The sequence below is a fragment of the Melopsittacus undulatus genome, chromosome 2 (assembly GCF_012275295.1).
Source record: "Melopsittacus undulatus isolate bMelUnd1 chromosome 2, bMelUnd1.mat.Z, whole genome shotgun sequence".
Classification (NCBI taxonomy): domain Eukaryota; kingdom Metazoa; phylum Chordata; class Aves; order Psittaciformes; family Psittaculidae; genus Melopsittacus; species Melopsittacus undulatus.
Window position 1 is genome coordinate 117514938 of NC_047528.1, and position 71430 is coordinate 117586367.

Consider the following 71430-nt stretch of genomic DNA (forward strand, 5'->3'; position numbering starts at 1 on the left):
CTGTACCACTGACTTTTGGGGTTATGTACCCAAGCCACTGTGGAATACTCTCTGGATGTGAGAACTGCTTTTGTATTGCTGGGGCCTAAGAGGATGCTGGAGAGGAACTATTCATCAGGGACTGTAGCCATAGGACAAGGGGTGATGGGTTCAAACTGCAACAGGGGAAGTTCATGTTAGAGATAAGGAAGAAGTTCTTTACTGTGAGGATGGTGAGGCGCTGGCACAGGGTTGTCCAGAGAACTGGTAAATGCCCCATCCCTGGCAATGTTCAAGGCCAGGTTGGACAGAGCCTTGGGAGACATGGCCTAGTGTGAGGTGTCCCTGCCCATGGCAGGGGGTTGGAACTGGCTGATCCTAAGGTCCTTTCCAACCCAAACCATTCTGTGATTCTATGTGATGTGATTAGCATACCCAAGCAGAGTAACAAGGAAGTGCTTGTTCCACTGTTACAGACACACTGAACAGTTTGTGTTTCCTTGCCTAATTACCTTTGAAATTAAAATACCACACTGGCTCTTGTCTCCAAGGAAGATCATCCTCCTCTCCCACCCCAAACACTGGCCTCTGAAACATATGGGCTCTTATCACAGGACTACTGCAAGTATCAGCACACCTTGATGTCACCTCACACACAAGATCTAGAAAGACGAAAGCTTCCAGCTTCCAATGTGGTTTAAAAGAGTTGTGTGAAAGGAAGAAGAGCTTTCTGCTGTGTGGCACAAGCTTGCCCCAACATACACATACACACACACCTTGTGTGTATGTTCACAGGTTTGCCTCATGACTAAAAATGAGTGGAAACAAAAGATCAAGAACCAAAATTAGCTGTGGTGTTCCCTGCTTCCTTCCTTCTTAAACTGCATTTCACATTCCAGTTTTACTGAGCTGGATCAGCTAGGAGAATTCTGCCAGTGACCTGAGAATGGATACCCTTCTGCTGAGGAAATCTGAGCAATGCACAAAGTGACCTCCCCACGTTTACAACACAACCTGCCTTCATTTTTTATTGCATGTATCCAACCAACATGCCTGACAAAGGGGATGCTTGTCTCAGTGTTCTTGCCTTGCCAAGTAAGGACTGTAAAAAAGCTAACCTGCAAATCCCTCTCTCTCCTGTCTAATTCAAGCAAAACCAAACTTGCTTTTTCCCCTTTTTTTATCCCGGCTGTTTTTTGTATCCCAGATATTTAGTTGGGAGGCATGGAAGCAGTGCAGGAACAGGCACATGGCTCAACTCAAAGCAGAATTGTACAAAACATCTTCTAGTTCTGCTTTCAAAAGAATAGAAACTGATGGAACAGGGAGAAATGCCCAGGCAGCCTCACCACACAGAGCACCGAGGAGAGACTGTCCCTTTGCTGTCACAGCAGCAAGGCTTGTGCACAAGCACCACGGGGTAGGGAAGAGGACTGCAGGGAGTCAGTAGGTCCTGGGTCAGAAGTAGACCCAGGGTAGCACCAGGGTGTGATGGTGAACCATATTCATAGGTGCTCGCACCCAGCCCTGCATGCAGGCCCAACTGGGACATATATAGTGGTCACTTCTAGGGCAGAAATCCCCATCCCAGGCTTGGTGTCTGGCTGCTGGATGCCAGAGAGCAGCTATGATGGGGTAGTGGTAGGTCTGCAGCTGGCCTGCAGCGGCTGGCTAAAAGTGATGGAGTGTGGAATTTCTCTCTGGGCCACTTGGATCTGGATTTCAAGCACAAGCCACCTTCCTGTCTATTTCTGTTTGCCTGCATCGCTCCTCTGCCCTCACATCCACATAGGCCTGGGAATCTTTCCCTTGCAGAGTAAGGAGCTGGCATTTTGGAAGAGGGTATCTCAATCCCACTCAGCATGTGTTTTTTAGCCCGCCAGTCCACCCAGGGAGTGTGGAGGCAAGAGCTGTGCCATAGGCAGTGGTAGAGCTCAGCACCCTGAAGAGACAGGGCAGACTTTTCAACACCTTACTGATGTGGCTGAGATGAGGCTCAGCAGAAACAAGGACAGAGCAAATGTGGGGATGAGCTGTGGCAGGCAGGAGGAGGAAGGACTGAGCTTTCTCCCCTTGCCCAAACTGAGCACTTGGAGGGTGAACAGCAACTCCTTGCTATTTACTCCCTGTAAACCCTGGAGCTGTTTCTACCCCTGTCAGCACCTTCTGGGTTGTTTGCTCTTGTACCTGTAGACATCTTGCTGAGCTCAGTACTGGCATGTCTCTAGCACAGCTCTACCTCATGGCAAGCCAGTTCAATCCCTGTGGGGTCTCTGCAGACACTCATGTACCACCCAGCAGCCTGAGCACCACTGCAGTTTCTCTGCCTCTCCTTTCTCTGATGGAAGGCAAGAGCTTCCTATGGCCAGGTTAAGGGCCCTTCCACCCCACGGTGCAGCTGGTGCCTGGAGTCAAGCCCCTACCCTGCTGCTTTTCCTTGCATCAATCCTAGCGCTTGAGCCCACCTCCCGGGATTCCCTGGGACAGCAGGCAAAAAAGGGCTATGGACCAGCAAACCCATGGCAAAAAAGGGCAAGAGGTGGAGACTACCCCTCTGCCCGGGCAGCTGCATCCCGGGAAGGACTTGCTTCCACAAGCAGGTACTTACGCGGGGGTCCCACACAGGGTGAGGCGTGCCCGTGCCGGGAGTGCCCTCATTTCATATACTCCCCTTCGCTCACATAGTCCATATAAGACCCCGGCAACTCAGCAAAATCTTCCAAGACAAGACTGGTGGAATCCTCACCCAGCAGGTCACTGTCGGGCCGGGATGCTCGGGGCCGAGGAGCCGGTGGTGGTGGTGGCTGCGGATGGGTGTCAGAGCCATCAGCCTGGCCAGAGGCAGGCGGTGACTCCTCGCAGTCCTCTGACTCCCCCTCGGAGGAGGCTGGCCCGAGGACGTGGTACAGGCTGGGCAAGCGGATGTCGAAGTGGAGGCCAAACTTGGCAAAGAGCTTCTCATTGAGGGAGTAGAGCTTCTCCGAGATGTCGTAGCCCAGGTGGGAGGAGAAGAGCCGGGCTATGTATCGGTCCTTCCGCAGGAGGAGATACAGCTTCTTCCTCGGCCAGGTGATGAAGCTGCAGTCGGTCTCAGCCGTCAGTGTGACCTGAGGGAGGGAGCAGAGTAAGCCCTGTTGCCTGGTGAGGAGTAACTCACCTTAGGGCTGCATGCTTCTCTCCAGTGAAAGCCCCCAGCCCCTTCAATGCACGCTCTCCTTGGAGCCAGATCATCCAAGCTGGGCAGATACATCCTTACCTTCCTGTTTCCATTCCCAAGAAACCTGAGGCCAGGTTTTCTTATGCAATATGTGGCATGACCTTGCTTAACCTAGCCAAGTGGCTGGCTAAATATCACTCTCTTGCTTTCAAATGATGCTCCCTATTGACACAACTGAATGATACAACTGAAGTGAGCAGTGCAGCACAGACTGGGTCCGGAGCACAAGTGTGATGAGGAATGGCTGAGGGACATGGGGGTTTAGTCTGGAGAAGAGAAGGCTTGGGGGGACCTTATCATTCTCTACACCTTCCTGACAGGAGGATGGAGTGAGGTGGGGTCAGTCTCTTCTCCCAAGAAACAAGTGATGGGACAAGAGGAAAAGGACTCAAGCTGCACCAGGGGAGGGTTAGGCTAGAGATTAGGACTTCCTTTTCCAAAGGATGCTCAGGCATTGGAACAGGCTGCCCAGGGCAGTGCTGGAGTCACCATCCCTGGTTCACAAACCATGTAGATGGGGCCCTCAGTGACATGATTCAGTGGTGGCCTTGGCAGTGCTGGGGAATGGTTGGACTTGGTGATCTTAAAGGTCTTTTCCAACCTGGTTGATTCTATGATTCTACGATATCCTCATCCCTCCACAGACAGGCTGCAGATGGGGTGTTCTGCATGCCCAGCCAGCCCTGCGGCAGGCTGCCAGCCCATCCTGCTGCTGGATTGCACAATCCCTGTGCCAAGAAAGCCCTGGGAGTGGGAAGGGCCACGTGGAAGGCTTGCCTGGTCACGCTGCAAAGGAGAGACAGCCTGTCTCACCAGTTTTGTTGGGTGCTGTAGGGCTGAGTGGCTTTGAAGGATGTGTAGCACAGCTCAGTGAGAGGGGTTTACTGTGTGTTTAGGTAGGGAGCTCACCTGAGGCTTTGTTGGGTTGATGTTAGAGAATATTTCATTTTGCTTTGGGTTTTGCCAATGCAAACAGAGCCATTTTCCCCCCTAGCTGTAAGAACAGACTATTAGTAATAAAACCCGTTATAGATTACATGAGTGTATATTGCAATATATAAATACAATGATTATGATAATAACAATAATAGATAAGAAAGACAGGGAGGGTCAAACTGCCTTGGGCTGGAGAAGAACATCCGAGTGTAATGAAGACACCAACATGTGAACAAGTGCGGGAGCCAAAATATCCCGGGGGCTCCCTTTCACCCTGTATCAGGGGTCTCCTTGGCCAGCCACCATGGCTGAGTGCCACTGGGAAGCTGAACATGGCCTGGGTGCGTGTGTGTGTCCTTGGGTTTGATATTTAATGCCACTGCCATGCAAGCAGCTGCCTTATGAAAGAAATATAGGAGATAAAACCTGAGAACTTGCCCGGGCTTGAGGTGAGTAAGAGGAAGGGTCACACGGAAACTGAAGTGACCAGATTCTCATTTTCCTAACCAACTTCTGGCACAGCAGTCGAAAGCCTCTGCTTCTCATGAGGGATTAAGTGAGATGTAATAAGAAAACCTTGCCTCCTAACCAGGACAGCAGGGCAGATTCCACTCACGAATCCCCTCGACACAAGTGCTCTGGCATTGGCAGAGCCCATAATTCAGTTTTCTAGGGAAAAGTGCCGACCCAAGCTCTGGGAGCCAGCAGTCCTGTGGGAAGAAGACATAGCCAGAACAGAAAGCTCAAGGAAACCAGCTCTCATTGTAGACCACATCGAGTTTCTGCCATTTGTTTTATGTGTTCAGGATTGGAACTGCTCAATCCAGACAGCCATGGGGTAAACTTGGGCAGGAAAAACCTCCCATGCACTTCTCCAGCAAAGTCCCAGAGTCAAATGTGCACTTTTGTAACCAAATGATTGTGATGCTAGGAATAAGGGTTGAGATATATCACAGAGTATTACTACTTAGTCAGGTAAGACAGACTAACGGGTTAAACAGATGTCAAAAGCACCACATCACCATGGCTAAGCATGGCCATCAAAAGTAATGTCCTGCCAGGAACATGGACCGGTCAAGTCTTGCGTGCTGAATGCTGGTCTCACACAGGCTGCTACTTCTGCATTGAACCCAGCCTGGTTTGGGTTGAAGGACCTTAAAGCTCATCCAGTTCCAATCCTGTGCCATGGGCAGGGACACCTTCCACTGGAGCAGCTGCTCCAAGCCCCTGTGTCCAACCTGGCCTTGAACACTGCCAGGGATGGGGCAGTCACAGCTTCTCTGGGCACCCTGTGCCAGCGCCTCAGCACCCTCACAGGGAACAGCTTCTGCCTAAGATCTTACCTCAGTCTCCCCTCTGGCAGTTTAAAGCCATTCCCCTTGTTCTCAGTAACGTTCCTCAGTGAGCAGCCGTGGGTTCGGGGCAATTCCTGCACATGGCTGCAGCCTCCCCCCACTAGGGCTCTGCCTCCCCATCCTGGTGCCAGGCAGAGCCGACCTCCCTGTCCAACCCTGTCTCACAGAGCACGAGAAGGGCCAAAAGCATGGTGCTGGCAGGGCTTGGTCCTGGGCTGTCTCATGCACCACTGATCAAGACACTCAGGAGGTTTGGGAACGTTCAATTCCACAGAAATTAGCTCAGAAAATGCTGCCGAGGCCTTTGCAGGTCGCAAGCCATGAGACAGCCATCTCTCTACCATGGGCACCATTGGACTCTCTGCCCGACTCTGAGGCAGATACAGTCCAGGAGCTAGCAGCAATCTGCTGCTGGATTTAAACCCTGTGCAAAACATGAGATACCCTCACCCCTAGCACAGCCATGCTGTTGTTGCCCTCTCTACCCCATTATCTTAGCTCTACATCACTACTTCTGCTCATAAGCTGTAGTCCTGTGGCACAGTTGCACCAGAAGCTGCTCCCCTTGTAAGGCCATCACCACTGGTGATGGTGAAGCTTGCAGGAGCAACTATCATGACCCTTTTGTACATGGGACAAATTCAGACCTGAGGAAAGCAGGTTCAGAGAGCTGCCCTGGTTTAACCACATCAGAACATGGCTGCCCTCATGAGAAAGCCTCATAGTTCTCTCATGACTGTGCCATGTTCCCAAGGGATTAGGAAAACCACTCCTCATATGCCTTAACTAATAGATTCTAGATAAACCTCCTGACAGAGATCAGCCTGTCCTGGAATGTGAGTTAAAGGCAGGGGGATGTGGGCTTAAGTAACCTCCTCCAGAAGGAAAGACAAACAAATACTGTGGGGTGTTGACAGCAAGAGCAAAATCCTTTCAATTGCTCAAGTAAGAATTAGTCTGACCTCTCAGCACAGGATTCTTCTGCTCAGAAAGAACCATATTCGGGTGTGAATCATGCTTTCTGCCTCTACCCAAAATGCATAACCATCAGAAACTTCTGTGAGGAAGAGGATATTTATAGGTTTACATCACTGCTGCATGTTGCAATGACTGCCATCTGATGCTGGAAAGATGTACCCTGCTAGTAGTGCCCAGGGAAAATGCATCAACACAGGTACTACGGAATGCTGTAATGGAAGAGAGCCAGCAATCCAGCACCTCATCTCCCTGCTGAACTGGAAGGAGCGCCATGCTCCCCCATCCCTGCTGTCAGCTGATAGGAGCATGCACTGAGCTCTTCAGAGGAAGGTAGGAATAAAGGTAACACAACTGATCGCACCATCCTGTGCTGGCTAACCCATGAGGAAGGGGAGGAAAGCATTCGCAGTTAGCTTTGAATGGCATCATGAGCCCCTTCCATCCCCTTCTCAGACATGCAATGAAGCAGCAAGGAGCAAAGCTGGGTTACCTGGAAAGTTCCTTCCTCAGAGGGTCGCAGTGATTCCCATTCTGGAGAGTCCAGGAACTGGTATGGAAAGACGTAGTGAAGGAATTGTCCATCCTGGCTCACTCGGACCCTGAAGAGAGGACACGCTTAGGCCACAACGGAGATGTCACACAAACCTCATCAGCTCACACAATATACAGGCAGTCAGCCCCACCAGGGAGGAAAAGACTTCTCCTTATCTCATGCATGTCTCATACCCTCTCCAGGACAGCTGCAGATGCTCCAGTCTATGGGACTGTTGCTGCCATATTTGCTGCCACTTCTCCATATTCCTTCTTTTTTCCATTTCCTAGTACAAAGCCAGCCCTCCCAGCTGCAATGCTTGGTCCTAAACCAGCCCTTCTCACCCTGCAAGACTGCTGCTGCTTTTCAAGCACTTGTAAGCCAACTCTTTGTGCTTGCATCTTCTTCCTGTCCCCAGGGTTGCAGGAAGACATTCCCTGACTTGATGCTGGGAAGCTGTTACACCCAGAACCCCCAAAATCACATTGGCCATCGTTCCTGACACATCACACTGCCAGCTCACAGTTAGTTGCACATCACCATCCAACCTCTCTTGGAGTCCCAAGTACCCCTTTCCCCTACAATTGCCAACCAATATCAAGGTCAAACCTGCACCTGCACCCAGCCTTGCTGTGGGAGCAGAGGAGGAGCTGTACAGGCCTGGAGCAATGGCAGGGCACTCTGGAGCTCTATTCATAGCTCTGCACCACCAGATTTGGGGCCTCTTTCCTTCCTGTCACCACATGCCCCTGTTGTACAGTGCGCAAAGGCAACTCAGCAAGAGCAATTCAGGAGTTCCAAGGCTCAGTTCACTGCTGGATTCCAGTCAGCTGAGAGTGCTGCCTGGAAGGGTCAGGGATCAAAAGGCACATTTCTTGATCCAGGCACATTCTGCATTTCCAAGCCCCCCTTGTCTTGCTATTGTTCAGTTTAAGAAGGGGAACCTTAATAGTAGCAATCCTCTGCTGGGTCAGCAAAGACCACACAAGGCAACAGAGCGGATACCAGGAAGTACAAATCCAATCCCATCTCCATAGAGCATCCTATACCAGCCAAGATACACACTTACCACTGCAAAAGAACAGAACAGCTACCCCACCAGCACCAGTTTACTGTCCATCGCAGCACCTCCATGCCCAAAGAGCAGCATCAGATTATCCAGTGCAGGGCAAGACAGCACAGACTCTTCCCACTGACATTATTTGCAGACAGGTAAACTTCAGAGCATGCTGCTCAGCACAGAGGTTTGGTAAGGGGATAGACACCTAATGGAAACACACATAACCCGTTTCTTCCCAGTACTTTGCTATTCAGCCCTGGTGAGTGGTCCCAGGATGCTCTTAACACATCCTAGAAATGGGACAAACACCAAGAATAGGAAGGACAAACCTTCCTTACACATCCCCTCATGAGAGAGTATGGATCACCACAGTAAAAGGTAAGTCCTAGGGTGATGCTGGGTTTGTCTTTCTAAAGGAAAACCCTCATGAAACAAACCTCCTACAGCTCAGCACTGCTCTCATTTAGAGTTCTCCTTCCTTTCCCACTTTCACTTGACATTCAGTGCCAAGTGCCTGGCACTGGGAACCTAATAACATTCCTATTTGTATGCATTTGGGTTTTGCACATCATGAAGAGAAATACTCCTAAAGGCAAGCCACAGGATCTCCACGGAATAAATGCCAGCACTTGCTCAGCACAATTCACTCAATAATCAAATACCCAGTGTGACTACCTAGAGGTTCTCAAGGTCCTCCTCAGTAGTCCAAAGGAAGGAACATCATGAATGCATGACAGCACAGGGAAAGAAAGGGGCCTGATGAGGTGGGATCAACCACAGGAAAGTGTGATGTCTTTGGATGAAATGACCCTCAAAGTGAGACATTTCAGAGCCCTCAGGGTTAAGGTGATGGGACCTCTCCCTGAACACTGCTCTCTGGGGCAGCAGATGGACTCAGCACACTCAGTGCACAGCCATTCACATCACGGATGTGTGCCTGGTACCCCCAGAGACCACAGGTCCAGACACACTGCCTTGAGAAACACCCTCTGACAGCCAGTCTGCTCCCATCAGAAATGAGACAACCTTAAAATGACAGAGAAAGAGGTACAGATTCCCCAGCGATATCACAGCATGGCTGAGCTGGGCGCTTCACTGCACACAGCCTGATTCTGGGACCTGAAATACCCACACTGTCCCCCTTCCCAACAAACAGATGCATATCTCAAAGCCCTTTCAGAGGAAGGAAGCAATCCTCACCCCTCTGAGGATGAAACCACAGAGGGTGAAACCACTACAATAAGCCAGACTTTGCTTAGAAACAAAGGAGAGCCTTTACCTGCCAGACAGCAGCAACGAGAGGCGGTCGATGGGTGTCTTGCCCTCCACCGCGTAATTCTGGTCTCTGACAAGTGACTGGACCTGCTCTTCACAGCACTTCACAATTTCTTTGTAGACATCCAGGGGCACCTGCAGGGGCAGGTACATGGTCTTGTAGAGGAGGTTAAACTCTTCAGGGATGGTGTTTCTGCGGAGCCGGTAAGCCAGGTGAGCCAGCTGAAGCAAGCAGGCGAGGACGAGCAGCATGTTCCAGATGAAGATATCCAGTCCACAGGCACTCAGCCAGCCCCATAAGGCATAGCAGAAGTAGCCTGGGGCCAGGAGGCCAAAAATATAGAGGGACCCAAAGATGCCACTTCCCCCCATGTAACCCAGGAGGACAATGCAGCTGGCCAGATGATAGGCTGCCCCCTCCATAGTGTCCTTCCAGGCATCACACACCGGAGGCTGGAGAAGAGCCTGGTCCCAAGAAAGGCTGCTTGCGCTCATCCTTCCCCACTCCCCACCCTCCCCGGCTGTCCTGTGCTCAAACTGAATTGTCATACACAAAGGGTGCCGCAGAGGTCTGAAACCAGAGCTGCTGTTCCTCCTCCTCCTCCTCTTGAGCACCAGCTGGTCCCACAGCAGCGAGCTTCAGAGTGACATGGTAAAACACTGCTGAACGTTTCTGGCACCCAAAACCAATCCCAAACGGGCTCGTTGCTTTGTGTCTCACTGATCGCAGGCTGGTCCCCTCCTTAGCCACAGCACTGAGAAAAGAAACTTGCAAACAGGAGGCGAAAAGAGCTCAGTCAAAGGAAGAGTAGAGGCCATTAGCTGGAAAACTCACAAACAGGACAGAGATCTCCTTGCACTCGCTGCTCTCTCGCCTGCCCTCCGGCAAATGAAAATAGCGACCGTGAGAGAGCAGCAGAGGGAGCTGGTGTTGAGTGTGGAATGTGTATCACTTGGCAGCGGAAAGGAGAGAGACCCCAAATGGATAACCATGTTTGGAATTGAAATCCAAGGAGCACAAGCAGGGAGGAGAACAGAGAGCAAGCATGCACCCGCTACTTAACATAACTCAGGCAGCCAGATAAGCCCAGCGCAGAGAGAGGAGGGGAAAGGAGAGGGGAAAACAACCAGCTTATCGCAGCGAGCTCCAGCCACACATGGGGCTCTGCACTGCTCTGTGCTCCTGCAAGACAGTGACTTCCACCCAGCACTACCAAGGGAAAAGGTCACCCCCTTCTCCTGCTGTGCCTTGCAGCACTTAGCAAGAGCCACTGCTTCTCAAGGAATGCTGTCCAGGCACAACAGCAGAGCCTCCCCTTGCTCCAGGGAGCTCCATCTTGTGCGATGTTTTGGGCCGAGGGGCACAAGGTAAAGCTCTGCACGGGCAGGGAGTTGTGGCTGCAAGTTTAAAGCTACAGTAAATGAGCCATTGGGACCAGCTTCATCTGTCACAAAGAGGAAACTATCCTGCCTGCAACTCTGAGAGTGTAACAAACACTTGGGAGCGTGCTTTATGGGGAAGCCCTAGTCGAGGGAGGATTCTCCCACCCCACAGATAACAGGCTCTGTAGGGAAGCATCCTCGGGAAATGGCATCTCACATTTCTTTTCTTCATAACTATTTCAGACCTTCTTTCAATGTGAAAAGCAAACAATTTCCACTTGAGTAACCCAGGACACAGGCACGAGGGAGCTGCCGAGTCCAGTCCTCCGTGGTCAGCTACAGAAAAGATGCGTAGATGCAATTTCTCCCTTGCTTCGAGTAACACGTTGTGAGTCGTACAGGCAGGATCTGCCCTGTTGCCTGGAAGCAGTTACATTTCAGGCTTTGACGCAACCCGCACAGTCAGTCAACAGTATGAAGTCAGCCTGCATGGGTCAGTGGAGTAGAGATAGGGTTTCACGGGTGGTCGTGTTTCAGTCCAAGCTTGCAGCTGCCCTGCCTAACGTGCCATTCCCACTGGCACCATTCACTTAAAGACACACTAATCGCCTCTTCTACTAACAGTGTTCCATATAACACTGTCTACTGGGCAAAGCTGAAGCAACGCTTTATGGCAGCCTGAAAAAATTCATCACAAGCTTGGGCAGTACAATCTACCTCTACAATGATGAGTCCACATGCAACACAGTGGTAGCACTCCTAGGAACAGCAAAAGCTGTGCCATCTTGACAGGCTGCCATGTGTGAAGGAAGGAAGACAAATTAAGCTTTGAACAGGGAGGGGATTACAATCCATTCAGAAAGATGCTTTCTCTTAAAGGTGAAGTGAATCAAGGAACCTTTTCTCCAGTGGTCCCTTATAAGAGATCAATCCTACAGACTGAAGCAGAGCAAGGCTCAGCTGCAAGAGGTATGGGGAAACAAAGAACCTAATTTCTCTTGACCTTCTCTGCAAAGAGGGAAGGGTGATCTTATAGCTGAAGCACTACAATTAAAGCCTTAGGAGCCAAGTTCTGTTTTTCATACCTTTGCCATGTACTTGCTAGATGATCTCAACAACTTGTCTACCTTTGGGTTGGAACCAGATGATCTTAAGGTCTTTTCCAACCCTAACTATTCTATGATTCTATGATTATAAGGGGTCCTCTTTCTGAGATAGGCAGTCAGTTGATAAAATAGAGATATGGGATATCAAGACTGAGAACACTTAGGAGAAAGACACTTCACCTAAAACCTCTGAGACAAAACTGAATTGCTGTGACCAGCAGTGTAGAACAATGTCAGACAAAGCATTCTGAGAAGCAACATTGCAATTTCTCCCCCCTTTCCACACTACCAAGAAACTTTTGCAACAACATCAAAGAAAAAGACCAGAAAGAAAGTTACTAATTTCATTCCTTGAGTAAATTCCTGAACTAGAAAATACTCTGGAACACAACTTTAACAGCTTGTTAGGACAAAGGTGCTACCTCTGGCATCTTTCAGAAGGCAGAGAGTGGTGCTCCAGTAACCCCAGAGGCACGTGCTGGGGTCGGAGTGCTGCCAGGGACGAGGACAGCCTGCTGTGACCTCGTTACAGAAGGCAGACAGGAAGCTTTCTAAGCTCACAGCAGTAACAGCACCAAGCTCTCACTGGAAACCATACAGCCTTTCTTCTGGGGCTCAATGTGATGCTGCAGAGAGAATGCTATAGCCTTTTAAAAGGTAGGTCTCTGAGCACACACTAGAGATTGATTTAGGTGTTTTGAGGCCCAGTTTTCTTTTAAAAGAGGAAGATTTGTAAAGTGGTTGAACCACCAAGGCTCAAATCTTCCTTTCTTCCTAGAGCACACCGTGGCCATACAGTCTCCACAGCACTTTCAGTTTTCCACCCAGCATGAGTTCAAAAGCTCTTTATTTTCCAAACAGAGATTCTATTTTCATGCCTTGAGTTACAACATGTGCTTTCCCTCCAGGGAAGCTGGGGTTTGCCCAAGATGAGTGTTCAAAAGCCAGTACCAATTCAAGGGGGAAAGTCATACAAGTATTAAAAGGGAGGTACCAAGGCCCAAAACAATTAGCCATCAAGAGAGCAAGTGCACAGAAAACAGCATTAACACTCTTCCCTGGAAGAAGACACATAGAAATTACAGCAAAATGAATCTGTGAATAAATAAAATAGACATGTCAAGATTTTCAGCAGTGAAACTAGCAGTCCGTAAACAGATACTCCACTGGTTTCCCCACTTACAGTGAATTCAACCAGTAGTATATTATACTTAGCCCCATGAGATGATGCAATCCTGGTGCAGGCTGCACTATGTTTGTCAAACAAATCCTCTGTCTTGCAGCTCTTCACTGAGACTTTATCAGTCCCAAATCTCACAGCAGCTGGCTATTTTGTCCATCTTCAGGAAGTCTACAGGTTCACTACTGATCCCATAAGCTGAAGATGACTAGTATGATCACCTGTGTTGAGGACAGTAAGACCTTGACAGCTTAAAGTCAGAGAGGGCATAATCAGACATTTTTGATTATGTAGTGCATCACTGGCATTAGTCTGCAAAGCTGTTACTTACACACTAATAAACCCTGTACCTTCAAAATAGTCACACATATAGCCACATTTAATTTACAGCTGTTGGGAAAGGTCTAAACCCTGCTCCAAACTACCTCACAGGGAATCACAAAGGGACCTGTACTGTATGTAGCTGAACTGCTACACAGTTCAGCCCCGTTTCCTGCTACTGCCATGTTCCACACCCTCACAGGTACACCAAATACCCTGTGCAGGGTAGTGTTTCACCAGCTCTTTTGGTAACTAGTAACACAGCGCCAGTAACGCCCATTCCCCAAGTCAAGCCTTGAATCCACCCCCCAGGAAACCTGTAGCAACAAACTGAGCCACTCAGCATGAAATGTGATTTGACAAGGTTTTGTTGTTTTGAGTATAGAGCTGTCCAGTACCCTTTCTGTTCATGTTGTGTATAGGTATCCTAGGATCACACTCATCATCTTCCTTCCAAAAGCTTTCCATAGTATCTTACCATGCTTTTACCTTCAGGCACGTCAAGGTGTTGCATTTCCTGAGTTCACAGAATTTGTAAAGTCTGTAAACCCATTTTTTCCTTTTCTTGACCCAATTCAATAGCACCACATCTCACTTGATGACCTCCGACCCCTGCCCCGCTCTTTACTCTGTAACACCATTGCCACGGTTTACCCAGACTGGACATGCTACCACAAAGCTGGCGCTCCTCCACCTTTGAACGTTCTCTGCAGTTCAAGATCTGACATGCACTGATTCAAAAGGAAATAGCATTATTTAAGTTTCCATCTCAAGATAACAATAAACATCATGAGGAGCGCCAGGTCCTGCTCCCCAGATAGCTACAGGCCTTCACAGAATCCCAGACTGGTTTGTGTTGGAAGGGACCTTAAAGCTCATCCAGTTCCAACTCCTGCCACAGGCAGGGACACCTTCCACTAGAGCAGACTGGCCTGTCCAGCCAGTGCCATATGCATCCTTTCTCATAGGCTGAAAACCACACTCTTACCTCAAGACAGGAGAGTAGACAAGCAGCAGAAAACTAAGTCTTAAAAGCCAAGCTTGTCCTTGGCAGTCATTTTAAAGTGCATTTCCTCAGACTCCAGGACCTCTATGAAACATTCCTGGAAGAAGAGTTGAAGCTCTCCTCACACAACTTGAGTCTCAGCAGAGACAGTACCAAGCGCTACACTCCAACCATCCACAGCCTGTTCATTGCTACTCATTGCTCAAAGCATGCAGAACTCAGCAGAGAAACATGATGACTGCACCCACCCCTCCAACTGGATCAAAGCCAAGAGAATAATCAAGACAAAGCACAGATTTTGTATCTTCAGTCTCTGAAAAGCAAACTCAGCAGGAGAAGGAAGCAATCAGTGATGGTGTCTTAAGCAAAGGCAACTCACCAAAGGAAGATCACCACCACTAGGGTTGCACAGCAACATAGCCTGAAACCAAAGTCCCTGCACAAGTGTAACAAACTAAACAAAGGCCAAACCCACCCTCCCAGGCTCATGTCACACAGGTGAGGAAAAAAACATTTAGAAAACACAAGCCCATGCACGTCTAGCACAAGACATTGAATTGGCATAAAAAAGCTTGCTTTTCAGGCAAATTTACTGTAGTAAATACATCTGTAGTCCTTCCCCTTTATGAACCACTGGCTCAAGAATTTGAGTTTGATAAAATTAGAAATAATGCAGCTTGAATCCTAGGGTAAAGCTGCTCAAAAGAAGTTCGAAGAATTCTAACAGGGGAAAGCAAATCCAGTTTTGAGTCTAAGAAAAGATCATTTCATAAGGCTGCTGTCATCTTTTGGTACAAATATATCTACCATCACAAACCGCACTACAAGCTCTAGCACGACTTTGCTGAAAGCAGTAACAGATCAGTGTTATTAGCATGATTTCTCAATTTGAATCAGTGAGAAAACCCATCAAAGGCATATATGTTCAACCACAACACCAGAGGAACCGTGTTCTCATGTCAATGAGTCAGCAGGCTTTTCTCACTCCCTCCACTCCTACTGCACACTGTTTTCAATGAGAGCACTGTCATTTCTCTACTTAAAAAGAAACAGAAGTCAGGAACACTGGTCATTTTCAGACTTTTATTAAGAGGAAAAAATATATTTTCTATAGCAGTGATCAAGAGCTAACAGTGGAAAAGCCACAGATGTGATGCACAGTCTATCATTAACAACTTCTTATAAATAGATTCTTTCTTCATATTTGTTCTTTGAAGTAACTTGCAGAAATAATTTATTTTGCAGCTTTCCAGAGCACAATCACTCCACAGACATCACCTAGAAGAGAGAGGAAAGAGCTTCACAAAACATGGATTTCCAATGGATATTAAGGGACTGTTCAAAGAGAAAAAAAACCCAGGCAAACTAACCACCACCAAACCCACAAAACCCAATCCCCCAACCCTAGCGTTAGAAATCCAAGGTGAAGTTTGGATCTACTGGAAGACAACAGAGGCATATTCTGCTGCTGAAGAGCTACTCACAAAGGCTGTATGCTGCCAGGAGGCTTCACCACCCTCATGAGCACTCCGGTGTCAATAAGGAGTACTTTGCCTTCCCTCTCACAAGGAAGACACTTTTGCCATCATGAACAACACTCAGGGCCTTCCAGTGGCACCAACTGAGACACCAGGGCACTCCAGAGGCAGAGGTCCTGAAGGCTGTACTCACCACATTCACAGTCCTGCTCATCTCATATCTTGAAGCCCAGGGCTCTCATACATTCTTTGTGAGCTTCAATTAGGTGCCCACAGTTTTCTTCACCCTTCTCAATGATGCTGCAAAACAAAGTGATTTCCAAGGGTCAACATCAAAATGTTTGCTTACTATGTGTCAAAGCCACAGAACTGACAAGCTGCTGGAAACAATCATCTCTATTCAGCCTCAGAGATCTTTTTGCCTATCCTGTTCAGGGCAGTACTACACTAGCCAAAAACTTCATACCTCTCAGAAAGTTGCCATGGTCTGGAGCTGCATACCTAAGAATGTGAAGAAATGTGTAACAGACTTTCCTATTAACTGGCTTGTGTCTATTCTGAGACAGTCTAGAGAGGGATTTGTTACACAACACAAAGCTATCACATCACTTCAAGTATGCCGATCTCACCAGCAACCAGGTTCAAATCATTTGGTACAGAAGCCACAAGATTTCTCCAGTAAGAGACCAGTACAGAACAGAGCAACCAGCATTTATAATTAAATAACAATAAAAATGCTACTACCTGCTGGTACTTGTTGCTTTAGTCAGTTACCAGTAGGGAAGATTTGTAAGCAGCATTAAAAGCTAATCCTGAAACCTGTTTTAAACCAGGGCTATGAAATATTAATCTCTTAATTTCTAGTTTATCCCTTTAAAGCATATTCTCCTCCTCCCTCTCCCATCCCTCCTGGCTGCTCCAGCACCCTCCATCCGTGCTGGGGAGAGCTCCCAGCATCACCCCGGCAACGCTGTCAAGGGCAGGAAGCCCTGGAAGGCAGCAGGAAGCCCTGGAAGGCAGGAGGGAGGGGAATGCACCGGGCCAGAGGGCGCACACCGGGCGGAAGCGGGCTGAGGACCGGCTGAAGCTAAAACACCCGTTCCAAGCAGCCCGGCTATGGGCCGCGGCCCCGAAGTAACCGGGGGGATCGGGGCCACCCCAGCGGCTGCAGCCTCACCAGGCGTCCCTCGCTTTCTTGGTCTCGGGGCAGGCACAACACGGCTTCAGCGGCTTCTTCTCCGCCCCGGGCTCCCCCGCGGCCTTGGCGTCGCAGCTGGCGGCGGCGACCGTCGACATGGCGACCGGCTCCCGGTGGGGACAGCCGGAGACAGCGGCCTGGTGGCTCAGCCGGTTCCGGGTGCCCGGCCTGCCCCTTCCCGGCCTGCCTGCGCCCCGCGGCACGCTGGGAGATGTAGTCCGCCATCGCCGGCCCCTCAGGCAGGGGTGTTGTCCGTTATCCCAGCGAGGGCAGACCGAACGTGTCACCCAAACGGATCCCCACTTCTGTAACCATAAATGGTGTCCAAAGAGGAGTTTCATCAGGAATACTTAACGGTCAGAAAGAAAAGGGAAGGGGGGAGCGGGCAGCAGGGTAGAAAATGGCGTCGGCAGCGGAGAGGAGCTGTCACCAGCGGCAGTGTTAGCAGGAGCATCAACAGAGAGGATTTCAGCTCTGCCAGAGCCAGGCTTTATGATCAGAACGGAGCAGCCAGCTTCCTAAAGCTCTTTTTCCCCTGTTCAAGCAGTGGGGGAAATAGGCTCAGTTCTTCATTGCAGTTGTGCCCTGGAGACCTGTGGCAGTGAAGGATACATGGCTATACAGGTACTGCATGTACCACACAGTCACAGAACACTCTGGGTTGGAAGGCACCTTCAGAGATCATCTATCCAAGCAGGGACATCTTCATCTATCCAAGCCCCCTGTGAGGAGCAGGGACATCTTCAACTAGATCAGGTTAACTGAGAACCACATCCAGGCCTCTAGGCAGCCTGTGCTAGGGTTTCACCACCCTCATTATAAAGAACTTTTTCCTCATATGATGAAGAAATAATGCTCATAGCCATCATCATTAGCAACATGAAATATTGCTGTCTCATGGCTGGGGGCTGGCTGGTCCCTGCCATAGGCAATAGGGGAAATGATCCAGAGCTGCTTTCCCTTTGCAGTCTGCCCCAAACCAGGCATCAGCAGCCAGTCTTGCCTTCCAGGTCTCTGCCATATAGAATCCCAGACTGGTTTGTGTTGGAAGAGATGTTAAAGCTCATCCAGCTCCAACCCTTGCCAAGGTCAGGGACACCTTCCACTGGAGCAGGTTGCTCCAAGCCCCTGTGTCCAACCTGGCCTTGAACACTGCCAGGGATGGGGCAGCCACAGCTGCTCTGGGCACCCTGTGCCAGCGCCTCAGCACCCTCACAGGGAAGAGGCTTTTTCTCACACTAAATGTACCCTTTGTCATCTTAAAGCCATTCCCCTTGTCCTGTCACTATGGGCCTTGTCCAGATTCCTTGTCGGCCCCTTCAGGCACTGGAAGCTGCTCTAAGGTCTCCCCAGAGCCTTCTCCAGGCTGAACAAGCCCAGCTCTCTCAGCCCTCTTCCATAGAAGCTTGGCTATTTTGCCACGGTCTGTCAGCTCCCTAAGGCAGCAGCCTGCTATACTTCTGCTGCAACCAGCCCTGAGGATGACAGGGTTACACAGGCACCTATAGACTGGCAAGCATGTTGCAGAGCAAAGGAACATGCCACACAGGTAACAGCATTTGTGCACAGCAAATGGATGTGACACTGCTGAGAGCTGGGAAGGGAAAATGACTATGCCTACTGGGATGCAGCTGCTGTGCCTTTTAATGGGGTGTACCAAGAATCAGCCTAACTGGTACCTTGTATCATAAACTATGGGGATCCAGAATTGAAGGAACACTGACAGGAACATTTGGAGGGACAGAAAGTGTTAGATATTTAATTCATTTCTGACTTTTAGTTTGAGATTTTTAAACCTCATGGGCAGGTGATCCCATACTTGTCAGTCACAGAAGTGATGAAGAGTAAGTAGCAGTAGCTTCTATAAAACAGGTTACATGCTCTCAGTCTCAGCAAAACTTAGGAACACAAAATATCTGTTAGGGATCAGAACACTCCAGTCAGGTAAAAGACAGAAAGGGGCCCTGCAAGGAAGGAAATCTCAAGCAGCTCCATTGTTTTCAAGAGTCCTAGGCAAGACAGAGAGAATGATTTAATTAGCCACCTATGTAATTATCCACAAAGCTCAGTCCCCAGCCATCCCCTTTGGCTGAGAGGGTTGTTCAGACCAACCTGTGCCCACGCAGCCTCCTGGTTCAGCATGTGAGGCCATGATGAACTGGAAGATGTACAGGTTGCATATGCTGACCAGAATATGCTTTTCCCACATCCACGCATATATGCCTCAAGATGGAGCTTATATAAAAAGCATACATCAGCTCTCCAAAACAGTGCCTTGGTACAAGGGGGTTTTTAACATATTAAGCATGTTTTTCTTTCAAGTTAACTAGCTTTGTCTTTTCTTCCTAAAGCTTCATTTGCTGCCACTATCCAACAGCTTAGAGCTAGTGACAGCAACACATACTCTGAGGGAAAGTCTGCAGTAAAAAAGCATCCTCAAAGGGGGTTTCCCAAGACTGCAACTGAACTGTATCTTTTATTTAACACCTTTTATGCAAAGAGAGAGTTTGAATGACATTTATTTGGCCTGTAGAAACCAGGGCAAGACCAAACAAAACACATTCTTGTGCCTAAGGATTTGATTGTCTACTTGGTGCTTTTTGTTTTCTGTTTGTTCTCTGCCTGCTGGCAGTGGCAGAAGAATTATATTACAGAGTATGTGTCAGGATGAACAGATTTATCTACCAATGAAAGAGGAATTGCTAAGGGCAGGCTACTGTGCTGGAAAAATTGTCAGGTCTAGTAGCCAGGAAAGGAGATTCAGTGAAAATCTTGGTCTGTGGAAGAGATAATGAAAAATAGACCCTCAACCTACCATGCCACTTGGTGCCACATGTGAGAGAACAAGACTACAGATAGTACTGGCCATTTACAGCTCTAGGGTTCGAAGAGTACCACCTACACTGCCCTGTGCCATGGGTTTCATGGGGTTCTGGGCAGGCCTTCATCAGAATTCAAGAACATCCACCAGTGACTCATGATGTATAAACCACAGTAGCATTGCAGTCATTGCATTGCCTTCAGTTACACCACTAAAAGAACGGGTGTCCAAAAAAAGAAGTACTTGTCTGTTAGATTCAAATGGACATGCTTTTCAAGAAACCTCAAAACTATACATACATTCAGTGTTAGGCAGGGTAAGCCCCGATCGCTGACAGTTGACAGTAGCAGTCCGGGGTTTTCCAGATTTCTTACACTTCTGATACACATAACAGAAGGTAAATGAAGCTGTGGAAAATCTGTGTGGTGAAACAGAACTATTCTGATACCTTTTTCATGCAGTGCTTATTCTGAGAACCACTAACCTGTTATCAACCTGAAAAAAATGAACTGTTTAATATTGGTCTAGAGAGATAGTTTGGTCTTAGCATAAACAGGAGACAGCCACCACCCCAGCCGCCCAGACAACCATATGTTGTGTTTAACTGTCAAAGCAAATTCCTGTGTTTTAGGACTACTGCATGCAGAGATGCTGTACCACAGGACTGAACTGGTAGACAGCCCACAAAAGGCTGTATGGAGTCTCCTTTCATAGTGGCAAGCAAACCCTTAAAGAAACAAGTGTAGAATGAAGATTACTATTAAGCAGTTCTGTCTCTTTGAATGCCCTACAAACTAGTACTGCAAACAGACCAGAAACCTGGTCACATCTTCACAGCATCAGAGGCTGGAGGTGGAAGGTAATTTCCAAGATTGCAGTCATTTTCCAGTTTAGAACCCGAACTTCATCTGACATTGCAGGACTGGACCCACAGCATCTCAAAATTTCTGGGGTCTCATGCTGGGCCCAGGACTCTGTGGCCTAGCCTTCCACAGTAAAGACTCTCTTACAACAACAGGCAGAACAGAAGCTCTTGGCCTAGTCAAAATTAGCAAATTAGCAGAACTAATTTAAAGAACTGCATTGCTTGCTTTTGCTCCGAAACCATGGTTTTTACAGTGGAGTCAAACACTGTTTTCTGCACATCCCCAGTTTGTGCTAAGACTATGACCACTAACACTTTCATGCTATGCCTCTTCCTGTCACTGCCTGCTGAAAGCATATCCAAACACATTAGTAAAGATGATGGATTTGCCATGCATGCAACACTGCAAATTCAGCATGCAAGCTCCCTGGGAACACCACAAAAGAAGGAATTTTGAACTCTGCCACAAAGTAACCTGCCTGTTCCACATGCATTGGAGGCAAAACCAGCTGAGCCTTTGGATATGTGTCAGCTTTTCCACAATGCAGATGGGCAGCAGCTGATGTTGGATGCACGTTTCAAGCCTGGCCAGGCTTACTTCAGTGCTTGCTGATCAGCTGTTCCCTTCTGCGGGGGGAACACCCATGAAAATCCAAGCATTCTGGAGTAGATCCCATTGCACAGACTGGTGGGAAGGGAGGACCAGGTGTTTGTACTCAAGTGGCTGCATGTGCTACCAACACAACAAAAGAGCATGGTTGAAGAAGACAAGTGTGTATTGTCTGACAGTCTCTATGCTTAGTAACTCAGGAATCAGAAAATCCTAACTTGCATTTGGAAAATAACATCACTAATTCTCCAAAAGACATGAATCTGTAACAGTCTGTCCCTCCACTGCACTCTGACTCTGTTTTCAGTTAAAAATCAGAAAAAAGCAGCCCCAGGTTTAGAAGTGTTCATGAAGGCATGAAGAAGATACATGCTAATCACAGGGGGAAGTTTTGCTATCCTCAGTTATCTTTTTTAACTGCAGGGTTAACCAAGATGGCTGCCTGTATAGTTCTTTCCAAACAGGAACCCTCTTTCATTCTCACTTCTCATGACTTGAAGGAGTAAGACTTTCAAACTTGCATAACCCTGTATGAATTGTCAGAACTGATCAGAATGTGACCCCAAGCAACCAGACAGCTGAGCCACTGTTAATATGTAGCACCGAATGCGTGCATGGATGATCTCCAATTAGTCACCACGCAAAATCAAATGCCACCTAACATCTGTGTGCATGCATTAGAGGAAATGTCATTCAGAACCCAAATCTACTTGTGTGTGTATTGAAGAAAAATGCTTCACTGTAGTTCCATAAAATGCTCCATAATGCAATCTTCTAACCTTGATCAGTTCTGCTGCAAACCAGGCAGTGTTTGTGTGGCTCCAACAAATGGTGTTAAGCAGCAATTTCACTTCTTTTCCAATCCACACATTCCAGTTGCCCTTTTTTTTCCCCCCTAAGTGTTGCTGCTGTTAACCATTTTATTCTACTTGGTGGCATGCCATTTTGGTGTCTGTGTCTGTAGCAAATCTGGCTTGTTTGAATCTCTTCAAGTCTCTCATGATTGTGTTTTATGAAATGTGAAACTCCACTGCAGAAAATAGTTTAACATTCACAACAAACTGTGGGAGCTAACTGGCAGGCAGGAAGGAATCATTAGTATTTACAAATACATGAGTCATTCCATTTTTTAGATGCTACTGATTGCAGCTGCATAATTCTATGTGCTCACATCCCAGCATCTCACTCCTTTTAAATACTGCATCAAGACATATGCTGTACAGTGCTGCAAGCTGCTTGTAACCAGGCTGCAATATTACATGCCTCCATTCAGATACCCGTTTAGACTCCCTGCAGCTGTTACTCACAAAGTTACAAAATAATGTAAAAATTCACTCTTAAGCTGTTTCTTTTACATCAGTGGTCAAGCTGGGTCTCAACTTTGAACACCAAGTTCATTTACACTAGATATCTTCTGCTTTTCTTCTCATTGATCTAGGAAAATGATTTCTAAGTAAATCTAATAATCATTACTGTCACTTTATCAAGGACATATTTAGAATCCTTATTCCCACCAAAAATAAACCAAATGCTTAAGAGTCAGATGTGAAACATGAGCACATCTCCATATGGAGGCGGAGGAATTCCGAAGACAGCCTATTTACAATGACATCCTCCTAAATACAGTACGTAGCTGGAGTACAATTACTTTTCAAGATGTGACATAGGAATACAAGTCACCTACATAGCAGAAGAGTTCAACTAAACCTTCACCTCAAGCCCATACCCTGACTGTTTTGCCCTAGTTTTCAATATGCTCTAAAGTATGCTGTGCAGTGTCTTGGGTTAGTTCTCACTCTGTGTAACAAACACTAAATTTTACTCAATGCATCCTGTCTGGACAGGCACATCACTTCAACTACTCTAGTCCCTTATTTAAAACCCAGAATGGATTCTTTCAGGTCTGATTCCCATAGGCATCCTTCTAAATACTTAGGATCAAAGAGGGGGTGTTTCCAGATCAACATGCTAGATGCCAAGTTCCTATTGTGCTCTCACGATTGGTATGTCAAGATGTCAGTGATGTGCTCTAGATCCTGTACTGTGTTCCGTTCACTCTCCATCATCTGAGACTGGGAAGTGGTACAGGAAGGGCAATGTGGGTGGGGGCAATGACAGAGGGGAAAGCCAGGGGAACTCTTGAGAGTGAAGACAGCACTGGCTGTTCCTTACACAAGGGAAGTGAAAGTGATACATCTCTGCCAACACTTGAAAGGGTTCTGTTCAGGCCCATCTTCCCATGGCCTGAATGTCCTGTCACTGCTGTTTCACCTTTTTATTGCTGCTAGGCCTTCCCCGAGTCCCTGCATGTGTGCTGGCCCTCAGCAGCCCTCTGTCCAGTGGATTGTAATTAAGGATAATACAATGGTTTTGAAAGGTTTAATAGGCAGGATTCAGATCATGTTGCACTAATTGTTTAAGATGAATTAAGCATGTAATGTAATAAAAAATGAATCTTAGCAACACTTCTATCCAGCTCTTTAATTTCCAGGACCAGAGTGGCTAAAATGGTCACAGAAAATCAAGATCCCTGGTGCTCCCTTTGGTTGATGCAAGTATAAGCATTCACTCCCTGGAAAAGTTTTCCAAATAGCTGGAAGCCAGATTTGACCAGGCACCTTGACAAACAATAGGAGAAAGAAGAAGGAAAAGAGAAATGCTGCGGAGGTCAGCAGCAAGGTACTTCGTTTCATAGTTTTTGCCAGACCAGATGAATACATACTGCATGTCTCCCTGTCTGCTGAACTGTTAAGCTGCACTGCACTACCACAGGCTTTAGTAGAAACCATCCATCAAGCAGCTAGTAAAAACCTAGCTACTGAACTCCTGAGCTTCTGGGTAGAGAGATCTCCTTGGCTCAAGGAGACAAACTTCTCTCTACAGTCCTTGACACTTAATCATGCTCCCCCCCTGCCTAGTCTGGTGGAAGCAGGATAGATTGGTGAGGCTACGATGGCCATTGCTGATGAGAAGACCTTCCCTGCACCCCTGCGGGCTAAGCAGACACCACCAGTCCAGTGTTAGGGATATCAGTACTTCAGTAGGGCCTCTCCTCAGGCTAGGCTGAGAAACACATGGCAATTCACATCTTCCCATCCAGACTTAACAGGCCCCAGATAGTTTTTAGGACCGCCCTTTCTTTAAGGAAAGAACTGTCCTCTTTCTGCTTAGCTGTTTCTGTCATCTCCATGCTGTCACCAGAACTAGAAGTCAGTGATTGCTGGAACCCCCTCCACTCCCTGAAACATCTACCCATCCCTCCTCAAGCTCCATCTAGTTACAGCTGCCTCTTGCCTTCCTTCCTTCCCTCCCTGCTCTTGACTCCCTCGTCACAGTTTTCCCTCTTCTCCCCATTGAACAGGCAGCTACCAGCAAATACAGTTTCCATTCAGATCTGAATAGACATTTAAGACAGGATTTTTGCCTGGTCTCCCAGAAGGAGGAAGGTAGAGAAACAGAAGATAACATCCTGCTTAATGCCAGCCCTCTGCATGGTTAAAGTTGCTCTTCAGCATTTAAATCTCTGTCCTGCTGCAAGTGGAACAGGATGGATGTGTTAATTTGTTGACTTTACCTCTGCCCAACGCTATAGATTGCTCCCTCTCTGGAGCTATATACAGAGATTTGACGGCTTCCTCTGCTTGAGCTGAAGATGGCTACTAAGGGTAGCAGCTCTGAGTGCCTTGGGATCCAGCTCCATTCTGGTGACAGCTATTAGCACCTTTTAGCTCGTGTAAATGTAGAAAAGCATATACATTATGAGGAGAGAGCAAATGTTTGAAGAAGCACTCCAGAGAGAGCCATAGAGGTACCATTAGCATCTAGAGGCAGCACTGCATCTAAGGACTACATCCTGGGAGGGCAGTGAACGCAGCAATGTTCCCACCTCAGCTTCTTCTCTTGTGTGTCCCCCCCCCAACCTTAAACATTTGCACTTGAAATGACTCAGCCGCCACTGAAGATGGGTAACTTTCAGTGAATTATGCTCCTGTGTACTGACAATTTCACTTTTCACTTCTCTCCTATGGTTTTTAAAGGACCAAAGGATGGATTTCTCAGGCAGAGGCAGTGTGAAAGGAGGTGCTCCACAAGAGTTAAGTTCTCAAAAGCATAGAATCCCTGCTGGGCTCTTACCCCTGCCTATGGTATGTGTGAAAAAATGATACTTCTCCACTGTCATTCCTGATGAACTTTGGCTTAGGAAAAACTGGGACCTGGCACCATGCAGAAGCAAACCCAGGCTGGCTGCAGAAGGAGCTACATCAGGGTACAGCAAGTGGGCGTTAAAGAGACAGTGCACACAGAAGTGGAACTACCTTAGTCCATACGCTGGCAATCTTGACAACTGATTTTACCCGAAAGTCTGTCTGATCTGAATTCCCTATCCTGTTTCTTTCGGGAACTTCAGAAAGGGAGACTTTATACAGGTGGGAACAAGCAGATGATGTCCTGCCTGCTTCCCCATAGCTGAAAAAAGAAAAAAATAGGCTTTGAGACATGATCCTATATGTGGAGGAGAAGGTAAATAGGATGCTTCCCTCCTGCTCTTCATCCTCTCTATGATGGAACCCCCCAGAATTAGCATCAGTGCCCTGCTGAGCATCAGTACATCACCACTCAGGAGACACCTTTTCTGTGGAGATGGACAAGAAAAGGGTGATGTCTCCATAGCGTCACTGAGTGTCTGGGAAGTTTGAGCAGCTTCCCTCTTAATTTCACTGTGCATGACCTGCCCCGCTCACCGTCTGTATGCACAGCAGCATGGATTTCATCCCTTTGGAAAGAGCTTGGAATAGGTGTTCCCAAGGAGGAGGTCAAGAAGGCTTTCAGGTTTCAAATATAACATGGGGACTCTCACGCTTTCTGTTGCCAGTTGTGGGTTGGGTCATTTTGTGACCATGTCTTACTTCCTTCCAGAGTGCTAGGAAGAAGTTCTTGCAACCTCCCTTTTTGGTTTTGCACTTGTGCATTGGGAACACACAATGTTAAGGGTTTATGCTCCTTCCCTGCAGTCCTACAGCTGTGCTGAAACCACAGCATCACATGGATGTAAATCAGCCCCTCAATGCAAAGTTTATAGGTCCTGCAAAGTGATGGCTTTGCTGCAGGTGTAGGAAAGAGAACTGCAAAGAGAGAGCCATGTGTTGGGGAGGGTTGAAAGACCAAGCATTTAAAAAAGCTTAGTTTTTATTTATTTATTTTTTATTACATCCTAAGGCAAGAAAATTAACATTTTTAAAAATGGAAGCCTTTGACTATGTAAGACAAAATAGGGATAAAAAGGGATGATGACTAGCTCTTCCCTGTCTTGTTATATTCTTCCAGGGAAGGTAAGTGCTTACAGGCTCAGGTTCATTCAACTGTACTGCTGGGTCAATTTCAGTAGATGCTGGTCAACCCTGCCTGGTCCCTGGTTTGTTGAAGGACAACGGGTCTGCTCGTAGGCTCCCTCCTGCTGCAGACTGTACTGAATTTTGCTCAGGTCATGGGATAACTCTGGAAAGGAGGAACCTCAGGAGATGTCTTGCCCAAAATCCTGTTCAGATGCGAGGGCAGGCATGGAAGCTGCTCTGGGCTTGACCCAAGCTGCCTGGAAAACCTCCAGGGACAGAGCCTGTATGTCCTTACCCCGAAGCCTGCTCTGTTGCCTCCCTGTCCTCAGTGGGAACAAGTTCTGTGCTGTTGTCCCTGTCCCAGGCTGGAGGCTCTGCTCCTCCTAGGCAGCACAAACCCCCCGACAGGCAGGGCTCTGTGGGTCTCTGTCACGAAGTGCAGCCGGTGCCGCCGGCAGGATACTCCTATCCTGCTGTGAATTGTGCAGGAAGGTCACACTGTTTTAAATGTTTGCTAGTTATCAGAATCATTACAGATGTGGCTGGGTTTAGCGAGTTGTGTGATTACTGGGGCGTCCAACTGGGACAAAGGTGAAAAGCACACTGCGAGGAAGACTGCTTACTTCATCTTGGGGACCCCTATTCACAAGAGGAAGACTGCTTACTTCATCCTCAAGACCCCTGCCCACAATTATTGAAGAGCAGTGTGCAGACGCCAAGAGGAGGAGACTTATGATAATAAATTAGTGGACTTAATTATAATGACCCCTGCCTATATGCAGGGATTATGAATATGTATGTGACTAATGGAATTGTGAAAGTATATAAACCTGTAACAAATACTGATCATTTGCACCTCTGGCTACGGTCATGTGCTCAGCGCTGTTTGCTTTTGCTTTATTGACTTTGTCCCTTAATAAAACCTTGTTATCTTGTTTAGAGAAGTGAATTCGTATTTCACACTAGGCAAAGGACAAGTGTATCTGCATTTCTGTCACCTATACATGAATGAGTCTTTCATTCACTCCTTTCTTTGGGGGATACCGCTCCCCTCCCAAGGAACCACCGCCTTCCACCCCAGCCCAGAACAGAACAAGGACATTCGCTTCACAAAACTATTTCCAGCATTAAACTGAGTTCCTAAACCTGCAGGAAGCAATGAGCTTTGAAACAACTGAGCTAAATGAGTTTGCTGCTTTTGAATCTCAGCTTAGTAAAAGTCAGTACTTAATCCGTGTAGAGACAGAACCTTCAGACTCCCATGATAAGGGCTCCTGTGTAGAAGCTATAAGGACAGCTCATGATGAACTAGGAAGCAGTGAACTGGTTGTTGTCTTTGTTTCATTGAATCTTGACCTCCTGGCCACGCTGATCTGTGGAAGAAGTGATTGGCGAATGCTCTGGACATCGGACAATCGGTTCCTCCACCATCAGTTCCCTAGAGGAGAATTAAGGCTATTCCAGATTTTTTCTCTCTATGCACCTTCCTATGTTCATGATGTCGGGTTCCTGATGGGGACCAGTTGGATGCAGTTGCTTTTCCCAGCCCTGCCAGGCAGGTGCGGTGTGACCCGGTCCCATCCATGCCGTTAATGACCAGTGCCAGCAGTCAGAGCCAGGCCGGAGGAGCTGCTGCTCCAGGCTGACCTTTCAGTGCTGTGCCAGGGGCTGAGCCCTCAGCCTGGGCCTGGCAGAGATGCAGAGATGAAGCAGCCCTCGAGTGTTGCCGCTGGCCGGAGCGGTGCGTGCTGCCTGCGGGTGCCCGAGCAGTGCCTGTGCTCTCCGCTGCTCTCCCGTGCCTGTGCCGCCCGCTGCTCTGCAGCGCGCATCGCTCACAGGCGCTTGAGGGGCTTCAGGGGGTTCCAAGGACCCCGCGGGGGGGGGGGGGGCCTGCACGCGCCAGGCACGTGCCCTCGCCTCAGGGGCGTTTGGGCGGGAAGAGCGGGCGCGTGAGGGGTTACCTCAGGAGTGTGAGGGGGGCGGCTGAGGCAGACGGGAGCGGGACCCGGCGGGGGACGGGGCGGGAGCCGGGGCCGAGGGGAAAGGGAGGGAATCGGGGCCGTTGTCTTGGTGGGAAGGGTCTGGAATTGCCACAGGATGGATGGGAGCCGGTGCCGTCGGTTTGGTGTCGGTGCCGTCGGTTTGGTTTCGATGCCGTCGTTTTTAGGGGGAAAGGTCTGTAATTGCCTCAAGCCGGGGGGAGTCGGTGATGTCGTTTTGATGGGGAAGGGTTTATAATTGCCTCAGGATGGATGGGAGTCGATGCCGTCGTCTTGGTGGGGAAGGGTCTGTAATTGCCTCACGCCAGGGGGTGCTCGGTGCCGTCGTTTTGGTGGGGAAGGGTCTGTAACTGCCACAGCATGGATGGGAGCTGGTGCTGTCCTCTTGGTGGGGAAGGGTTTGTAAAATTTCTTTAAGCCAGGAGCGAACCGGTGCCGTCGTCTTGGTGGGGAAAGGTCTGCAATGGACTCGGGCTGGGGGGGGGCTCAGTAATTGCCTCAGGGCGGGGGAGAATTTGTGCTTTCGGGGAAGGGGCCGTAATAGCTTGGGGAGGGCGGGAGGGAATCGGTGCCGTCGAGGAAGGGTCGGTAATTGCCTCAGGCGGGGAGGGAGCCAGTGCTGTCGGCTTAGTGGAGAAGGGTCTGTACTTGCCTCAGGGCGGGGGGGAGTCTGTGCCTTCGGGGAAGGGTCTGTAATTGCCTGTGAGGGGGAAGGGGTCGGTGCCGTCAGGGAAGGGTCCGTGTCCGCCGCGGGGCGGGCTGGCGGGGGTCGGTCACCGCCGTCGGGGCTCGGCGGGCGCCGCTGGCCGGGCCGAGCTCTGCGGCTTCCCGGGAGGAGCGGTCAGACATTGCCGAAGGGGGTGCAGCAGGACCACGGAGGATCCAGTCTCCGCCTGGAGCGTCCCGGAGCAGCAGAGACCTCTTCGCCCTCGTCCCTGCAGGGATCCCCGGAGCACCCATCCCGTGAGAGAAGCCGATGGGTGAGCTTTTACCGGCTGGGAGGTAGGCGGGGAGGGAGGGCAGAGGGAAGGGGGTCGGGAGTAGGTGCGGGCGGACGGCGGGGCCGGTGGTGCTGGGGGGAGCTCCCGGTGCCTCTTGCCCGTACTGCGTCCTCCTGCCTTCGCACCGGCCTGCGGAGCAGACAGAAGAGGCATCCGTCGTGTGACGCTGCGAGGCAATAGCGAGCGGGGAAGCCCAGGAGGCTGAAGAGGAGGAAAGAGAAAGGCACTCTGGGCACAGGGACCTCCCTGTCACCGGGGCTGGGGTCACACAAGGGCGTCACCGACACCTTTGGGGTGTCCCTGAATGGGAGAGAGAGAGGGAGTCCCCGAGGGCCTTGGGGACCAGGGCCGCCCCCTCCAGCCGCTGCTTTGCACGCCCAGCAGCGTGTGCCCAGGGTGCCGTCTGCGAGCGCAGCTCCAGCGCCGGCGGAGCTTCGGGACCCCGCTCCGGTGAGAAAAGGCGATTGCCGAGGTGTTTGCGGGGGGGGGGGGGGGGGGGGGGGGGGGAGGGTGGGGTGGGGAGGAGGTTGGGGAGTGTGATGGGCAGTGTGTGCTGCGGCGCCGGGCCAGCGGCTCTCTGTCCAGCCGGCGAAGCAGCGGGGACTGCTTGGCCCTGACCGCGAGGAGGAGTCCGTCGAGTGTGGAAGGAGCAGCTGATTGGGAGACAACTCCAGGAACAAACTTGCCAACTAAGTTTTCAAGCTGACAAGCAGGTATTCTTTATTGCGGCGCTGGGAGACACGGGGGATAACTCCTCCTAACGTGTGTCTCTCTATTGCTACACAAGCCATCCTTATATAGTCCCTGGGCATACATACATATTCATGAGGCTACGTATGGATTACATGACTATCCAGAAAGCTCCCCGCATGCGTACAGAATTGTGGTGATGGTCTCTGAGGGTCGTTTACTTTTTTCAACAATCTTCATCACTTCTGGCAGCCTTTGAAGCATGTGCAGTAGATGCTTGTACCAGTTTAATTGGTTCGCTAGCCCCAGAGATATAATAATCCCCCTATCCTCCTACTTATCAGTTAGTTTACCCGCAGCCTATCCTGGACACCTGCTATTCCCAGATACTCCTTATCCCTGTGTCCTGTTTTTCTAGACTGTTTTTCTTAAGACCACATCAACTCTAATGATTTATCTTGTGCCAGTATGTTCTCTATCTGTACTCTATTTTTTCTATGTATTATGCACCTCAGTAATTTTCCACTGCTACTGTTACAAAGCCATTGAACTTAACATTGCTTAAAACTAATTCTAAAGGTTTATAAATTCCATTTTGTGATTTTGTGTTCCCCTTGTTTCAACCGCAAGGGGAGGATGCACACACATTGCAGCTCTGCAGTCCTGGCCTTTGAAGGCATAAACCTGGCACGATTGCTCAGCTCCCACTGGGAAGTTTCCCCTTCCCTTTTCCTTATTTCTGTGGGGAATCATCCTCAGCTGCCCTCAGGGGATCTTCCCCCACTGCCAGTTTGATCTTTAACTCACTTTTGCCACTGGTGCTGTACCCACCCCTGTGCTTTCAGAAGCAAAGCACATCAGGAATGTGTAGCGGTTGTGGTTGTGTGCCCTGGGAGGGGGGAAGCAGCAGTGGGGCAGCTGCTGACTGGGAGCCTTTGCATCATACCTGTGCTCTGCTCGCTTATGGGAGGAAAACATCGAAGCTGAGATTGCTCAGACATTTTGGAGGGATGAACATGCCTCATTCCTGTTACAATCAACAGGAAGCAGACACCAAATACCTGGCTAAAGCTGGAGTTATGAATCAACCACCCTTGATCCTCCAAATGATGAATCAGTCCTGCTGCTAATCCAGACTTTTCTGGCAATTGTAAGGGTCCACCCTTTTCAGTAAGATGCAAACCAAGGGAATAGTTGTGTTACACATCAGTACATATGAGTATTCTCCATTAACATTTGAAGGACCCAGTTTTAAAAAGCTCACTCCAGCTGCCACTCAATTATACAGTTATGTGGAGACTTAGACACCAAAACCAGGGCCAGGCCAGGCCAGTTCCTCATGTGGTGAACCCTGAGATCATGGGAGACAAACCCTCTCCCCAGGCTGGTACACAGGGAGATCTCCCTCCCAAAGGGATGGTTGGCACTGAGAATGTTTGCCTTTGGTTTCTCCTTCCCCAGCTCTATCTGCATAAACAGGGATTGCTGAAACTTGCTCGAGTGAGACTTGCCAGTGACAAAGAAGTCATTTTGATTATTAGCTAAGGAGAAATTAAACCCAGGAAAGGTGGAGCAGTTTTGCTGAGGTTTTGCATCCATGAGTGCCTCGGCCACTTAGGATTTCTCTTTGTGCTTTTACTATCAGGCTTTTAATTAAAGACTCGGGTCCTTCAGACAAGTAATGAAGTGCCAGCCTAAGTGTGCCCTCAAACGTAGCTGAGCAAACAATCAGAAGCTGATGAGATGCAGTGAGGGGGAGGAGGATTTTTGCCCCACATGGCTCGCAGTGCCTCGCTTTATTATTAGGTATATTTAAATCAGAGCCTATCAATCAATCATGAATCATCACTGCTGCCCAGTGACCCACAACCAGATCTGGACCACTTTGGCCTCATGTTCCCCAGGCAGCAGAGCATTGCCTGTTGCTGTTGTCCAAGAGCCTAAGCCACTGAGCAGGGAATGGGGAAGGGAAAAACATTTGCTGTAGACAGTTAGGACTCACTGAGACCAACGGTGCCTTCTGGGCCACCCATTTCCTGTCTGTTCCCAGTTTGCATCTCAGGGTCCACTTGCAAAGGTAAAGTGGGAGCATACACATATAGATGGGCAGAGATACTAAAAACAGGGATAGAGGGACAAGGTCCTTTCACAAGTGATGTCATTGCCCTCTCACGCCAACCCTCTCCAGGCTTCAATGCTCATGAGGAGCAGCATCACTTTTGGTCATGATGCAGACAGCACTTAACACACTCCTTGCTGTAAGGGTTTCTAGGAGCCTCTTCACAAATCAGTGATGAGTAGATAGATCTGGGCATTCAAACAAAACAATCTGGCAATTATGGACTCATGTCTCAACTGACTGATGCTTGTATTTTAAAGAAGGACCTTTCTAAGCAGGTATGAAAGCTACCTGAAAAATACTCCCCTGATACATTGCTTGTGTTCCCAAACCCTCTCCAACCATTCCATTTTAACAACATTTAACAAATAACACCACAGCTGCAGTTCAGGTTGCAAGTCCTTCAGGGGTAGGGTTTGATTGGCAGGCTGGTTTTGTTTAAGCCTGCTTGCACCAGTCCCCAGCCTACTTTGCGTTCTCATATTCAGGTTTCAGGAGGAAAAAAGGAAAAATCTGGTTTTAAAAACCCTCATAAAGGCAAATGATAGGTCCACGTTCAAAACTGTATCATAATGACCACAAAGCAAGTCATTGTTTCAGCAGAAAGCAGTGTTCTCAAGGAGCAACGTATGAAACGTGAAGTACAACAGCAAAGACTTCTCTGTTCCTCCAGGACCTGAAAGCTGTTCAGTATCTGTATGTGGTCTGTAGGTGGCACCATGACTGTGTATAACAGCTAATCTAAAGCGAACAACCTTAAGGTGTTTGCATTGCCAATTGGGTAAGAATTCACAGCTGCCAAGTGACTAGTTTCCAATTCTTTATATATCAGATGTGTAATAATAGCTGTATTTATGGTGTTTATTTACTTCTTGGGTCACAAAATAAGCTTGTGCTTTGCAAGATACCCTCTTTGGTCATTCACAGTTAATACTGAAATAAAGCCAGCGGGGTAGTTACATGTTCTTTCCTAAGTAAAGTGAACTAGCTCGTTAGGGACTACCATGCAGTCCCTGTACTCTCAGGATGTAATATGTATAGCCAGGTTGTTATGTCAGATTAGCAACGCTTACCTGACGGGTTAATTGCTGTTCACAATCCAATGCCTTAAGTCAATAGAGATAATATTCTTCTGCTTCCAGAGCAGAAGTGAACATCTTTTAAAAGTGTTAAAATGTAAATCAGCTTTCCAATCTACATTACTATTCAGAACCGATACCTGCAGAAACACTAATGTAGGTGGTGGGTGATGCACAAACCGAGGCAAGCTCAAGATCACAGGGATCTGTATTATCAGAGGGATTGGTATTTAGGCACCTCCTGATTTATATTGATAAAAGCCTCTAACACTTCCTCAATGGAAAGCAGCATGATAGCTGTCATGATGAAAGATTAGCATTCTGGATAATGATTCTGTGTGTCTGGGCTGCAGTTGGATATCAGCTCTAAGAACATTACAGAATTAGGATGAGAGTTTTCTTTAGTTTTCTACAAAGAAGCTTAAATCTGTTCCAGAATTACAATACTCCTGCAACCAGGTAAATGGATTATAGCAACTTCAATAGGACATCCATTCTTCTTGTGGCTACTGAAAGCATTATCACTGCAGATTACATCTCTCTCAGGACATAGCATGTGTCTGAACAGAAAATGAGATCCAGTGAAGTCAATGGAAAGGCCACACTCCTGCCGGTTTAGGATGAGGTGGGATCTGTTCAGTTTTCTCCCTGCTGGCTATGCAGAGCCTGCTCAGCTATCTCACAGCACAAAAACCCCACCTCAAGCTGCACAAACATGCAGAGTTAGCTTTCAATGGACATTTCAACAGTGCAGAATTACCAAGATAAGAAGTTTTCTCTTCAGAGCTCTCCATAATAAGGTTTTGCAGCAGTCAAAAGGAAAACCTGTGGTTTCTCCACAGGAAACCCATGATACCCTTTGTAATAAGAGCCATAATTTCAGGGGCAGTAAATGTGCTTAACACTGGTCTGAGAAAATGGGGAAATTCAGGACTTTGTCTATAATGCCCCAATGACACTGATTTCTGAGAGCCATGAAGTACAAGATTCCCTGTCAGGGTCAGCAGAGCTCTCTGCAGCCTTTGAGGTTGGCTTAAAAGGCCTTGCTTTTTCTGGCAGGTATTTCACACCAACCTCACTTCTGTAGCATCATTGCTCATTTATGTTCAGCACACAGAAAGCACCAGGGCTGCACCTGCAAACTAAGCCAAGCCCACGTGCTAAGCTTTGTCAGTCATTTTCCAGTGTTAGTGCTGGCAAGTAGAACTTGTGGCTCTCCTGAGCAATTAACCTGGCAGTTATCAATAGCAAACACTGTGCACTGTAACTAAACACCACCGAGTTGGGAGCCATGAGGCCATGGATTGTGCAGTACAGCCAATGAAAAATGTAACTGTCAAATGGTGAAGCCATCTGACTTCTTTGAACCCTTGGCAGGTGACACGCTTAAGTAATGCATTGAAGAATGCTCAGTTTTCCACCTTCCTGTCTGCTAGGTGCCATGTCAAAGCACTAATGCCTTTATGTGTGTAGGAATGCTTGTATGGTTAAACAGGGAATGGCAAGCAGTCTGTGACAGTGTTCGCTGTGCCTGGGTTTCTCTAAACCATGTGAATCAGCAGATGCAAATAGAGGACTTGATGTTTAATTCAGAATCAAACTTGGATAATAAGTCACGGTTATTTTACAGATACCCTTACAGGGATAAAGTGATGTTTGTGTTCAGACCTGCTGCTTGGAATCTACTGCTTCATTTATAGGCTCCTAACCACTGTGCCCAGCCTGCACAAAGGGAAGACCTTCTCATTCTCCCATCTGCAGTAAACATTTGAAATGCCATTCAGCTGGCATCTGAATTGCTAAATTTTGGTTTGATTTCCAAGTCATCCCTAAATCCAGTCCAAATTGTCCTCTGGATTTTATACCTCTCACTGAACAAATCCTTTAGAAGTCTACTGTTGATAGGTTTCCAACACTCTCATATTCAAAGCATTTTACTTCAATGTGTCCCAGGACAGGAATGGTGTAGGACTTGACCTTGAGTGGTTTCAAAGGCATGCATTTCTTATGAATGAGAGATTATTGCTGCCAGCATTTCTGAGGTTGCATTCAGAAGCAATCCATGTTGATAGCCCAGTTCAAAATACAAAATACGCACCCCCAAAACATCCACTGTAGCCGTACAAACTTGTTTGTTGTTTTACATATTTTATACATAAATGATGGTACATTTACTTGGTTCCATTTTTTGTGCAACTGCCTCCCTTCTGTAAAGAATAAGTTTTCAGGCATTCAAAGATCCTGTTTTCAAGAGGGTCAGGAGCTTTTCTGATGTTCTACATTTTCAGTAAGTGAGACATTTGATAAAGTAAGATCTCTGTGCTTCGTTCCTATACTTGTTGACAGCCTTATGTCACAAGCTTTGCAAGAGATCTACCCCCACCATCAGCTGATAAACTGATTTCTCAAGGACTTAGTGCTTCACTAGGGAATGCTTGGAACTGACCTTCTCTTCCTCTTAGAGGTTTTATCCCATAAGCTTTTGTTCTGTGTTTGATTTGTCATTACTGACTGCTTTCATATGTGATATGTATCAACAGACAAAGTAGGGACATTATTTACAGCCAACAAATTGTCTTCAGCTTTAGGATTCCAGTTGTATAAAGTGTATGATTTCACATGCAGAATTATATCTCTCCTCTGACTTACATGTTTAAGAATGTTTTAAGGTAGGTAAAATACTTCTGAAGACCATAGCAGCTCTATATGATTTTGCTATAGCATGTTCAAGAGTGAGAGTGAACATGTGAATTCTTTGATTACCTGAGGAATAAATCTTCACATCCCCACAAGACTGACAGCTGGAATGAAGAGGGATGTATTTAAACACCAGTGCACAGAAATATTGGTATGTGTGGGAGTGTGCATGCCTCTGTGTGTGTGTCTGTATAAATTCCTATATTTGGACTCACACTATTCCTTGTCCTAATGGTAATTTTCATTCTGAAATATAACTGCAGTAGTGCCTCAGCATTAATGAATGCTGTCAAATGTCCCCTCCTAGGCACAAGAAATGACGTCACTCTCCTGGTTCCTTATAACATCCATTAGTAGTATCTCTGCAGTAATATTTTACTAGGTGGCAATATTTCCTACCCTTGGCAATACTGAGAACTCTGCATCCTTTATGCCACCTTAGCTGCTAGTTATATTCTGCTTGCTGAACAAGTTAATATGGTTTCCTTATTCCCATTATTTTTCTTCTTACTTGCTTTTAAGTCCTTTGCTGTTTCAGAGACTGTTGTCTCCTTTCTTAAATGATGGTTGCACCAGTGATCCACATGCTGTGCTGTGCACGTGGCTTACTGGTTTGACTGCAGGTTTTGATTAGCTTGACTACTACATACATATAACCTAGTCAACCCTAGGGCTGAGTACATTTGAAGGGCAGATTTCATTATACATTCCTTCCATCCCATTATCTTCATCACTTTATCTGTGGGGTTTTTTTGCAGAACTTAACAATTTTTAGAAAGAACTTAATGATGGGATGAACTATGTCAGACAGATGGCTTCAAATTACAATTGTTAGAAATCCAGCTTAACAATCTGCACTTTAATAATTAATCACTGAAGAGCCCTTATTTTAAGCTCTCTTAGAAATGCCATTTCTCTGACGTGGAAGTAACTTGGGAGAGGACTGACAAATTCAGTGATTTTTACCTAATGTTTTCCCCTCTTATTGAGGCACAGGGCTGTCTGTCTATCCAATGTCTTGCACCTGCAGAAGTCTTTATATGGCACTATCCAGATGCCTGAAATAGCTGAATTAGAGTAATTCAAACAGTTCCTAAGAACAGCAGATACTACCTGCAATGCACACACGTCTGCACACACATCTTTTCTTTTGCATGAAACTACTTAGTTTGTATTGCAAAGAAACAGAAGGTTTTGTCTTCAGAGGTTATGAAATTCCTTGGGAACACAGTAGAGTCAATAGATACAATTCACACCTGCCAAGGACCTGCCTTCATCTTGGGTATCTTGGCTGGGTTTGAAAACTGCTTGTTTTCTAGAAAGTTCAAGACCAATAGAAAGGCTTCAGCAGTGGAAGCCACTGGAGACCACAGACACCCAAGCTCGTCCCTCCAATTCCACACAGCTGTGTTGTGCAGGTGGTAGAGCTTAGCCTGTGATTGCAGCCTTCAAATACTGCTCTGGGAGTGCTGGGGTTTCATTTGCTGCTCTGCTACAGGATCAGTCACACCTCTGCTCTTTGCTAATGGTCCTTTGGTTGTAAGTATGTGTTTATGTACCCACTGTAATATTTAATAAGGAATAATACCCACGTGTATGTGTATCTGTATCAGTAGTTTTGTCTTCCAGCTTAGCCTCTAAGATGGGAGAAGCAGTGAAAATGGATGGAGTTTAGGTTAATGAATAATGAGTCACTAGTAATTGTACAGGCTTTGGAGACTGCTTGAAGATGAGCTCCTGGTTTGTGAGTACCACTTATTGAATTCTTTTTAGTTATTTGTCTTTCTCTTTCTTACTAAATCTTAGTAAATGAAGTAATTCTGGTTTTGAAAAGAGCAGATGTCATCCATCTTAGGGAAATGATCAAGATCCCAAGAAGGCTGAAAATCACTGGGAGGACATGGGAGTGTGTGCCTGCCTGCGGATGCTCTGCAGTTCCCAATACCCAGACAGTGAAGGAGTAAACGCAGGAACTCTCTTCCTACAATAGTAAGTTGAAAGGAGGGGTCCTGTCCTGGGCTTTGAAGCTTAGCAACCCCCAAAGGGGCCAACAAGCCCGAATATAAGGCAGGGTCAGGCAGAAATTCAAAATGGTTTGGTCACCCTTTATTTTTCATAGCTTTTACATTAGTATTCTTAGGTATGTCCTTTCCACAGAGCTCTCTGGGCTCCTTTATGCATGTTTGCTTTTAAGATGCAGTTTCCTGGCTTTCCAAAATGCACAGTTATTTTCTAAGAGAGGAACCAGAATCCCATTTGTTTATCACAGGGGTTGAACAGCTCCCAGAGTCATTCCTGGATAAATAAATACAGAAACTAAGTGCAATTAGGAGAGGAAAAAGACTATTTATCTTCTTACCTGAGAGACTGATCATTGTCTAACATTTATGCTTTCTTGCACAGCTCTGCAGGCATACATCTGTACAGAACAGTCATCCAGCTCCCTTGCAGCTACTTTAATGTGTACTACCAATAATATACGTCATGATGTTTTCATGCCTTGGAAAACCTGCAAGCAAGGGTAAGTTTAAGTGTAAGACTCCAGTGTTTTCATTTTCTTGCATTATCAAAGTGTGTTAACCTCAGGTTAGTGACACAGCAAGTGGAAGTGAGCTGGAGAGCTCAAGGACTCAGTGAGACAAGTGTTCCCAGCATCCCCAGTGCAATCTGTGGCATCTCCCCTTTCTCCTTAGGGTACTTTATGTAGTAGGCAAGTATTTGCTTATGCATTCAATGGTGTTTACAGTGGGGTTTTCTTTTGATTCACCTGACCAAATGTGTCAGGATATGTGTATATAGAGCAGTCTACTTGTAAACTATGCTAGTCTCTATTTGCAAAACCATAGTCAGTGCTAGGGTAATGGTGGTCAACTGATCTGTCTTGGGCACCTACCTCAAGATGAGATGATTCCTTGCCACTGACTTTAAAACTCAAGTTTTAAAAAACCCTGAAATTAGAATATATATATATGTATATATATATATAACCATAAATAATTGGGAACTTTTAGAACCATAGAATATCTCAAGTTGGAAGACATCCATAAGGATCACTGAGTCAAACTCTACCTAAAACTAAACCTTATGACTAAGAGCAGCGTCCAGATGCTCCTTGAATTCTGACAATTCCCAGTTGCAATTGTACTTTTTGAATAATACCCAAGTGCTGCTCTTGTTACATCTGGTTCTAACTGTGCATGTCATTAGAAATTAGAAATAACAAAAAGCTTTATTTTTCACTGCCAAGATGGTCAGAAGCAGACAGCAATTTTCTTGGATTTAGTACTTGTCAGACTTGTACCCAATTCAGTATTTGATCCTTTTCTAACCCATGGAGGGGAGTTGAGCAGTTTTGTTGGCATTCAGCTTCTGAGCTGCTCTTTTGTTCATCAGGAGAAAACCTTTAAATCACTCACAGACTAATAGAAAATAAACAGGGTTTCATTTTTATACTTAACTGCTGCACATCTCACTTGACAAGTTCATGATCTCATTTGAAGAGACTTGCTCATCTCTGGGGTTTGGCCATTTTCCTCCCTGCATGGAGAGGTTCCCTTAGGGTGAAAAGAGGGGAAATTTTAATGGGTTACAGAATGAACTCTCTAAATTCTTGATTACTTTCATTTTTGGGTATGTAATATCTACAGAGTTATTAATCACTTGCTGTTTCTAGGTCTTCCTTGAAGATAGAGAGCTGAGTTAGTTTTTTTGTGTTATGTCATGCTAACTGTTGGGTGATGGCTTTTCATAGACATGTGAGTTAGCTGTCTGCATAGTGGCTGCCTAGTTTCTCCCATAGGGCAATGCAATGAAGTGTAGTATGTTCTAGAAAGCCTACGTGTAGGATGTATGGATTTTGATGGCTGCTGCAGGAGAGGAGTATTTGTTCTTACTGTGGGAATTTGTTGCTGGGTTTTACACTTGCTTGAGTTTGGTGTGTTTTCATCTGGAAACAGCAGGTTGTGTGCTTGGAACAAGAATTTAGCGAAGCTGGAGAGACAGAAGTGCAAATGCTGAATGAAAAAAGCAGAACCTAATGGGTGGTACCTGTTTAATAATGTTCTGTACTGGTGCCAGTCAGGGCAGTGTAATGGTCAGGGCTTCTATGCATGAGCCTTCTAGGATGTAACATGCTCTATCTGTGCTCTCCTGGCAATATGTTCTACTCTGCTCTTAAAGTCTTCAATTTTTACATGAGTACTTTTTTGACTTCTTTTACCCCATTAAAGTGGATGATTAAATAAAAGCTGTTGTCACTTATCACCAATCTTAACCTCTCAACACCATTATGGCAACAGCACTACTGTAAAACTTAATCCTCTTCTTTCATGCCAGCTTTGTGTTGGAGCAGTCACTGTCCCAGAGTCTGTACTCAGTTTATACCAGAGCACAGAACTCTAAGCTACAAGTAGTAGTAGTCACAGAAACTGAGATCATGAACACTTCCCAGTGATGCTTAATCAAATCTGTGTTAAGGAAGCTGTGGTAGAAAAATGTTTGAGAGGAAAATGTAACACTGATGGTTTCTGAGGTGTATGGGTAGGTTTAAGTTTTGGTTACTGTAAAATGAAACACATAAATCTCTGTGCATCAGCTTTTCTCTAAGGAGTGTAATTAGATCCTTGCCTAGTTAACTGAAGTACCTGTGTGCTGAAACTTTGTTGTGAAACTGGGAGAAGGTTCTTCCTGTGTGTCAGGCTGTGGCCTTTAACATGGAACTTGCCATTTTAGTATGGAAATTGGAGTCAGCAATGTTAAATTTGCTTTCAGATGGCATTTATGAGCTAAACTCAATCATTTATTTGTGGTAAGCTGACACTGAGAGAACTTGTCTTTAGACTAGAGTGGATACTGGGAAACTTTTTTTTTTCCATTAGAATAACTATTTATAGGATGGGTTTTGAAACAAGGGGAACAGAAAATCACAAAATGGAATTTATAAACCTTTAGAATTAGTTTTAAGCAATGTTAAGTTCAATGGCTTTGTAACAGTAGCAGTGGAAAATTACTGAGGTGCATAATACATAGAAAAAAATAGAGTACAGCTAGAGAACATACTGGCACAAGATAAATCGTTATAGTTGATGTGGTCTTAAGAAAAACAGTCTAGAAAAACAGGACACAGGGATAAGGAGTATCTGGGAATAGCAGGTGTCCAGGATAGGCTGTGGGTAAACTAACTGATAAGGAGGAGGATAGGGGGATTATTATGTCTCTGGTGCTAGTGAACCAATTAAACTGGTATGAGCATCTACTGCGCGTGCTTCAAAGGCTGCCAGAAGTGATGAAGATTGTTGGAAGAAGTAAACGACCCTCAGACACCACCACCACAGTTCTGTACGCATGCGGGGAGCTTTCTGGAAAATGATGTAATCCATACGTAGCCTCATGAATATGTATGTATGCCCAGGGACTATATAAGGATGGCTTGTGTAGTAATAGGGACACACACGTTAGGAGGAGCTATCCCCCGTGTCTCCCGGCGCCGCAATAAAGAATACCTGCTTGTCAGCTTGAAAACTTTGTTGGCAAGTTTGTTCCTGGAGTTTTCTCCGAATCAATTTGGCACCCCAGATGGGACCCTCTCTGCTCGGCTGCAGGACCCGCTGAGGACAGGGCTCCCTAGGGCCCTCGGGAGTTTTTCCCGGAGGGACCCCTCGACTCATTCGGATCACTGCGGGAGCAGACAAGGACCATCTTCATAAAAGGTATTCTTTTCTTTTTTATAGTCTGTAAGGTGCAGGGGGCATCTTGCATGAAGACTGCATTGGTAATTGGGTTGGTTTGGTAAGCGTACGCAAGGTTTGGAAGCCTTCCATAAATCGAGATAAGAAATCTCGTAGGTAAAGGCGTATACCCGGCTGCTAGCGTCCGTTTGGTATACACCCACAAGAAGCAGGGGGCTTCTTGTGGTTTGGGTTGTACAAGACGCAGTGGGAGTCTTGTAGAAAAGGTTTTGGATTTTACTGGTATACACCCTCAAGAAGCAGGGGGCTTCTTGTGGTTTGGGTCCTGCAAGATGCAGGGGATGTCTCGTGGAAATGGTTTTGGATCTTGTTGTGGCTTGTGACATTAAGGATTTTGGTCTTGTGATTTTGGTATTGGTGACAGGATATTATAACTGTGTTATTAACTGTGGTTTGTTTGATAGAATTTTAGTCTCTGTCTGTTTCAAGTGTTGTAACTGTGTGGAGTGTGTCTGTGGGATCCCGTGTGTGTGTGAGTGAGAGATTGATAATGGAAAATCAGCAGAGTGAAGAGATCATGCAAAAGAGTCCTTTAGGGTGCATTTTGGCACACTGGAAAGAACTGGGAGGGTCTCCTGGGGGCTCAGTAAATAAGAAAATGTTGTCCAGCTGTTTTGAAAAATTTTGTAACTGATGGTGGCCTTTGTATACTTTGGAAGATCAGGAAAAATGGTCTAAAAATGGAACCTGAACTATAATACATTGTTACAATTAATGTTGTTTTGAGGCTGCAAGGAAAATGGCATGAAGTAATGTATGCCGATATGTTCTTCACTTTAAGAGACCACGTGGAGTGACAGATGTAATGCAAAATTAATATGGCTCCACCAGATCCCTTAATTTTGGCTTTGGAAAAGGACAGGGAAAAACTGAAAGTTAAGATGGAGAGATGTTGTTCAGCCTGTGATACTGGGGAAAGATGTTTAAAGTTAAAAAGCAGTAATCAGGAAGATAGGCTGTAAAATTATCTATCACAGGTACCTCCGAGAGGAGCACCCTCTGCATCTGTCCTATCTGATATTCGTAAGGAGCGAGAGATCACTGTCACTGGCACCAAGCGGCAGATGCACATTCCCAGTTCAGAAAGGGTTAAACCAGCAGTGCTGTTGCAGAGGCATCTGCAGCCCCTGCAGAGCAGGGTGAGCAGCTGTGAGGAAAAAAAAAAGGAAAACCAAGGGGGAAAGGAGGGGAGGTCGCGCAGCTCCTCTGTTTGAGCGTGGGATGCTGGGTGCTGGGGCAGGCAAACAAGTGGGAACAGACATGTGCACGGACGGGACTGAGGGGTTGTTGAATAAATGTGGACAGGAGGAAGCATGGAGAGCGTATAGGAATCAGGAACGAGTAGAAAAGAAAAAGCCGGGTCGTGCTATAGCCACGGCTGCGGTGGTTGCTTTGAAACTGCGGGGGGAGAGTTCGGATGCTGGAAGCGAGACTGCCCTTGGGGGGGGTAGTGCCATAGTGTGGCTCCAGCGACTGAATTGGAACCAGACTGACAGGGACCTGGGGAATCTACCCTGGCAGATCCACTCATTAAATTAAAAGTAGAAACTAAAGGAAGTAAAGTGGAATTCTAGTGGATAGAGGAGCAACTTATTTGGTGTTAAATCTGAGAGAAAGGAATTTGTTACAGATGTGGGAGCTACTGGCCACCAAGAAAAACAGAAAAAAAAAAACAACTCACAAACAACCCGAGGCATCTTTCTGAAACCCTTAAAGTACAAATTGGGGAAAAAAATAGGAATGCATAAATTTTTATGCATGCCAAATTCTCTAAAATATTTCTTAGGGTGAGAAGCAACATTTAAAGAAGGCAGAATGGAATTTAGAGTTAAAAACAAACAGTTAATTGCAGTTTTGAGTTTATCTTTAATTCAACAGAAAAGCAAACACGAGAACCTCTCTGAAATAGAAGAAATCCTTAATCAGGTATGTCTGGGAGTATGGGCATCTGAAATTCCAGGTAAGGTGAAAAACGCTTTGCCTGTTAAAGTGGAAATAAAAAGGGGGGCCTGCCCAATTAGAATAAAAAAATATCCCTGAAAATTAGAAGATCAAAGGGAATTAAAAAAAAAAGTCATTGATAAATTTTAAAATATACATTATTAATTGAATGTGAATTGGAATATAATATTCTGGACAGTAAAGAAATAGGATGATAAAAGTTGTAGATTGATTCAAGATCTCAAAGCAGTCAACAAAACTGCAGAGGATGTTTGTCCAGTAGTAGCTAATTTGTATGAATTATTGACTAAATTGAATAGTAATCAGAAATGTTTTGCCATCTTGGATTTAAAGGATGCTTTCTTTTGCTTACCATTGGCCAAAGAAAGCCAAAATTTATTTGCTTTTAAATGGGAAAATACTGACACAGGAAGGGAAACTCAGTTAACTTAGACAGTATTACCTAAAGGATTTAAAACAGTCCAGCAATTTCTGGAAATCAGCATGAGAACTAGGATCATGGAAGCCACCTGCTCAGATGGGGACTCTGTTACAATATGTGGATGACCTATTAATTGCTACAGAAATAAAGGAAGAATGTATCCAGTGGACAGTGGAATTATTAACTTTTCTGGGACTGAATGGTTATTGGGTATCCAGACAAACGGCCCAACTAATCCAAACCCTAGTTTCCTACCTAGGATATGAAATAACAGGAGGACAGAGAGAACTTGAAGCTTCTAGAAAAGAAGCCATCTGTCAGACTCCACAACCATCAACTGGCAAGGAGCTCCAGACATTACTGGGAATGACTGGATGGTGCAGACTTTGGATCCATGATTACGGTGTTCTGGTAAGACCACTATATGAACTGTTGAAGGGAAATCCTCCCTCTTTAGAATGGACTAATTCAGCAGAGGGGGATTTTAGAAATTTAAAAACAGAGCTAATGAGAGCTGCAGCTGTGTGACTTCTGGATGTAACTAAATCCTTTTGGCTATATTCCTATGAAGAACAGGGAATAGCTTTGGGGGTCCTTGCTCGAAATCTAGGACCCTACAGAAGGGCAGTGACGTTTTTCAAAACAGCTGGATGAAGCAAGCAAAGGATGGCCCAGATGCCTAAGGGCTGTGGCAGCAGTTGTCATGAATATTGAAGAAGCTCGCAAATTCACCTTGGGACAAAAATTACTGTGCTAATGTCCCATGTTGTATCAGCAGTCCTGGAACAGAAAGTAGCCCACTGGTTATCTCCTTCATGTTTTTTTAAATACCAGGCCACCCTTGTGGAACAAGATGATATAGAAAGTGTGGTCACTAATGTTGTCAATCCAGCATCCTTTTGCAGGAACAATCGACAGAACCACTAACACAAGACTGCTTGGCCACCATAGAGACTGTATATTTGAGCCGACCAGACTTGAAAGAAAAACCTCTGGAAGATGCTGATTCTTGGTTTACTGATGGTAGTAGCTTCATGAAGAATGGTAAACGAAAGGCAGGATATGCTATTAACACCACTTCACAGGTAACAGGGGCTAAACCTTTACCCTCGAACACTTCTGCCCAGAAGGCAGAAATAATAGCATTAATGAGAGCCCTGGAATTGGCTAAAGACAAAAGGATAAATATTTGGACTGATTATGTACATGGTGCTATCTGAAAAGAATGAGGACTTTTGAACAAACATGCTGCAGAAATTCTACAATTACTGGAGGCTGTTCAGCTACCTGAAGAAGTAGCTGTTATGTACTGTAAAGGACATCAACAAGGTGACTCTGATCAGGAAATTGGAAATAATTTGGCCAATTCTGAAGCCAAACAAGCAGTTGAACAATCACAAATCATGTCCTTAATCCGTGATGGCAAACTAACAATTGAAAAATCTAAACCTAGGTATTCAAAAGGGGATAAAAATTGATTGAGGATCTAAAAGGACAGGAAAATAAAGAGGATTGGGTTCAGATACCTGATGGGTGAATTGTAATTTCCTATAACCAACTCTGGAAGTTAGTTCAGGGAGAACATAATAAAACTCATTGGGGTAGCAACTCTTTATATAAATATTTAGACAAACAAATTGTAGGAAGAAATCTATACAACACAGTTCAATCAGTGACAAAACAATGTCAGCTATGTCTTAAGAATAAGCATAAAACTGAAAATAGAAATCAAATTGGGACAATTGTAAGAGGAAGTTTCCTGGGACAGCAGCGGCAAATAGATTTTTTTGAATTATCAAGAAAAGGGGGTTATCAATATTTGTTGGAGTTAACAGATACTTTTTCTGGCTGGCCAGAAGCATTCCCTTGTAGGATAAATAATGCAAGACAACTCATTAAAACATTATTTAATGAGATAATACCTTGCTTTGGAGTACCAGCAGCAATTTCTTCCAACCGAGGTTTGCAGTTTAGTGCAAAATTGTTATGAGAAATTAGCAAAAATTGGAAATTGATTGGCAAGTACATGCTCCATACAGGCCTCAGGCCAGTGGGCATGTAGAAAAGATAAACCATCTGATCAAACAACAAATTAGGAAAATATGTCAGGAAATGAAATTATATTGGCACCAAGGTTTACCACTGGCTCTATTAAGAATTCGAATTAAACCTCGGTGGAAAGAAGAGGTTATCCCATTTGTAATTTTATATGAAAGACCGTAACAGTCCCAAGTTAAAGGAGAAAGTCTGCAGGAAGTGGGGGAAGGCTATCTCTGACAGTTTTTGGTCAATCTGGGAAAAGAATTGGAAGAGATAAATAAGAGAGTAGCAGGGACAAGAGCAAGATGTTTGGATTATCTGATTCACCCTTTCAGATCTAGAGACTGGGCTTATGTTAAGAATTTTTCAGGAGATCCTCTACAGGACAACTTGAGTGGACTGTACCAGATATTACTGACCACCTTTACAGCAGTGAAGATAAAGGAACAACCTGCTTGGATACATTATTCAAGAATAAAGAAAGCACCAGAACCAGAGATGTGGCAGATGGAACCTTCAGTACTCTTACGTATGAAATTGCGTCGGTGATAATTTGGACTCATATGATAACTGGTGCATAAGCTTGAGACCAGAATTTATACCTGAAATTAATGCAAAATGTTACTGAAGTTTTAATCATAGTGACTGTTGGGTGTGTGCACAGTTGCCTAAATCAAGAGAAAGCCTGGAACTGCCATTAATTGGAGTTCCAATTCCTAACCCTGTTTCATGGACAAATCTGTGGGTGAACACTAGCAATTTGTATTCAAATGAAAGGTTAAAATTTGGAATAGTTAATCCTAATCCAGGCAATAAATATTACACCTGTGCACAAAGATGTATTACACCAGGAACCAGGGTAGGAGACTATACTTGCTTAAATGCCACAGATGTAGGTCACCATTCAAATTGCAATTACACTATTAATATAGATGGTATCGTAGTTCAGTGGTGGCCCGTTCCTAAAGGGAAAGGATGGTATTGGTTATGTGGAGAAAATGCTTATAAAACTTTACCCCCAACTGGAAGGGGGCATGCACCTTAGGTGCTATAATACCCAATTTTACTATTATCAACAGGTATCCTTCCGGAACCTGGATTAGAAGTTTTGTTAAACGGATTAAGCAAAGGTTTAACCCTATTATTGAATGGCACACTGCATTTCATAGTTTTGTGAGAGGGCTAATTCCATCTTTGGGAGTAAGTGAATTAGAGAAAGCAATTGTAAATATCTCAGCAACCATAGAGGAAATGGAAAGTAAAGATATTGATATAATGCAGGCAGAACAACAAAACATAACGAGCCTATCTAAAGTGGTATAAAACCGAATGGCTCCAGACATGTTATTGGCATCAGAAGGAGGAGTTTGTTCCATAATCAATGAAAGCTGTTGTTCCTACATAGACCAAAGTGGCAGAATTGAAACATATCTGGAGGAAATTTGGAAACAAACTAAGATATTTCATGGGATGGCCATGGATGACACCTCCTGTGGTTTCGAAGAAATATGGAAAAACTACATGGTTACCTAATCTCTCCTGGTTGAGGCAACTGGTTGCAAGAATATGGATGTTAATTATTTTAATATTGTTTACTTGTGGTATGATACAATGTTCCCTCTGGTGTTGTAAACTATCTATGATAAATTATGAAGATTGGAAAAGGAAATCAGGCACCGAGTAGAAATGGGAAATTATTTCAAAGGACTTTGGATGGTAATGGTAATATATAAGATGTTGCAAAAGAATTTGCAAAAGGACAGAAAAAGGGGGGAATTGAAACAAGGGGAACAGAAAATCACAAAATGGAATTTATAAACCTTTAGAATTAGTTTTAAGCAATGTTAAGTTCAATGGCTTTGTAACAGTAGCAGTGGAAAATTACTGAGGTGCGTAATACATAGAAAAAATAGAGTACAGCTAGAGAACATACTGGCACAAGATAAATCGTTATAGTTGATGTGGTCTTAAGAAAAACAGTCTAGAAAAACAGGACACAGGGATAAGGAGTATCTGGGAATAGCAGGTGTCCAGGATAGGCTGTGGGTAAACTAACTGATAAGTAGGAGGATAGGGGGATTATTATGTCTCTGGTGCTAGTGAACCAATTAAACTGGTATGAGCATCTACTGCGCGTGCTTCAAAGGCTGCCAGAAGTGATGAAGATTGTTGGAAGAAGTAAACGACCCTCAGACACCACCACCACAGTTCTGTACGCATGCGGGGAGCTTTCTGGAAAATGATGTAATCCATACGTAGCCTCATGAATATGTATGTATGCCCAGGGACTATATAAGGGTGGCTTGTGTAGTAATAGGGACACACACGTTAGGAGGAGCTATCCCCCGTGTCTCCCGGCGCCGCAATAAAGAATACCTGCTTGTCAGCTTGAAAACTTTGTTGGCAAGTTTGTTCCCGGAGTTTTCTCCGAATCAGTTTACATGGGGAACCTGGCAAATTGCTTCAGAAGTACAAATCACTGGAATTATGGTCATTTTGTGCATATCACTTCAACATCAGATCTAGAAGATATTGACTATAATAGGGGACCTGGTTATTTATAAATGTATAGCCACATTTTAAGGGTTTTTAAGGTTCATTTCTTTTTTGAAGAAGCAAAGAGATTTGATTATTGTGTAATTTTGCTGCAGCCTGACCTTGGTAGATCAAGAGAGAAGAGGCGTCGTGTCAAGAGAAGAGAGAAGAGGCGGCGTGTCAAGAGAAGAGAGAAGAGGCGTCGTGTGGAACGGCGAGGAGCGGCGTCGGGCAGAAGAGGGGGCACGAGAAAGGCACCCTGGGCAAAGGGACCCCCTGTGGGCACAGGGGGAGGTCACATAAGAGCATGATGGCACCTTTGGGGTGCCGTGAGGAATGTTGTGTGCTGGGCGACCTCCCTGTAAGCAGGGCTCAGGTCTTTGCTACTGTTGGTTTTGGCCTTTGGCCGTGTTGCTCCTTCGGCTGCCCGGAGAGCGTGGCAACCCTGTAAGGAGGGTGAGAGCCAGCGTCTCCGCACCAGAGGGGGAAATGGAGCTCTCTGGACCCCCAGGAGAGGGTTGGGGTGGATGGGATGGACTATTGATCTTGTATGGGTTGTTTTTGTACCCCTATGATGTTTTCCTCCCTGACTATAACTTGTTATAATTGTTGTCTGAATAAAAAGGAGAAGGTTGAGTTGGATGCAATGGACCATTGATCTTGTACTGGTTGTTTCTGTACCTCTATGATGTTTTCCTCGCTGACTATAACTTGTTATAATTGTTGTCTGAATAAAAAAGAGAAGGTTGAGTTGGATGGGATGGACCATTGATCTTGTACTGGTTGTTTCTGTACCCCTATCATGTTTTCCTCCCTGACTGTAACTTGTTATAATTGTTGTCTTAATAAAAAAAATGGAGTGGGTGTCTTATTCCTGTGAGGCTGTGTATGGTTTGGATATTGTTTCTGTTTTGCAGGTAAGTATTGCAGGTAAGTCGATTAGATAGGTAGACAGATAGGCAGACAGATCTCATAGAGAGACAGATGATAGATAGATAATGATACATAGCTAGACAGATACATAACAGGTAGGTAGACAGCTGATAGATATGGAAACAGATAGGTAGATAGTTAGACAGATAGATGCTAGATGTCAGATAGATATATGATAGATGATAGACAGATCTGATAGACAGACAGATAGATGATAGGCTGATAGATAATGATAGACAGATAGATGATAGGTAGACAGATGATATCTATGGAAATATATAGATGAGTAGATGAGTCCATGATAGATGAGTCCATCAGTCTGTGATAGACGAGCCGGTGATAGACGAGCCGGTGAGTCAGTGATAGGTGATAGATGGGTACAGGATAGCTGATAGATGGGTACATGATAGCTGATAGATGGGTACAGGATAGCTGATAGATGATAGATGGGTACAGGATAGCTGATAGATGATAGATAGGTACAGGATAGATGATAGATGGATACAGGATAGCTGATAGATGGGTACATGATAGCTGATAGATGATAGATGGGTACACGATAGCTGATAGATGATAGATAGGTACAGGATAGCTGATAGATGGGTACACGATAGCTGATAGATGATAGATGGGTACACGATAGCTGATAGATGATAGATAGGTACATGATAACTGATAGATGATAGGTGGGTACACGATAGCTGATAGATGATACGTAGGTACAGGATAGCTGATAGACAAATGATAGATGAGTACATGATAGATGATAGGTATATGATACATGATAGGTACATGATAGATAGGGAGACAGGTAGATGATAGATGACAGATATAGGTAGACAAATAGATGATAGATCTGATAGGTAGATTATAGATAAGTAGATAGATGAGGCAAGTATATAGTATATGTACTATATAATATATAGTTCTTCATATAGTATATAATAGTATATATGGTATATATGTACTAATAGTATGTATAGTATATATTAGTGGTATATATACTATAATATAATCTATACTAGTATAGTATATAGTACATATACTAGTATATAGTATATATAGTAGATAGTATACAGTAGTATATAGTATAGTAGTATACATACTACTATATATGTACTACAATAGTAGGCAAGGCTGGGTACTTGGATTTTGGGGGGGTTCGAGATTAGACCGTGAGGGCCGCGGATGGGGGCACTTGGCTTTTGGGGCTGTTCTAGGTTTTGGGGAGGTTCTAGATCGAATGCTATGAATGAAGCTAGCTATGAAACAGAGGTGAGTGAGGTATGAGGGGTGAGGAGATCATAGATAGATATGGAGACAGATAGGTAGGTAGACAGATGATAAAAAGATGATAGGTAGATAGGTAGACAGATGATAGATAGATGACAGATAGATAAATGATAGATATGGAGACAGAGAGGTAGACAGACAGGTGGACAGACAGGTGGACACATAGATATGGAGACAGACAGGTAGACAGGTAGATGATTGATATGGAGACAGATAGGTAGGCAGACAAATAGGTAGATAGATGGGTAGACAGGTAGACAGATAGATGATAGGTAGACAGATGACAGAGAGATGATAGATATGGAGACAGGTAGACAGATGATAGATGGACAGATAGGTAGATGATAGGTAAACATATGATAGATGATAGATAGATAGATGATAGGTAGATGATAGGTAGATGGGTAGACAGATAGATGATAGGTAGATGATTGGTAGATTATAGGTGATAGGTTGATAGACAGACAGATGATGGATACATAGACAGATGATAGGTAGACAGATGATAGTTCATAGATGATAGCTAGACAGATACATAGATGGTAGATAGATTTATGATAGATGATAGGTAGACAGACAAATGATAGACAGATGATAGTTGATAGATGACAGGTAGATGATAGATAGATATGGAGACAGATAAGTAGACAGATAGATGACAGATGATAGGTAGATGATAGAAAGATAGATGATAGCTAGCTAGACAGATATATAGATTTATGATAGATGATAGGTAGACAGATAAATGATAGATAGATAACAGGTAGATGATAGATATGGAGACAGATAGATAGGTAGACAGATGATAGATAAGTAGATGGATAGATGATAGGTAGATAGATGATAGATAGATATGGAGACAGAGAGCTAGGCAGACAGACAGGTGGAGAGATAGATGATAGAGATGGAGATGGATATGTAGGCAGACAGATAGGTAGACAGATAGATGATAGGTAGACAGATGATGGATAAGTAGATGGATAGATGATAGATATGGAGATAGAGATGTAGGCAGACAAGTGGAGAGATAGATGATAGAGACGGATAGGTAGGCAGACAAATAGGTAGACAGATAGATGATAGGTAGACAGATGATAGGTAAACAGATAGGGGGACAGATAGGTAGGCAGATAGATGATCGGTAGAGAGATGATAGATAGACAGATGATAGGGAGGTAGATGATAGATAATCAGTAGATAAGAGACAGATGATAAATGATAGGTATACAGATAGGTAGACAGAAGATAGATGATAGATGGGTAGATAGGTAGACAGATAGATGATAGGTAGAGAGATAGTTGACAGATATATAGATGACAAATGATAGGTAGATGGCTGATGATACATAGATGATAGATTGATAATAGGTAGATAGATGATAGGTAGATGAGGGATGACAGGTAGATGACAGGTGATAGATGACAGACAGGTAGACAGACGACAGATAAGTAGACAGGTAGATGATAGATGGATGATAGGTGGACAGATGATAGATAGACTGATACATAGGTAGACAGATCTGATAGAGAGATAGATGATAGGTAGACAGATAATTAGGTAGATAGGTAGACAGATAAATGATAGATGATCGATAGGTAGACAGATAGATGATCAACAGCTAGATGATAGGTAAACAGATAGATGATAGGTACATGATAAATAGAGATGATAGATGGGTAGACAGGTAAGTAGATAGATGATAATTATAATGTCCCATTCATTGTTAGATATTTTTTCATAATTTTTTCCAGTATTAATTAATTATTAAAATTTAATAAATAAAATTATTTATTAAATAATTACTAAAAATAAATATTGCTATTTGTGACTCACAATAAAAAAGATGCTTTCAATTGCTCAAAGACTCCGTCCACCAACACTGCAATGTAACGTGAAAATACGCAAGACACAGAAAAACCAAACACTTTGTGATCTTCCACACTTGCGCTGACAGGGGCACTTGGATTTTGGGGTGGTTCAAGGTTTTGGGGCGGTTCTTGGTTTGGGGGCGGTTCCGGATCGGACAGCAGACAGGGGCACTTGGATTTTGGGGTGGTTCTAGGTTTTGGGGAGGTTCTAGCTTTTGGGGCGGTTCCAGATCGGACAGCAGACGGGGCACTTGGATTTTGGGGCGGTTCTAGGTTTTGGGGCGGTTCTAGGTTTCGGGGCGGTTCTAGGTTTTGGGGCGGTTCTAGATCACCAAGAGGACGTGGGACGTGGATTTTGGGGAGGTTCTAGGTTTTGGGGCGGTTCTAGGTTTTGGGGTTCTAGGTTTTGGGGAGGTTCTAGATCGCACACTATGAAACACGCAACTTATGACACACACGTAAAGTGTGGCATGATGGGTGAGGTATGAGGGCTGCTGTGTGTGGTGGGGGGTGCGGGTAGACCAGGCAGACCTCGGCTCTGCCTATGCAGACCAGAATATGAGGGCTGCTGTGTGTGGTGGGGGGTGCGGGTAGACCAGGCAGACCTCGGCTCTGCCTATGCAGACCAGAATATGAGGGCTGCTGTGGGTGGTGGGGGGGGCGGGTAGACCAGGCAGACCTCGGCTCTGCCTATGCAGACCAGAATATGAGGGCTGCTGTGTGTGGTGGGGGGTGCGGGTAGACCAGGCAGACCTCGGCTCTGCCTATGCAGACCAGAATATGAGGGCTGCTGTGTGTGGTGGGGGGTGCGGGTAGACCAGGCAGACCTCGGCTCTGCCTATGCAGACCAGAATATGAGGGCTGCTGTGTGTGGTGGGGGGTGCGGGTAGACCAGGCAGACCTCGGCTCTGCCTATGCAGACCAGAATATGAGGGCTGCTGTGTGTGGTGGGGGGTGCGGGTAGACCAGGCAGACCTCGGCTCTGCCTATGCAGACCAGAATATGAGGGCTGCTGTGTGTGGTGGGGGGTGCGGGTAGACCAGGCAGACCTCGGCTCTGCCTATGCAGACCAGAATATGAGGGCTGCTGTGTGTGGTGGGGGGTGCGGGTAGACCAGGCAGACCTCGGCTCTGCCTATGCAGACCAGAATATGAGGGCTGCTGTGTGTGGTGGGGGGTGCGGGTAGACCAGGCAGACCTCGGCTCTGCCTATGCAGACCAGAATATGAGGGCTGCTGTGTGTGGTGGGGGGTGCGGGTAGACCAGGCAGACCTCGGCTCTGCCTATGCAGACCAGAATATGAGGGCTGCTGTGTGTGGTGGGGGGTGCGGGTAGACCAGGCAGACCTCGGCTCTGCCTATGCAGACCAGAATATGAGGGCTGCTGTGTGTGGTGGGGGGTGCGGGTAGACCAGGCAGACCTCGGCTCTGCCTATGCAGACCAGAATATGAGGGCTGCTGTGTGTGGTGGGGGGTGCGGGTAGACCAGGCAGACCTCGGCTCTGCCTATGCAGACCAGAATATGAGGGCTGCTGTGTGTGGTGGGGGGTGCGGGTAGACCAGGCAGACCTCGGCTCTGCCTATGCAGACCAGAATATGAGGGCTGCTGTGTGTGGTGGGGGGTGCGGGTAGACCAGGCAGACCTCGGCTCTGCCTATGCAGACCAGAATATGAGGGCTGCTGTGTGTGGTGGGGGGTGCGGGTAGACCAGGCAGACCTCGGCTCTGCCTATGCAGACCAGAATATGAGGGCTGCTGTGTGTGGTGGGGGGTGCGGGTAGACCAGGCAGACCTCGGCTCTGCCTATGCAGACCAGAATATGAGGGCTGCTGTGTGTGGTGGGGGGTGCGGGTAGACCAGGCAGACCTCGGCTCTGCCTATGCAGACCAGAATATGAGGGCTGCTGTGTGTGGTGGGGGGTGCGGGTAGACCAGGCAGACCTCGGCTCTGCCTATGCAGACCAGAATATGAGGGCTGCTGTGTGTGGTGGGGGGTGCGGGTAGACCAGGCAGACCTCGGCTCTGCCTATGCAGACCAGAATATGAGGGCTGCTGTGTGTGGTGGGGGGTGCGGGTAGACCAGGCAGACCTCGGCTCTGCCTATGCAGACCAGAATATGAGGGCTGCTGTGTGTGGTGGGGGGTGCGGGTAGACCAGGCAGACCTCGGCTCTGCCTATGCAGACCAGAATATGAGGGCTGCTGTGTGTGGTGGGGGGTGCGGGTAGACCAGGCAGACCTCGGCTCTGCCTATGCAGACCAGAATATGAGGGCTGCTGTGTGTGGTGGGGGGTGCGGGTAGACCAGGCAGACCTCGGCTCTGCCTATGCAGACCAGAATATGAGGGCTGCTGTGTGTGGTGGGGGGTGCGGGTAGACCAGGCAGACCTCGGCTCTGCCTATGCAGACCAGAATATGAGGGCTGCTGTGTGTGGTGGGGGGTGCGGGTAGACCAGGCAGACCTCGGCTCTGCCTATGCAGACCAGAATATGAGGGCTGCTGTGTGTGGTGGGGGGTGCGGGTAGACCAGGCAGACCTCGGCTCTGCCTATGCAGACCAGAATATGAGGGCTGCTGTGTGTGGTGGGGGGTGCGGGTAGACCAGGCAGACCTCGGCTCTGCCTATGCAGACCAGAATATGAGGGCTGCTGTGTGTGGTGGGGGGTGCGGGTAGACCAGGCAGACCTCGGCTCTGCCTATGCAGACCAGAATATGAGGGCTGCTGTGTGTGGTGGGGGGTGCGGGTAGACCAGGCAGACCTCGGCTCTGCCTATGCAGACCAGAATATGAGGGCTGCTGTGTGTGGTGGGGGGTGCGGGTAGACCAGGCAGACCTCGGCTCTGCCTATGCAGACCAGAATATGAGGGCTGCTGTGTGTGGTGGGGGGTGCGGGTAGACCAGGCAGACCTCGGCTCTGCCTATGCAGACCAGAATATGAGGGCTGCTGTGTGTGGTGGGGGGTGCGGGTAGACCAGGCAGACCTCGGCTCTGCCTATGCAGACCAGAATATGAGGGCTGCGATTCTGCCTTCTGCCTTCTGCCTTCTGCCTTCTGCCTTCTGCCTTCTGCCTTCTGCCTTCTGCCTTCTGCCTTCTGCCTTCTGCCTTCTGCCTTCTGCCTTCTGCCTTCTGCCTTCTGCCTTCTGCCTTCTGCCTTCTGCCTTCTGCCTTCTGCCTTCTGCCTTCTGCCTTCTGCCTTCTGCCTTCTGCCTTCTGCCTTCTGCCTTCTGCCTTCTGCCTTCTGCCTTCTGCCTTCTGCCTTCTGCCTTCTGCCTTCTGCCTTCTGCCTTCTGCCTTCTGCCTTCTGCCTTCTGCCTTCTGCCTTCTGCCTTCTGCCTTCTGCCTTCTGCCTTCTGCCTTCTGCCTTCTGCCTTCTGCCTTCTGCCTTCTGCCTTCTGCCTTCTGCCTTCTGCCTTCTGCCTTCTGCCTTCTGCCTTCTGCCTTCTGCCTTCTGCCTTCTGCCTTCTGCCTTCTGCCTTCTGCCTTCTGCCTTCTGCCTTCTGCCTTCTGCCTTCTGCCTTCTGCCTTCTGCCTTCTGCCTTCTGCCTTCTGCCTTCTGCCTTCTGCCTTCTGCCTTCTGCCTTCTGCCTTCTGCCTTCTGCCTTCTGCCTTCTGCCTTCTGCCTTCTGCCTTCTGCCTTCTGCCTTCTGCCTTCTGCCTTCTGCCTTCTGCCTTCTGCCTTCTGCCTTCTGCCTTCTGCCTTCTGCCTTCTGCCTTCTGCCTTCTGCCTTCTGCCTTCTGCCTTCTGCCTTCTGCCTTCTGCCTTCTGCCTTCTGCCTTCTGCCTTCTGCCTTCTGCCTTCTGCCTTCTGCCTTCTGCCTTCTGCCTTCTGCCTTCTGCCTTCTGCCTTCTGCCTTCTGCCTTCTGCCTTCTGCCTTCTGCCTTCTGCCTTCTGCCTTCTGCCTTCTGCCTTCTGCCTTCTGCCTTCTGCCTTCTGCCTTCTGCCTTCTGCCTTCTGCCTTCTGCCTTCTGCCTTCTGCCTTCTGCCTTCTGCCTTCTGCCTTCTGCCTTCTGCCTTCTGCCTTCTGCCTTCTGCCTTCTGCCTTCTGCCTTCTGCCTTCTGCCTTCTGCCTTCTGCCTTCTGCCTTCTGCCTTCTGCCTTCTGCCTTCTGCCTTCTGCCTTCTGCCTTCTGCCTTCTGCCTTCTGCCTTCTGCCTTCTGCCTTCTGCCTTCTGCCTTCTGCCTTCTGCCTTCTGCCTTCTGCCTTCTGCCTTCTGCCTTCTGCCTTCTGCCTTCTGCCTTCTGCCTTCTGCCTTCTGCCTTCTGCCTTCTGCCTTCTGCCTTCTGCCTTCTGCCTTCTGCCTTCTGCCTTCTGCCTTCTGCCTTCTGCCTTCTGCCTTCTGCCTTCTGCCTTCTGCCTTCTGCCTTCTGCCTTCTGCCTTCTGCCTTCTGCCTTCTGCCTTCTGCCTTCTGCCTTCTGCCTTCTGCCTTCTGCCTTCTGCCTTCTGCCTTCTGCCTTCTGCCTTCTGCCTTCTGCCTTCTGCCTTCTGCCTTCTGCCTTCTGCCTTCTGCCTTCTGCCTTCTGCCTTCTGCCTTCTGCCTTCTGCCTTCTGCCTTCTGCCTTCTGCCTTCTGCCTTCTGCCTTCTGCCTTCTGCCTTCTGCCTTCTGCCTTCTGCCTTCTGCCTTCTGCCTTCTGCCTTCTGCCTTCTGCCTTCTGCCTTCTGCCTTCTGCCTTCTGCCTTCTGCCTTCTGCCTTCTGCCTTCTGCCTTCTGCCTTCTGCCTTCTGCCTTCTGCCTTCTGCCTTCTGCCTTCTGCCTTCTGCCTTCTGCCTTCTGCCTTCTGCCTTCTGCCTTCTGCCTTCTGCCTTCTGCCTTCTGCCTTCTGCCTTCTGCCTTCTGCCTTCTGCCTTCTGCCTTCTGCCTTCTGCCTTCTGCCTTCTGCCTTCTGCCTTCTGCCTTCTGCCTTCTGCCTTCTGCCTTCTGCCTTCTGCCTTCTGCCTTCTGCCTTCTGCCTTCTGCCTTCTGCCTTCTGCCTTCTGCCTTCTGCCTTCTGCCTTCTGCCTTCTGCCTTCTGCCTTCTGCCTTCTGCCTTCTGCCTTCTGCCTTCTGCCTTCTGCCTTCTGCCTTCTGCCTTCTGCCTTCTGCCTTCTGCCTTCTGCCTTCTGCCTTCTGCCTTCTGCCTTCTGCCTTCTGCCTTCTGCCTTCTGCCTTCTGCCTTCTGCCTTCTGCCTTCTGCCTTCTGCCTTCTGCCTTCTGCCTTCTGCCTTCTGCCTTCTGCCTTCTGCCTTCTGCCTTCTGCCTTCTGCCTTCTGCCTTCTGCCTTCTGCCTTCTGCCTTCTGCCTTCTGCCTTCTGCCTTCTGCCTTCTGCCTTCTGCCTTCTGCCTTCTGCCTTCTGCCTTCTGCCTTCTGCCTTCTGCCTTCTGCCTTCTGCCTTCTGCCTTCTGCCTTCTGCCTTCTGCCTTCTGCCTTCTGCCTTCTGCCTTCTGCCTTCTGCCTTCTGCCTTCTGCCTTCTGCCTTCTGCCTTCTGCCTTCTGCCTTCTGCCTTCTGCCTTCTGCCTTCTGCCTTCTGCCTTCTGCCTTCTGCCTTCTGCCTTCTGCCTTCTGCCTTCTGCCTTCTGCCTTCTGCCTTCTGCCTTCTGCCTTCTGCCTTCTGCCTTCTGCCTTCTGCCTTCTGCCTTCTGCCTTCTGCCTTCTGCCTTCTGCCTTCTGCCTTCTGCCTTCTGCCTTCTGCCTTCTGCCTTCTGCCTTCTGCCTTCTGCCTTCTGCCTTCTGCCTTCTGCCTTCTGCCTTCTGCCTTCTGCCTTCTGCCTTCTGCCTTCTGCCTTCTGCCTTCTGCCTTCTGCCTTCTGCCTTCTGCCTTCTGCCTTCTGCCTTCTGCCTTCTGCCTTCTGCCTTCTGCCTTCTGCCTTCTGCCTTCTGCCTTCTGCCTTCTGCCTTCTGCCTTCTGCCTTCTGCCTTCTGCCTTCTGCCTTCTGCCTTCTGCCTTCTGCCTTCTGCCTTCTGCCTTCTGCCTTCTGCCTTCTGCCTTCTGCCTTCTGCCTTCTGCCTTCTGCCTTCTGCCTTCTGCCTTCTGCCTTCTGCCTTCTGCCTTCTGCCTTCTGCCTTCTGCCTTCTGCCTTCTGCCTTCTGCCTTCTGCCTTCTGCCTTCTGCCTTCTGCCTTCTGCCTTCTGCCTTCTGCCTTCTGCCTTCTGCCTTCTGCCTTCTGCCTTCTGCCTTCTGCCTTCTGCCTTCTGCCTTCTGCCTTCTGCCTTCTGCCTTCTGCCTTCTGCCTTCTGCCTTCTGCCTTCTGCCTTCTGCCTTCTGCCTTCTGCCTTCTGCCTTCTGCCTTCTGCCTTCTGCCTTCTGCCTTCTGCCTTCTGCCCTGTGGACAGCAATTTTTCTACTACTATACTCTTTACTCTTTTATACTATATATATACGCTATATACGAATATATATACTAAATACTATACTAGTATATATAGTAGTATATATACTACTTTACCTATAGTAGTACTTTACTACTTTAGTAAGTACTACTATAGGTAAAGTAGTATATATACTACTATATATACTAGTATAGTATATAGTATATATACTAGTCTATAGTGTATATATATAGTATAAAAGAGTAAAGAGTATAGTAGTAGAAAAACTGCGGTCCACAAGGCACAAGGCAAAAGACAGAAGGCACAAGGCAAAAGACAGAAGCCAAAAACCTGTCTATGACCCTGCCTGCCATCTCTCTATCAGCCTACCTGCCATATCTCTATCAGGCTGCCTGCCATGTCTCTATGAGCCTACCTGCCATCTCTCTAAGAGCCTGCCTGCCATCTCTCTAAAAGCCTGCCTGCCATCTCTCTAAGAGCCTGCCTGCCATCACTCTATCAGCCTGCCTGCCATCACTCTATCAGCCTGCCGGCCATCTAGCAGTCTACCAATCTAATCGACTTACCTGTAGCACTTACCTGCAAAACAGGAACAACATCCAAACGATGCAGAGACACACAGGAATAAGACACCAACTCAATTTTTTTTATTAAGACAACAATTGTAACAAGTTACAGCCAGGAAAGAAAACATCATAGAGGTACAGAAACAACCAGTACAAGATCTATGGCACATTACATCCAACTCAACCTTCTCATTTTTATTCACACAATAATTATAACAAGTAACAGTCAGTGAGGAAAACATCATAGGGGTACAGAAACAACCAGTACAACATCAATGGTACATTGCATCCAAGTCAACCTTCTCTTTTTTATTCAGACAATAATTATAACAAGTTACAGTCAGTGAAGAAAACATCATAGAGGTACAGAAACAACCAGTACAAGATCAATGGTACATTGCATCCAACTCAACCTTCTCCTTTTTATTCAGGCAATAATTATAACAAGTTACAATCAGTGAGGATAACATCATAGAGGTACAGAAACAACCAATACAAGATCAATGGTACATTGCATCCAACTCAACCTTCTCTTTTTTATACACAAAGCAATTATAACAAGTAACAGTCAGTGAGGAAAACATCATAGAGGTACAGAAACAACCAGTACAAGATCAATGGTCCATTGCATCCAACTCAACCTTCTCTTTTTTATACACAAAGCAATTATAACAAGTAACAGTCAGCGAGGAAAACATCATAGAGGTACAGAAACAACCAGTACAAGATCAATGGTCCATTGCATCCAACTCAACCTTCTCTTTTTTATACACACAGCAATTATAACAAGTAATAGTCAGCGAGGAAAACATCATAGCCATACAGAAACAACCAGTACAAGATCAATGGTCCATTGCATCCAAGTCAACCTTCTCTTTCTTATACACACAGCAATTATAACAAGCCACAGTCAGGGAGGAAAACATCATAGGGATACAGAAACAACTAGTACAAGATCAATGGTACATTGCATCCAACTCAACCTTTTTTTATACACACAGCAATTATAACAAGTAATAGTCAGCGAGGAAAACATCATAGAGGTACAGAAACAACCAGTACAAGATCAATGGTCCATTGCATCCAAGTCAACCTTCTCCTTTTTATTCAGACAATAATTATAACAAGTTACAATCAGTGAGGAAAACATCATAGAGGTACAGAAACAACTAGTACAAGATCAATGGTCCATTGCATCCAACTCAACCTTCTCCTTTTTATACACACAGCAATTATAACAAGTTACAATCAGTGAGGAAAACATCACAGAGGTACAGAAACAACCAGAACAAGATCAATGGTCCATTGCATCCAACTCAACCTTCCCCTTTTTATTCAGGCAATAATTATAACAAATTACAATCAGTGAGGAAAACATCATAGAGGTACAGAAACAACCAGTACAAGATCAATGGTACATTGCATCCAAGTCAACCTTCTTTTTTTTATACACACAGCAATTATAACAAGTAACAGTCAGTGAGGAAAACATCATAGAGGTACAGAAACAACCAGTACAAGATCAATGGTACATTGCATCCAAGTCAACCTTCTCTTTTTTATACACACAGCAATTATAACAAGTTACAATCAGTGAGGAAAACATCAGAGAGGTACAGAAACAACCAGTACAAGATCAATGGTACATTGCATCCAACTCAACCTTCTCCTTCTTATTCAGACAATAATTATAACAAGTTACAGTCAGTGAGGAAAACATCATAGAGGTACAGAAACCACCAGTACAACATCAATGGTCCATTGCATCCAACTCAACCTTCTCTTTTTTATACACACAGCATTATAACAAGTAACAGCGAGGAAAACATCATAGAGGTACAGAAACAACCAGTACAAGATCAATGGTCCATCCCATCCAACTCAACCATCTCCTTTTTACTCAGACAATAATTATAACAAGTTATAGTCAGCGAGGAAAACATCATACAGGTACAGAAACAACCAGTACAAGATCAATGGTACATTGCATCCAACTCAACCTTCTCTGTTTTATACACACAGCAATTATAACAAGTAATAGTCAGCGAGGAAAACATCATAGAGGTACAGAAACAACCAATACAAGATCAATGGTACATTGCATCCAACTCAACCTTCTCCTTTTTATTCAGACAATAATTATAACAAGTTACAATCAGTGAGGAAAACATCATAGAGGTACAGAAACAACCAGTACAAGATCAATGGTCCATTGCATCCAACTCAACCTTCTCTTTTTTATACACAAAGCAATTATAACAAGTAACAGTCAGCGAGGAAAACATCATAGAGGTACAGAAACAACCAGTACAAGATCAATGGTCCATTGCATCCAACTCAACCTTCTCTTTTTTATACACACAGCAATTATAACAAGTAATAGTCAGCGAGGAAAACATCATAGCCATACAGAAACAACCAGTACAAGATCAATGGTCCATTGCATCCAAGTCAACCTTCTCTTTCTTATACACACAGCAATTATAACAAGCCACAGTCAGGGAGGAAAACATCATAGGGATACAGAAACAACTAGTACAAGATCAATGGTACATTGCATCCAACTCAACCTTTTTTTATACACACAGTAATTATAACAAGTAATAGTCAGCGAGGAAAACATCATAGAGGTACAGAAACAACCAGTACAAGATCAATGGTCCATTGCATCCAAGTCAACCTTCTCTTTTTTATACACACAGCAATTATAACAAGCCACAGTCAGGGAGGAAAACATCATAGAGGTACAGAAACAACCAGTACAAGATCAATGGTCCATTGCATCCAAGTCAACCTTCTCCTTTTTATTCAGACAATAATTATAACAAGTTACAATCAGTGAGGAAAACATCATAGAGGTACAGAAACAACTAGTACAAGATCAATGGTCCATTGCATCCAACTCAACCTTCTCCTTTTTATACACACAGCAATTATAACAAGTTACAATCAGTGAGGAAAACATCACAGAGGTACAGAAACAACCAGAACAAGATCAATGGTCCATTGCATCCAACTCAACCTTCCCCTTTTTATTCAGGCAATAATTATAACAAATTACAATCAGTGAGGAAAACATCATAGAGGTACAGAAACAACCAGTACAAGATCAATGGTACATTGCATCCAAGTCAACCTTCTTTTTTTTATACACACAGCAATTATAACAAGTAACAGTCAGTGAGGAAAACATCATAGAGGTACAGAAACAACCAGTACAAGATCAATGGTACATTGCATCCAAGTCAACCTTCTCTTTTTTATACACACAGCAATTATAACAAGTTACAATCAGTGAGGAAAACATCAGAGAGGTACAGAAACAACCAGTACAAGATCAATGGTACATTGCATCCAACTCAACCTTCTCCTTCTTATTCAGACAATAATTATAACAAGTTACAGTCAGTGAGGAAAACATCATAGAGGTACAGAAACCACCAGTACAACATCAATGGTCCATTGCATCCAACTCAACCTTCTCTTTTTTATACACACAGCATTATAACAAGTAACAGCGAGGAAAACATCATAGAGGTACAGAAACAACCAGTACAAGATCAATGGTCCATCCCATCCAACTCAACCATCTCCTTTTTACTCAGACAATAATTATAACAAGTTATAGTCAGCGAGGAAAACATCATACAGGTACAGAAACAACCAGTACAAGATCAATGGTACATTGCATCCAACTCAACCTTCTCTGTTTTATACACACAGCAATTATAACAAGTAATAGTCAGCGAGGAAAACATCATAGAGGTACAGAAACAACCAATACAAGATCAATGGTACATTGCATCCAACTCAACCTTCTCCTTTTTATTCAGACAATAATTATAACAAGTTACAATCAGTGAGGAAAACATCATAGAGGTACAGAAACAACCAGTACAAGATCAATGGTCCATTGCATCCAACTCAACCTTCTCTTTTTTATACACAAAGCAATTATAACAAGTAACAGTCAGCGAGGAAAACATCATAGAGGTACAGAAACAACCAGTACAAGATCAATGGTCCATTGCATCCAACTCAACCTTCTCTTTTTTATACACACAGCAATTATAACAAGTAATAGTCAGCGAGGAAAACATCATAGCCATACAGAAACAACCAGTACAAGATCAATGGTCCATTGCATCCAAGTCAACCTTCTCTTTCTTATACACACAGCAATTATAACAAGCCACAGTCAGGGAGGAAAACATCATAGGGATACAGAAACAACTAGTACAAGATCAATGGTACATTGCATCCAACTCAACCTTTTTTTATACACACAGTAATTATAACAAGTAATAGTCAGCGAGGAAAACATCATAGAGGTACAGAAACAACCAGTACAAGATCAATGGTCCATTGCATCCAAGTCAACCTTCTCTTTTTTATACACACAGCAATTATAACAAGCCACAGTCAGGGAGGAAAACATCATAGAGGTACAGAAACAACCAGTACAAGATCAATGGTCCATTGCATCCAAGTCAACCTTCTCCTTTTTATTCAGACAATAATTATAACAAGTTACAATCAGTGAGGAAAACATCATAGAGGTACAGAAACAACTAGTACAAGATCAATGGTCCATTGCATCCAACTCAACCTTCTCCTTTTTATACACACAGCAATTATAACAAGTTACAATCAGTGAGGAAAACACAGAGGTACAGAAACAACCAGTACAAGATCAATGGTCCATTGCATCCAACTCAACCTTCTCTTTTTTATGTACACAGCATTTATACCAAGTAATAGTCAGCAAGGAAAACATCATAGAGGTACAGAAACAACCAATACAATATCAATGGTGCATCCCATCCAACTCAACCTTCTCTTTTTTATTCAGACAATAATTATAACAAGTTACAATCAGTGAGGAAAACATCATAGAGGTACAGAAACAACCAGTACAAGATCAATGGTCCATTGCATCCAACTCAACCTTCTCTTTTTTATACACACAGCAATTATAACAAGTAATAGTCAGCGAGGAAAACATCATAGAGGTACAGAAACAACCAGGACAAGATCAATGGTCCATTGCATCCAACTCAACCTTCTCTTTTTTATACACACAGCAATTATAACAAGTAACAGTCAGCGAGGAGAACATCATAGGGGTACAGAAACAACCAATACAATATCAATGGTGCATCCCATCCAACTCAACCTTCTCTTTTTTATTCAGACAACAATTATAACAAGTTACAGCCAGGGAAAAAAGCATCATAGGGGTACAGAAACAATCCATACAAGTATAAGATCAATAGTCTGTGATATCCACCCTCACCCTCTCCTTTTTCAGTTAAGACAACAATTATTACAAGTTATAGACAGGGAAGGAGACATCATAGGGGTACAGAAACAACCAATACAAGTACAAGATCAATAGTCCATCCCACCGACCCTCACCCTCTCCTTTTTCAATTCAGACAACAATTATAACAAGTTACAGCCAAGGAAGAAAACATCATAGAGGTACAGAAACAACCAGTACAAGATCAATGGTCCATTGCATCCAACTCAACCTTCTCTTTTTTATACACAAAGCAATTATAACAAGTAACAGTCAGCGAGGAAAACATCATAGAGGTACAGAAACAACCAGTACAAGATCAATGGTACATTGCATCCAAGTCAACCTTCTCTTTTTTATACACACAGCAATTATAACAAGTAACAGTCAGTGAGAAAAACATCATAGAGGTAGAGAAACAACCAGTAAAAAATCAATGGTCCATTGCATCCAAGTCAACCTTGTCTTTTTTATGTACACAGCAATTATAACAAGTAACAGTCAGTGAGGAAAACATCATAGAGGTACAGAAACAACCAGTACAAGATCAATGGTCCATTGCATCCAACTCAACATTCTTTTATATTCAGACAATAATTATAACAACTTAAAATCAGCGAGGAAAACATCATAGGGGTACAGAAACAACCAGTACAAGATCAATGGTCCTTTGCATCCAACTCAACCTTCTCCTTTTATTCAGACAATAATTATAACAAGTTACAGTCAGTGAGGAAAACATCATAGAGGTACAGAAACAAGCAGTACAAAATCAATGGTCCGTCCCATCCACCCTCACCCTCTCATTTTTCAGTTCAGACAACAATTATAACAAGTTATATTCAGGGAGGGAAACATCATAGGGGTACAGAAACAAGCAATACAAGTACAAGATCAATACTCCATCCCATCCACCCCAACCCTCTCCTTTTTCAGTTCAGACAACAATTGTAACAAGTTACAGCCAGAAAAGAAAACATCATAGAGGTACAGAAACAACCAGTACAAGATCAATGGTCCATCTCATCCAACGCAACCCTCTCTTTTTTATTCAGACAACAATTATAACAAGTTACAGTCAGGGAGGAAAACATCATAGAGGTACAGAAACAACCAGTACAATATCAATGGTCCATCCCATCCAACTCAACCTTCTCTTTTTTATACACACAGTAATTATAACAAGTAATAGTCAGCGAGGAAAACATCACAGAGGTACAGAAACAACCAGTACAAGATCAATGGTCCATTGCATCCAACTCAACCTTCTCTTTTTTATGTAGACAGCATTTATAACAAGTAATAGTCAGCAAGGAAAACATCATAGGGTTATAGAAACAACCAGTACAAGATCAATGGTCCTTTGCATCCAACTCAACCTTCTCTTTTTTATTCAGACAATAATTATAACAAGTTATAGTCACGGAAAAAACATCATAGAGGAACAGAAACAACCCATAGAAGTACAAGATGAATACTCCATCTCATCCACCCCCACCCTCTCCTTTTTCAGTTCAGCCAACAATTATATCAAGTTATAGTCAGGGAGGAAAACATCATAGGGGTACAGAAAAAACCCATACAAGTACAAGATCAATAGTCCATACCATCCACCCTCACCCTCTCCTTTTTCAGGTAAGATAACTATTATAACAAGTTATATTCAGGGAGGAAAACATCATAGAGATACAGAAACAACCAATACAAGATCAATAGTCAGTCCCATCCACCGCAACCCTCTCCTTTTTCAGTTCAGACAATTATAACAAGTTACAGACAGGGAAGAAAACATCATACGGGTACAAAAACAACCAGTACAAAATCAATGGTCCATCCCATCCAACTCAACCCTCTCTTTTTTATTCAGACAACAATTATAACAAGTTATATTAAGGGAGGAAAACATCATAGGGGTACAGAAACAACCCATACAAGTACAGAAATCAGTAGTCCCTCCCATCCAAGGCTGTTACATAAGGCTGTAAGGGTATAAGAAGAGCACTGTATCTAATAAACTCTGACCATTGCTTGATCCCATTGATGGTCTCCACGTTCTCTGTGACTCCTGCGTCGACGAGCGGCGTCCGAACGGGGACCTGCAGACCCGTGACCTTCCCGGAGGGCTCTAACTCTGATAGGGAACGAGGGGGTAGGAGCCGGCAACATTTCAGGCAAGAAAGAGTTAAAGCAAAAACCATTTTGTAGCCACTTACAGCAGGGTGAGCCACTTCTGAAACAAGTTTGGTCCCCATGTTCAGATGAACTGCCCTCCAATTCGGCTCCCAGTGCTCCCCCGGTGGAATGGCCTGGATGGACACTGGAGCTGAGGAGTGGGAAAAAGAAAAGCATTAGAGCAGTTTGTAACCTGGGGGTAAATCCAGGACTTGGAGGAACAGTTCAGTTGGGACGAGAACTGCTAACAGAAGAAGCTGTAAAGGGTATCTGGATCCCTCAAAACCAAGAAGGGGATTTGTGGAATTCTTGCAGAGCCAAGGCCACGTAGTGAGCGATCCTGATACCCTGAGCCTTGTTGCTGTCATGTAAGAACATTTCTGGCAGGCATAACCAAGGTCAATTGTCTTGTCAGACCTCTGTAATTTCCCATGTTCTCGTGCACAGAATGATCTCTGCCAAGGCTGTAGTTTCCCACTGTGGTTTTACAAATACAATACTACAAAACATACAAATACAGTTCTACAGATACAATAACAAACAAGTTATAAAACATTAGCTCTGTAAATGGTAGTAACCTCCACACTAACCAATTAGAGCTCACTATCCAAGGCTGTTACATAAGGCTGTAAGGGTATAAGAAGAGCACTGTATCTAATAAACTCTGGCCATTCCTTGATCCCATTGATGGTCTCCACGTTCTCTGTGACTCCTGCGTCGACGAGCGGCGTCCGAACGGGGACCTGCAGACCGGTGACCTTCCCGGAGGGCTCGAAATCCGATCAGGAACGAGGGGGTAGGAGCCGGCTGGAATCGACGCTGTCCTGGCGCTGCGGAAGTCAGATGGCTGCAGAGCTGGGATAATGATGGTCTGGGTTCTGTGGTTCCCATATTGTAGTTGGGTGAGGTGGGATCCCCTCTGTGTGTGTTGAGGCAGATGCTGTTCTGGATACTTTTTGTTGTCAGGTTCATGTAGAAGTTGTCATCAGTAGCAGTTTAACATTTCAGGCAAGAAAGAGTTAAAGCAAAAACCATTTTGTAGCCACTTACAGCAGGGTGAGCCACTTCTGAAACAAGTTTGGTCCCCATGTTCAGATGAGCTGCCCTCCAATTCGGATCCCAGTGCTCCCCCGGTGGAATGGCCTGGATGGACACTGGAGCTGAGGAGTGGGAAAAAGAAAAGCATTAGAGCAGTTTGTAACCTGGGGGTAAACACAAGACTCGGAGGAGCAGTTCAGCTGGGACGAGAACTGCTAACAGAAGAAGCTGTAAAGGGTATCTGGATCCCTCAAAACCAAGAAGGGGATTTATGGAATTCTTGCAGAGCCAAGGCCACGTAGTGAGCGATCCTGATACCCTCAGCCTTGTTACTGTCATGTAAGAACATTCAAGCAGGCATAACCAAGGTCAATTGTCTTGTCAGGCCTCTGTAATTTCCCATGTTCTCGTGCACAGAATGATCTCTGCCAAGGCTGTAGTTTCCCACTGTGGTTTTACAAATACAATACTACAAAACATACAAATACAGTTCTACAGATACAATAACAAACAAGTTATAAACATTAGCTCTGTAAATGGTAGTAACCTCCACACTAACCAATTAGAGGTCACTATCCAAGGCTGTTACATAAGGCTGTAAGGGTATAAGAAGAGCACTGTATCTAATAAACTCTGGCCGTTCCTTGATCCCATTGATGGTCTCCACGTTCTCTGTGACTCCTGCGTCGACGAGCGGCGTCCGAACGGGGACCTGCAGACCGGTGACCTTCCCGGAGGGCTCGAAGTCCGATCGGGAATGAGGGGGTAGGAGCCGGCTGGAATCGATGCTGTCCTGGCGCTGCGGAAGTCAGATGGCTGCAGAGCTGGGATAATGATGGTCTGGGTTCTGTGGTTCCCATATTGTAGTTGGGTGAGGTGGGATCCCCTCTGTGTGTGTTGAGGCAGATGCTGTTCTGGATACTTTTTGTTGTCAGGTTCATGTACAAGTTGTCATCAGTAGCAGTTTAACATTTCAGGCAAGAAAGAGTTAAAGCAAAAAACATTTCATAGCCACTTACAGCAGGGTGAGCCACTTCTGAAACAAGTTTGGTCCCCATGTTCAGATGAGCTGCCCTCCAATTCGGATCCCAGTGCTCCCCCGGTAGAATGGCCATGATGGACACTGGAGCTGAGGAGTGGGAAAAAGAAAAGCATTAGAGCAGTTTGTAACCTGGGGGTAAATCCAGGACTTGGAAGAGCAGTTCAGTTGGGACAAGAACTGCTAACAGAAGAAGCTGTAAAGGGTATCTGGATCCCTCAAAACCAAGAAGGGGATTTGTGGAATTCTTCAAGAGCCAAGGCCACGTTGTGAGCGATCCTGATACCCTAAGCCTTGTTACCGTCATGTAGGAAGATTCTTGGCTGGCATAACCAAGGTCAATTGTCTTCTCAGGCCTCTGGAATTTCCCATGTTCTCATGCACAGAATGGTCTCTGCCAAGGCTGTAGTTTCCCACTGTGGTTTTACAAATACAAGATTACAAAATATACAATTTTACAAATACAATAACAAACAAGTTGTACACATGAGCTTTGTAAACAGTACTAACCTCTAGACTCACCAATCAGAGCTCAGTATCCAAAGCTGCTCAGCTTCCTCCTTGAGTCAGCTCCATCCACCTGCTAAACATGCACATAGTTACCCACATGGATTCAATCTAAACAGATTAGCCTAAAGAGAAAGGGGTTCAGTATCGCAGCAAAAACCTGGACATTCCTCAGCTTTGCAGAGGTCAACATTTACTCCCAACACAACCTTTTCTTCTACGCATTCCCCATGAGCTGTTCACACACCAAATCCCATGTTCATTTCCTCCTGCTCCACAGCTACCTGCTGCGCTGAAAGACTTGCTGGTGTAGCTGAAAAAGGAACCTGTTCTTCCCGGGTGCTGCCCGGCAACACAACAGGACTCCTGCAATGAGATCACAGAACAATTTACAGCTTAGCTGGCTTCTAAAGATGCAAAAGCTTGGCCCAACAGGAGCTAAGCTTGTCTGACTGTTCCAAAGCAAACACCATTACATTTATAAGGAAGCAAGCTATCCAAGGACACTGGGATACCAAAGGAAGGCAGTGCAAAAAAGCAGACAATGCTTCAGATAGAGCAAACCTCTTAAGAGTCAATGACTTCAAAAGAAGTGATTGTGCTGCTGGACAAGGTAGTGCCTTTGCCCTGACCTTTCAAAGCAGATCAACAAGATACACGCTTGCCACAGAGCTGAAGCTCCAGCTGGATGCACTGTTATTCCCTCTAGTTCCACCTACTTACCATAAGCAGCTTCCTCCGTATGCTCGTCTGCAGTGCCACATCTTCTCTTGCTGTATCAAACACAAGGCCAGAAAGTGCATCAAATAAGAGACCACAACAAGAGCTGAAGGACAGGAATTAATAAAAAGAATAATAATAATTATAATGACTAAAATAGTTGCACTGAAGTAAAACAGAAAACTGATGTCAAAGCTGTAAACACAGAGCTCCAATTCCAAATCTGCTTCATGCTTCTAGCCCTTCCATTACCACTCTGCAGCCCCACGCAATAACTCACTCTAAACTGTATGTGCATTCTCACTAGCTCCAAGTCAGTGGCACAGAGGGAAGGGACTGGCTTGACAAGGGTCCGGTTTGTTCTCATTCAGGAACTTGCCATCCACCGGTGGGTTGAGCTTAAAGCCAACCTCTGTGAATGAAGAAAACATTATTATCCAACTGCACACGCATACGGCCTCACTGCACACAATTAAGTGTGTGACATTTTGTCATTTACCATACTTTCCACACACTTCTATTGGAGGAAGTAATGCACTCAGGGTTATCACATCCTTAAATCAGCTTTTATCTTTACTACAGACTTAATTCTGACACTTACTTGTTTTGGTAGGTACTGATGGTCACTTGTGTAGAATAGGAGATCCCAGGAGGAGGGCCAGCTCAGTGAATAGTCCCTCTTGGGAAGTACAGCAAGTCACCTGGCTGCCAGAAAATGAACTGATTCAGGGCACTTGGTCAAACCTAAATGTGGTCAAAATAGA

At 45.8% G+C, this 71430-nt stretch overlaps 2 protein-coding genes and 2 long non-coding RNA genes across 6 annotated transcripts; 1 reads left to right on the plus strand and 3 right to left on the minus strand.

Annotated features, from left to right (window-relative positions):
• Positions 1 to 2633: 2633 nt before the first annotated feature.
• Positions 2634 to 9881, minus strand: LOC101876214 (popeye domain-containing protein 2). 2 transcript variants are annotated; one of them, XM_034059952.1, is made up of 4 exons: positions 9337 to 9827; positions 6956 to 7064; positions 2880 to 3086; positions 2686 to 2709 (listed from the first exon to the last, which is right to left on the minus strand). In XM_034059952.1, exons 1-4 carry the CDS (start codon positions 9825 to 9827, stop codon positions 2686 to 2688), a joined length of 831 nt encoding a protein of 276 aa, XP_033915843.1. The 2 variants fall into 2 exon arrangements, with proteins under 2 accessions (XP_030901086.2, XP_033915843.1); XM_031045226.2 differs by having other exon boundaries at positions 2634 to 3086; positions 9337 to 9881.
• Positions 9882 to 15397: 5516 nt separating this feature from the next.
• Positions 15398 to 17139, minus strand: LOC117438983 (cytochrome c oxidase copper chaperone-like). Its single transcript, XM_034074578.1, has 3 exons — positions 16984 to 17139; positions 16000 to 16106; positions 15398 to 15606 (listed from the first exon to the last, which is right to left on the minus strand). Exons 1-2 carry the CDS (start codon positions 17100 to 17102, stop codon positions 16022 to 16024), a joined length of 204 nt encoding a protein of 67 aa, XP_033930469.1. The 5' UTR covers positions 17103 to 17139; the 3' UTR covers positions 15398 to 15606; positions 16000 to 16021.
• A 20861-nt stretch (positions 17140 to 38000) lies between these two features.
• Positions 38001 to 49069, plus strand: LOC117435882 (uncharacterized). Its single transcript, XR_004549415.1, has 3 exons — positions 38001 to 38208; positions 38623 to 38740; positions 49041 to 49069. It is a non-coding gene; the product is annotated as an uncharacterized lncRNA (long non-coding RNA).
• An 18227-nt stretch (positions 49070 to 67296) lies between these two features.
• On the minus strand, positions 67297 to 69491 carry LOC117435874 (uncharacterized). Of its 2 annotated transcripts, XR_004549406.1 has the most exons (4): positions 69420 to 69491; positions 68413 to 68522; positions 67404 to 67513; positions 67297 to 67315 (listed from the first exon to the last, which is right to left on the minus strand). It is a non-coding gene; the product is annotated as an uncharacterized lncRNA (long non-coding RNA). The 2 variants fall into 2 exon arrangements; XR_004549405.1 differs by lacking the exon at positions 67297 to 67315 and having other exon boundaries at positions 67346 to 67513.
• Positions 69492 to 71430: the final 1939 nt, after the last annotated feature.

Excerpts from the sequence above, each read along its gene's own strand:
- LOC101876214 (XM_031045226.2), bottom strand. The coding sequence starts at position 9,881 with ATGACAATTCAGTTTGAGCACAGGACAGCCGGGGAGGGTGGGGAGTGG. Across the intron at positions 7,065-9,336 it reads TCGTTGCTGCTGTCTGGCAG|GGTCCGAGTGAGCCAGGATG; the intron begins GTAAAGGCTCTC and ends TCCTCTCTTCAG. Across the intron at positions 3,087-6,955 it reads CTGAGGAAGGAACTTTCCAG|GTCACACTGACGGCTGAGAC; the intron begins GTAACCCAGCTT and ends TCCCTCCCTCAG.
- LOC117438983 (XM_034074578.1), bottom strand. The coding sequence starts at position 17,102 with ATGTCGACGGTCGCCGCCGCCAGCTGCGACGCCAAGGCCGCGGGGGAG. Across the intron at positions 16,107-16,983 it reads AAGAAAGCGAGGGACGCCTG|CATCATTGAGAAGGGTGAAG; the intron begins GTGAGGCTGCAG and ends TTTGTTTTGCAG.